This window comes from Phalangium opilio, unplaced genomic scaffold (assembly GCF_054372755.1).
Source record: "Phalangium opilio isolate 3A_F unplaced genomic scaffold, DU_Popi_V2 ptg000390l_1, whole genome shotgun sequence".
Taxonomy (NCBI): domain Eukaryota; kingdom Metazoa; phylum Arthropoda; class Arachnida; order Opiliones; family Phalangiidae; genus Phalangium; species Phalangium opilio.
Window position 1 is genome coordinate 2,917,479 of NW_028324234.1, and position 68,001 is coordinate 2,985,479.

The window sequence follows — 68,001 nt, forward strand, 5'->3', positions numbered from 1 at the left end:
TACCTTCCTTTATAACTTTCAAAGCGTCCGTCTCGAAATGAGTTATATTAATTCGGCGAAAATGCAGAATAGTACGAAAACTATTGTTTAGAAGCCAGTATGTACAGACTGGTGTTCATGTGGGATGGACAAAATGCCAGATGATGGTGTTGTTTAGAAGCCAGTATGTACAGACTGGTGTTCATGTGGGATGGAAAAGGGCCAGATGATGATGGTTGTGTTGTTTAACAGCCAGTATGTACAGACTGGTGTTCATGTGGATGGACAAAAGACCAGAGGATGGTGGTGTTTAGAAGCCAGTGCGTACAGACTGGTGTTCATGTGGGATGGACAAAATGCCAGATGATGGTGGTGTTTAGAAGCCAGTATGTACAGACTGGTGTTCATGTGGGATGGACCAAATTCCAGATGATGGTGTTGTTTAGAAGTCAGTATGTACCAACTGGTGTTCATGTGGGATGGACAAAAGGCCAGATGATGATGGTGTTGTTGTTTAAAAGCCAGTATGTACCAACTTGTGTTCTTGTGGGATGGACAAAAGGCCAGATGATGACGGTGGTTTTGTTTAAAAGCCAGTATGTACAGACTGGTGTTCATGTGGGATCCACAAGGGCCAGATGATGATGGTGGTGTTGTTTAAAAACCAGTATGTACAGACTGGTGTTCATGTGGGATGGACAAAAGACCAGAAGATGGTGGTGTTTAGAAGCCAGTGCGTACAGACTAGTGTAAATGTGGGATGGACAAAATATCAGGTGATGGTGTTGTTTAGAAGCCAATATGTACAGACTAGTTTTAATGTGGGATGGACAAAATGCCAGATGATGGTGTTGTTTAGAAGCCAGTATTATAACCATCTTAACTCGAAAATCAAATTAAATTTCCGATTAAATCTTAAAATTAACAACGAAATACCTTTAATTAACACAATAAAGATAATACTAGCCCTTTAAACTTAAACCTATCCCTTTAAAACAAACTGAAAAGAGATTCACGGTTTCCAAAAATAACTACAATGAAAGAGGAAATAGCCCATCAAATTTGGCAGCGAACTTTTAGAACGATCCTATACCACAGTATCCATAGTGAAAAATGAAATACCTAGCAACGAAAACTTTTTCCAAGAAACCAGAGTAATACTACGCTTATTTAGACCACCAAGCAACAAGACCTTGAGTCACTATCCTGGTACCTGGCCCGAGAAACTTCTAAAACATTTTTCTTTAACCCATAAACTGACCAATCCGTATTTGGTCCCAAAACAAAAAGTTTTGCCTATTCGTTGATAACATGAATCCGCCCGGCTACGTCATAAATATGGTCCACTATTCGCCAAACCGAAGTCAATCAACAAACGTCATTGTCCCAGAGATCCTCGCAAAACCTAGAAGTTATAAATACGAAGTCCCTCCTGTCCCACCCTCAGTCAATACCTGAACTGTCTAAACGAGACCCTGTCGGCTCACCTTAAAGAAATCCTAAGACATGCGGAGATTTTATTTTAAATCGAAACCTTTATTTTTTTCGATACTTTCATTTTTATTCATTTGATACCTTTATTTTTCATAAAGTTGAATATTTTCGGAGAATTTATTTTTAACCCCTAGAAGAAGAGAGTGCGCGAATTATTATTAAATCGAGAAAGAAAAGAAAAGAACATAATTAACCCTTAAATCGCGAAAGAAAAAACAAGTTGGAAAAACCAAAATATTACCTATCCGAGTCAAGAAGAGGACTACTACTACAAACTTATTAACCTAGATATAGGCCTAGAATTATTTCTCTTTTCTGAAGTAAAAATTTACGAATTATTAAAGCAGTACTCCAAGCATAGCGAATATACAGTAAAGCAGACGACATTTACATCCAATAAAGATATGTCTTGGACACATTTAAATCAGTAAATGGGGAAAAAACAGGAAATGAAGGGTATAAATTTTGGAGGGATATAATCTTTATGTGTTTGAAAAGGCTCAATTGTCTACGCCTCAATTGTTAACCCTATATTCTTACAGCTACATACACAACTGGTTAGCAGTAAAAACACTATTGTCTCGTTTCACCTCAACGATATTCTTAGTTTGCCAACATGAGTGTTAACGTTACATATCAGCAAAGCTGACTTGTGGTTAGACGCACTGAAAGTCAATGCGCACCATAATAAGAATGAAAACTTCTAAGCTATACCCGATAACGATTACCCCTTTCACTGATCTAATTCCTACCATGATGCTTTCTTCTCTTATAAAACATAAACCTGATTATTTAAACGTGTAATTAACTTTCGGCTCACTCTGAACCGTTAATGTCCCTTTATTACAGACACGAAAATTAAAACCCAAAGTTTACTTCACCTCAGGTCTCTATTATTTACTTTATGATTCACTAAGCCTATTGTGGAAAATAATTGATTTACCCGCCAGAGCCCAGGCCTTAGCTTTCTTCACGAAATGATTAAAGCAAGGATTATTCTATATACAGATGTAGTATAGATTAAGCAATATATAAACAGCCATTTCAAATAACAATATTAAAAAATGTCCTTGGAATATCAAAATGAAACAGAGCTTTCAAGCTGCAAAAGTACTAAATGCATCGTAATTACGAAAAATATTTTAACATATTCACTTTATTTTATGGAAAAAGAGAATATTAAGGTTCTGTAGGATTACTTTACACATCAAACCAAAGCGAACTGCTAACGCAGCCCACTAGAGTAACAACGGACGGACACACACAGACAAAAAAATAGACTGCTTTTTAACTCTTTCCGTATTAACTTTGAATTAAGAAACAACATTATCTTAAATATTAAAATAAATATAATTAATATTAAATATTTTCTTCGTTAGTTGTTCGCCTAATTGAGCTTTACATCGTTTTGATAAAGAACAATTAAACATTCTTGAGAGACTAGACTAATATTGGCGTTTGAAATGAAGCATACGCCGGTTGCTTCGGCTTACTCAAATAGGTAGTATATAAAGGTGACGAACTACAGTTAATAGCAAGAACAACCGCAATTGCGAAAACCTTTGGTGGACAACCTACCCTAGGGAGGCTAGACGTTTCTCGTAACCCTAGCTGATCGCCGCGAATGTCTTAAACCAAACGATGACGATGGAGTTAGAAGCCAATGAGACAGATTGGTGTCTGTGTGCAATAGACGGAAGACCAGTAGATGGTGGTGTTTAGAAGCCAGTATGTACAGACTGATGTCCAAGTGTGATGGACAAAGACCAGAAGATGGTGGTGTTTAGAAGCCAGTATGTACAGACTGGCGTCCAAGTGGGATGGACATAGACCAGAAGATGGTGGTGATTAGAAGCCACTATGTACAGACTGGTGTCCAAGTGGAATGGACGAAGACCAGAAGATGGTGGTGATTAGAAGCCACTATGTACAGACTGGTGTCCATGTGGGATGGACGAAGACCAAATGATGGTGGTGATTAGAAGCCAGTAAGTACAGACTGGTGTTCGTGTGGGATGGACAAAGACCAGAAGATAGTGGTGTGAGAACTCAAGTAGAGGAGTCATATCCGTGACTGTGAATGCAGTTCGGAAATGGCGAACACGTTTGCTCCGATTTGGAAACTGCGAACGCGGTCACGTGGGTGTAACAACAGACACACAAACACACAGACACACACGATCGTTACAGAACCTCTCCGTGACATACGTCACTCGGAGAGGTAAAAAGATCCTGAATTACAACCCTTAAATCGTGATAGAAGAAAAAAAAAAAGATCCTGAACCCCTAAGAAGAATATGGAAGAGGAGGTACTTGGCGTAAGAAATTAAAAAACTTGAAACTATTGATTAACTGGCTTGAAACTATGGTTAAAGAACTTGGATTATGGTTGACGGATTGATTCATTTAAAAAAAATCTTCACTTTCTATTTTGAACATTATTCTTTTAGTGCATAATTGCACGCTTTTAACCTAACAAACCCCTAAATTTAATTTTTAAAATCTTAAAGCCTGTAGGAGGTAATCCTATTAAGGAGCCATTTCAAAGAGGTTATAAATTGCAAACCTCCCTTAGATGTAAGTTTAATTGTCTTGTTCAATTTCTTAATTTTTACCCCTATAAAAGTTTGTGAAAATTTATGAATAAGATTGATTATTATGTTGATTATTAAAATTTGGATTAGAATCTATTTTGACTCTCACTTGACACATACCATCGAACACGGTCACTTTTGATTCAGAAATTTTATAAGCCCCTCATTTCCGCTAAAAAGGCTCCCCACAACTGACTGCATTCTAACATATAGTCTAGCGTTTACGAGGATGAATCATTAGTGTAAAAAAGAGGTAGGTGTTTGTCTTATACTTTAACCCCTCTAATAAGAATGAAACACCCCACCTTACCCCCATGAAATCTTAAAGAGCATAAAGAAAAGACTCATAACACACACAGACTGACACGTCGAAATTAGAACCTCTCCTTGACATACGTCACTCGGAGAGGTAAAAATTAGGGGTGTGCGAATACCACTTTTTGGGTATCGAAATAGTTACGGAATACCAAAAAAAAATTCCTTATCAAATACAGAATCGATTCCAAATTGAATACCGAAAAGTTAGGCCTTGCCTTTTCCTGCTTCTAAAATTACATCTATCCCTGATCACACCAACATTGAGAGAATAATAAAAAAGGGGGAAGTTATTCAAATCCCACAAACAACTGACGCCAGTACACCGCGTCTATACTCTCTAGTTAAAGAGTTTTATGGAAATTTAACATCTGCCATAAAGTAAAGGTATTGGCGGAAAAATCGAGGTGGTAGATTTAATCATTGAAATCCTAGCTCACAAACAACACTGAGTTCAAAAGAACACTAAACTTCATTGCTATGTAAGTTTTTAAATTTTTATATGAACCTTTTAGCACATTTCAGTCCCTACCTGTAATACTTCTTAGTCATGTAATTTATTGATGTTTAGCGCCTTTCCAACAAAATATCCAAGGCAGGACGTTTAGATTTTTGCAAATCGCAATTAACTTTCCATAAACATGACTTTTTACAGTTATACAAAGATGTCATTCCTTCAGACTCTCGTTCGCTCATCTTTGATTCTTTTTATCCTGATGTTATCCATTTTTAGTCTGGTGGAGAATATCGAATTTCAAGGTAATTACTATCTCGCTTATTAGGAGAAATTACGAGACTTGTCTCCGACCAAGGTTACCACCCTGTATAGAAATAAAATATGCTTTAAGATACATGTTTTAATCTGAGATTGGCTACCATAGACTTTTGTGTTCTACAACTTCTACAGCCTCATTCTGAGTGTTATAATTAAGCTTCAGGGGGTTGTTGTAGCGTGAATAGATAGAAGCAGATCGATTTCTAAGAAATAATTCATCAGAACATGATATATTTTTATTTCTCTAAATAGAATCACGACATGAAAAAGCCAGTAAGTTTGTCTCCGATTATTTTCGATTATTTGTTAGTTTAACTTATATACACGTTTTTCTCTTTATTTTCTAATAAAACATTTCGTTTGTAACAGAGGGTAAGCTTGCTATTTTCATTGCGAGTGAATTCAGATAATACAATATGTTTGGTGCTTTTTCGACTTAAATCCTTCCGCTATGGTTAGATGTTAGATTATTCGTCTTAATCCAAATATTCCTTCGTAGAAAACCGCTTAGATTTAATCATAATAAATTTTATTTATTTTATCAAAAACATTGCGCCATGAATAGAAGCCAAGTTCCGCTTTTTATTCGAGTTACTGAGCTTTAATAACACGCATTTCGTTTATTTCTTTTAAACACCGTATTAAAGGCCGTGTCTCTCCTTATTGCAATAAATTTACAATATAAGGTTTAAGAACGATTAAATCGTTTCACTTACTTGCGTTGTGAATAGTTTTTATTTTAATAATTCATGCTTGAAAATAAGTTCTATGGTTTATATGACATAAATGTTATAATTCCATAAAACAATTTCTGTTTTTTAAAAAGGTCAAACATAACTATTATTATACACGGGTGTGAAGTAATTTAGAAAATTAAAGAAATTTACGGAGATAAACCACGTGTAATTAGAGTTAAATAATAATTTATTTAAAACATCCAAATTAAAAATGAGACGTTTCGAGCCGCGGCTCGTCGTTCAGTCTGGTGAACCATAGTGAGTTTCACATTAATAAGCTATACACTAAAAAACTAAAAAACAATATATCTAAAAAAGGGGGGGGAGTATAACATTTTATCCCTAGGAGATTATTTACATCTAGAGGGTGCCAGGTTGGCGCGGGAATTTATTTATTTTTATTTTTATATTTTAATAGGTTATTAATGTTCCAATTATTTTTTAAGGAGATTCCGGCTTCTAAATTAAAATTGTTATGTTTAAATTTTTTTATAAATATGCTTTCAGTAATTTTACGTTTAAAATAATCCTTTTCTTTAGCCAAAATAGAGATATTATCCCAATTAATCTGGTGTGAAGTATTAAATTTTAGATGAACAAATATGGCATTTGTTTCTTTTTTGTTTTTGACATCTCTTTTATGTTCCTTGACTCTATCAAGTAGTTTTCTTTCTGTCTCCCCGATGTAAACCTTATTACAGGTTTTACATTCAATTTTATAAATTATGCCCGAAGTATTTAAAATATCAACTTTATCTCTATCAGATTCCGATTCCCATTTAACTAAGGCACTCCTTAAATCCTTAGCTTTTTTGTTAATAATTTTAATATTAAAAGGTCTTAACTTCCTCTGAAGGGTTTCATTAAATCCCTTGTAATAAGGTAAGAAAAGCCATTTTTCAGATTCCTTATTTTTTTTGGCTGTTGTAGTAATATTGGTAATAGAATTGTTTTGTTTAAGGAATTTATTTAAAATAGGTTTAGGGTATTGGCTATTTAACAATTGGTTCCGAATTTTAACAAGGTCTTTGGATGGCTGATTAGAGATTTTATTGATTCTTTAACTAAGGCCTTAGTTCCCCAACATGTTTATCTCATCGAACACTGTTAAAAAATGCTGTCCCAATTTGGAAGTAAAAGTTTCCAAACGGCTGACTCTGAGACAGCTCAGTTTTTCGTCTATTTTTGGATAACGTAAATTGTGTCCAAAAAGGGACGATCAAATGATAAGCCTGATTTGGAGTCTCATCCAAAATTGGATCCAGCATCATTAGGGATCAATTATGACGCAGAAATGGTCAGCATATTATCCATATTTTACGCAAGTTGGGGAAATGTACTCGTAAAATTCCAATATCAAGCGCATATTTGACTAATGTCTAAGAGATTTTGAACTGCAATGATAACCACATTGAATAAATTTCTAATCGATATTGGACTAATATCGAGCCCATATTGATGTAATATTTAACCGATCTCTGCCTAATATCTAAGCGACATTGGATAATTGTCGAACAATATTGGACTCATGTGAAGCCTATATACAGGCTTGATTATTTACTTCACCGAGTGCCAGTGCTATGGAGAGGTCCAGTTCTTGACGTCTTCATCTGTCAGTGTGTATGTCTGTCTGTCTATCTGTTGGTCTGTTGTTACTCCCAAGGGACCACATTCGCAGTTTCCTAATCTGAACGTAAGTGTTCTCCATTTCCGGACAATATTCACAGTTTACGGAAATCTTGAAAACCGTAATGACCCAAGTAAACGCTGACCACTAGTATAATATCTGTCGTCACCAATCTGTCTAACTACACCATCTTAAGGTCTTTCAGTCACTCGCGAAAGAGACATACTCTAGGCGTCAAACGTCAATAATAGCAGAAGTAATATAAGAAACCTCCCTACGGGAGGGAAGTATACAAGACGCCATAGGTATAACCAGGAGCAGATGACAAAGGAGTCTCGGACGCTAGCTTCCACAATATAGAGGGCAATGGCACCCGCGTACGTCACAGCTGTAGCGGTATCGTTTGCCATAGAGGCGCTATCAGACATTATAGCAGACGATGCTTTTGGTGGATTATATCTGGCACCAAAGTCTGCTGGGAATGTTTTTGTAATAACGGACTAACGGTGGCTACTCAGGTTCGTCTTATCGGATCGCGACATAAATATACACTTTATTCAAACAGCTGTAACCGTTGGTATTAAGATAAAAGATAAGACTACATTTTGTGACTTTAAACCTACTAAATAGTCAAATTAAGTCCAAACTAGCAGAGAAACCCAGGTAAGGCTTAATTAACAATTTGTGCCCACTGGAATGATTGGGGTTGGGTTTTCAAAAGATAAAAGCAAGGTTTTAAAAGATGCCGAAACACAATGTTATATATGTGTTTTAGGGCCAAAATATTCCGTATTTCTTTTGAATTAATTGACTGCTACAAGAGGTTGGAAACGAAATCACTGTCTCTTACTTTTTGGGCTTTAAAAGATCGTGAATGATTACTTTTCCCAACCTCTTGTAGCTATCATTTAATTCAAGAAGAAATTTAGAAAAAAAATAACTGAAACACATTTTAGGTTTTTAATAATGTACATACGTTACTCGCTGGGCTTTTCATTATCAATTTTAGTCTAAAAAAAAGATTAAAAAGCTGTTGAAATCCATTTTTTAACTCTAATACCCGTTAAGCCTAGGCTAATTATAAGCAGACGATACGTAATTTTAAAGAGAGGCTCCAGACGCGATTTCCCAGATCTCCTTTCGAGACTTTGCAGCCACGCTATTGGTTGGAAAATAAAGCTCAAATTTCCTACGAGAGGTGGCACTGGCGTAATGATTTTGGTTAATAACCGTGACGTTCGCGGATCCCATTGCCCTCTACATTATGGAAGCTAGCGTCCGAGACTCCTTTGTCATCTGCTCCTGGTATAACCAGAAGTAAATAGGGGAAGTACGTATTCTTAGCTATTTCGCGAGACGTCACTTTATCGGTTTTTTCGCGCCACTGACTATCCGCTTTTTTTGGCGGGAAACCGCGGATGAATACAAGAAACTATTTTCTTCGAAGGTTCGTCTGCTATCCAGCTGAATGCTGATTTTGTTATGGTACCTGACTGACCTGTGAGTATTAGCGTGCATTACAAGTTTATATATGAAAAAATCGTTATTAACTCCGATTATATTAATAAAACGATATATTTTTTACATTTAGGTATAAAAATGAACATAAGCAACATTACTACTAATGTAAGGGAAGAATTTAAAGCCATTTCCCTGTTTGAAAAAAGGTATAAGATCTTTGACAGGCTTAAAGAAAGTGGTGATTTTGAAGAGCTATTTAACATTATGGTTAGCAAATTTGAGTACCTTAAAGATGTTGCTAAACCTACTAAAACAAATGAAAAAGCTGGGGGCTATGGATTTTTTTTAAATTCATGGCAAAATTGGAGAACATCTGTGATTTCACTGGCGCTTGGAATTGAAACCGAAGAAAGAGCGAGTGAAAGTGATAAGAAAATGATAGATATAATTGTCAAATATTTGAAATCAAAGTCTGATGGGATGGTTGAGGATATAGTTGTAATTTTGAATTGGATAGCTCATGCTTGTTGTGATTAATAAGGTAACACTTTATAAAGTCTAATTTAGTTTATTGTTAACAGGTCAGTAGCACATTGTATAATGATCATTCTAGCTCTTTCCGACTCGGGCTCACTCGCCCGTACCACGTGATCATCCGCCAGCGCCATCTATTAAACTTTACGATAGGCTATTACATAACATCTTTCTCTTCCAATATTTTACAAATACATTTTAAAATCTTTTACTGAATCTTTAAAATTAAAGCCATTGTGTAACATCTTTCTCTGTCAATATTTTACAAATACATTTTAAAGTCTCTAACTTATTTCATCATTAATATTTTGACAATATACCATACACTAGTCTATTTTACAATTAATATTTCGCTTTTACAATTTCTTCTATATTATTTAAAACGTAGCGGCGGCTGAGTTATCCGTCCGCTTCTTGTCCTTATAATGGTGTCGCCTGCGTTATTTAATGATAAATGTGGTGTGAACGCGGGTTGTTTAGGAGGTCCTTTGCATGCCATTGGGGACATCAAATTGGCTGTCGATGGTGGTGCGAGTCGTGGTGAGTTTCCTGGCACTGTTGGATAGGTCTTCCTTAGGTTTGGTTCGTGTGATGGTGGTAATGATATTTGTTGTGGACTTTGTGGTTTGTCCTGTGTCTGTAATCTGTTTGTTGGCTGAACTTCTTCATTTGTCTGCGATATCTGTCCTGTTTCCCAGCCATTAGGATTTTCTATTTGGAGAGTGGTCCGCTGCAATCGTTTCGATGGCACTATTGTCTGTGCCATACTTATATTGCTTGTTTGTTCAGTATGTATTGGTTGTCTCGTTTTACTGATAGGCCGGTCAATTGTCGGGGCTATGGTTGGTCTCAGATGTATCCGATTTCGGCGCAGCTGTTTACCATCGTTTTTTAGGATTATGTAAGATTGAGGTTCGGGCCCTTTTTCGATAATCCTAGCTGGGAGCCAGTTTCTATGGTTAGCGTGATAGTGTATAAGTTGTCCTTGATGTAACGGTGGTAGATTTTTTGTTACTTTTGCGTTATACTGGGATATCATATCGTCTTGTTGCTTTCGAAGTTGGTGCCGTGTGTCTCGGAGCGTATAGTGCGGCTCCAGGGCATAGTTTGTTGTTGTCATTGGAGTTCTTAGACGGCGTCCCATACTAAGTTCGGCTGGGGAAGTTAGGTTGGTTTTTGGCGTTGTACGATATTCGAGAAGAACCTGCTGTAGGCCTTTGCCTTCCTGTTGAGCCTTAATAAGGGAGTTTTTTATTGTCTGAATGGCCCGTTCAGCCATACCATTGGATCGAGGGTAATGTGGCGAAGATGTCACATGGTCCACTCCCCATTGTAGCATAAACTGTTTTAATATGGCAGAATTAAAAGGAGGACCATTGTCCGAAATAATGCGTTGAGGGGGGCCGTAACGAGCGAATTGAGCGTCCAGAAAGACCATGATCGCTTGTGTAGTTGTCAGAGACATTTCTTGTACTTCTATGTATTTAGAAAAGTAGTCCACCAGTAATATGTACTTCTGAGAGTTCACTTGAAACAAATCCATGCCGGCAAGTTCCCATGGTAGGGTCGGTATCGGATGAGGTGTTAACGGAAGTTTTTGGTTTGCGCTCGCTCTGTTGTTGCATATATCACATGCTTGTATGAACTCTGTTAAATCCCGAGTAAGAGATGGCCAGAAAACATTGATCTTTGCTTTTGCGATACAGGAGTTGATACCTTGGTGTGTATTATGTATTTTCTTCATGATTTGCGTCCGCATAGCTTTAGGGATTACCAAGGTAGCTCCTCGAAACAGCAGGTCGTCCTGCGTGTAAAGTTCTTCTTGGTGTGGCCAGTAAGGCCGCATTTCAGGGGCGAGCATTTTCACAGTGCGGGGCCAGCCTTTCTGTGATAATTCTATTACCTTTACTAAGGTCTCATCTTGATTTGTGGCCATTTTGTATTGCGCTAGTTCGTCTGTTGGTATGGCAGTGATGACATGAACTGCTGTGTGTGGTCCTTCTAAATTAGTCGTATCAATGAGTTGATGTTGTTGCGGGGCTCTTGATAGCATGTCCGCTATATGCAATTGTGGTCCAGGGACATATACTAGTTTAATTTGATAACGAAAAAGTCTCATTAGCAACCTTTGTAAGCGTGGAGATATTAAATGGAGCGGTTTTTTCGAAAGTCCAATAAGGGGATTATGATCTGTATGGACGGTGATAGGAGTGCCGGCCACATAGTAGTGAAAATGTTCACATGCGAATACGATGGCCAAGAGTTCCTTTTCGATTTGGGCATATCTTGATTGGGTGAGATTGAAAGAAGTCGACGCGTATTCGACAGGGTGCGCGTCTTGCATTAAGACAGCTCCTGCGCCTATCTGGCTCGCGTCAACGGAGAGAATAATTGGAGCTTGAGGATTAAAAAATGCTAGGACCGGTGTTGTAGAGGCGAATTTTTTAAGTTGGTCATAATGTTGTTGGTGGTCTGGCTCCCACGTGAAAACCGCTTCCTTCTTCAATAGTGTTCTCAAGGGTGCCGTGTGCTGATTGGCTTCAGGGATGAATTTAGCAATGTAATTTATCATCCCTAGAAAACTCTGTAAGGCAGCTTTGTCACGTGGAGGTGGAAGGGAGCAAATGGCGGTGGTTTTCTTAGGATCAGCCTCAATGCCCACGGCACTTATGATATGACCCAGATAGTTTATTTTAGGAACGGCCAATTGCATTTTTGTGGAATTAAACTTCAATCCCGTCGTAATAGCGCGATCAAATACTTTTATGAGAGTATCTGTATGGCGTGTGATGTCAGCATCGGCAATTAGGAAGTCGTCTGTAGAAATGTAGACGTTAGGGAAGTCTCTCGTAGGATAGAGTGAGCGCATTGCATGTTGACAAATTTCAGTGCCTGTGACGATACCATAAGGCAAACGGGTAAACCGCAAACGTCCATAAGGTGTGGCAAATGTGCAGAGTTTGGAACTTTCTTCAGTGAGTTTAATTTGCCAAAAGGCACTCTGAGCGTCCAATACGGTGAAGATATTAGCTCCCCGCAGTTGTGAAAATATCTCCTGTGTGGTCGGAAGAGGATATGGTTGTCGTTTTATGGAAGTGTTAAGTTTCCTGGGGTCCAGGCATATACGGACTTTGATTTGGTTTGAATCTGGACTTGGTTTAGGTACTACCACCATTGGGTGGACCCAGTCTGTCGGTTCCGTAACGGGGATAATTATACCTTCCTGTTGCATACGTTGAAGTTCAGTATGTACTGCGTTCCGATATGCAAAAGGTATTTGATGGGCCGCTGAAATGGATGGTATCGCATTAGGTTTGAGTTCTATGGAATATTCACCTGGGAGTTGTCCTATGGCGTCAAAACATTCGTGATATTGCTGTATGACGGCTTGAGGTTGAATCAGAAGTGAGTCAACGTTGGCGGTAATCATATCCTTGTGGGGCAATGGGAGTATTTGTCCATTTGGCGGCTTTCTGAAAATCAGCCCTAATCCCATTGAAGCCTTGGCGCCAAGGATGGGGGTGCGGGATTCTCTTGAAATATAGAACGGAAATGTAGCCTTGGCGTTAAGTGTAGAACAGGGTATCATGGTGACTCCTATCATTGGGACCATATGACCCGAGTAGGCTGTGATTGTATGCAAGGGAGGCGAGATTGGTGGTCGTTCCGGAAGGGAGTTGTACATCTGTTCCGTTATGATATTTACTTGCGATCCCGTATCCACTTTGAAAGTGGTAGGGGAGTCATACAGATAGACCTGATCATATATCTCATCTTTATCCTGAGCCAATGTATGTAGAGTGAGGCAGGACGGAATAGGAAGATTCCCTGCCGAAAGCGGCTGTAATGTGAGGCTGTATGTGACGTAATCATCAGTGTATTCCTGGTTCTGTCCCCAAAAGGGCTCCATGGGCACGTTGGGATCGTAGTGTTCTTCGGTGTCATTGGAATCTTCTGTATCATAATCTGTATAGTACATATCAGGCGGTTGATGTCGTTGATAATCTTCATTCACTGGTAAAGGATGTGTACTATGTATAGCGTGAGTAACCCGGCAGCGGCTAGCCCAATGGCCGCGAATACCGCAACGTACACAGGAAGTAGTCTGGGCAGGGCAGGGACGATTGTCATGAGAGGTGCCACATCGAGAACAGCGTGGTGATGTGTTGTACGGGTGCAAATGGTGGGGCGGCCCGGGGCGAAATTGAGTCGAATGGTTGTGATGGCGTCCCGAGAAACGAGTATGTCCATAACGTGGTTGTGACGTGAGTGGCCTCAGAGTGCGGGTGCGACCTGAAGGGCGGTAGGCGTTCATCTTGTTTTGTCGGTGAATGACATCAATGTTGCTTATAGGCTGTGTATGAGAGTCTCGATTTGGATGGCTGGACATTGCCCCGGCATAAACGGTGGAACTTTCATCAGCCTGACATATCTGCATAGCTTCACGTAATGTCAAACGCGGTATTGTAAGAAGCTTTTTGCGTATTATTTCGGATCTAACACCCTTAACAATCATTAAAGTGATGATGTCATCATGTAGAGTACCTAATTCACAGTTTTGGGCCTTGGTCCGCACGTCAATAAGGAATTCATCAAATGTCTGTGCTTGAGTTTGTGTTGTCGATAACAGCATGTATCGCAAGTAGGTTACATTCTTATAGGGTGCGTAATAAGCGTCGAGTGCGGCAAAAATCACAGGTAGGGTTAGTGCATCTCCAGTTTCAGGTATCGTTAACGTGTTATATATGCGTCGGCCAGCCGGGCCTAATATATGCAGAAACGTGGCTCTTTGTCGAGATACAGTCTCTATGCCTAAATTCGCAGCAGTCGCATAGATTTCAAAACTTTCTTTATACTCACGCCAGGCCGAGGCTGGATCCGCGCCTGGCACTAAGTGCGTTGGGCCTTTGAAACTTGTCATTATTATTAGTCCAGGGATCGTTGTTCGTCGCTAATCTATTGAGCGGAGTGATACAGTACGTTTGTCACTTCTATCCCACCTCTATCACCATGTTGTGATTAATAAGGTAACACTTTATAAAGTCTAATTTAGTTTATTGTTAACAGGTCAGTAGCACATTGTATAATGATCATTCTAGCTCTTTCCGACTCGGGCTCACTCGCCCGTACCACGTGATCATCCGCCAGCGCCATCTATTAAACTTTACGATAGGCTATTACATAACAATGCTATTCTAGATTGCAACAATGAAGAAGAAATGAATAATTTAAAGTCAAATCTCTGGGAAGCCAACGTGGATAAAGTTCAAATTAATGATGAACCTAAAATATCTTTAAGGCATAAACCAACGGATATAATATACGCAGCATACAGATTAGGAGGAGGAGCCCTTGGGGAAATGATTAATGTTAATAAGAGACGATTGGACAATAAAAATCTTTCTAACTCTCAGGTTAGCAAAGCTTCACAGTTTTTGGAAATTGCCCTCTTGCTCCGTGATCCTGTTAAAAGTGCCAAAATGATACCAAAAGCTATGCATAACCGAGACAAAGGTGGAATGCATTTCTTACACGAATTACTTGTGCAATATACAGACGAAGTTGGGCGGGTCGTTGCTACCCAATATAAAGAAATTTGCACTATCGGGGAACGCAATGTGATAAGTAAATTTTTTGGTCAACATCTGACAACCAAATTTCTAATTTAACTGAAATAATGGAGTTATATCGTATTGGTTTATTTTAGAGAAAACTATGCAAATACTTCTTTTGGATAAAAATTTGGAAAAAATGTTCTACTCGGCTGTATCTTCTATCGATGGCATTCTAAAACGTGGCTTTTCAAGAGAAATTTTGGAAGAATTCCGAAAGGTCCACCTGAGAAAGATGGGCCACGCTATTCTAAATGACTTTATTTCCGCTAAAACTGAGCAAATCAATAGGAAAAAGAAGAACCGTGGTCAAGGGGGGCAGTTATTAAGGGATCAGCTATATCAACTATCATCTGGGTCCAAAAAAAGTAAGGCGAATATCCAACCAAAGAAAAAGATAAAACAACGAAGTTCTAGTCAACAAACACCAAGAAAAAACATGCGCAAGACAACTTCACTTGAATATTCTGCCAAGAATACCTCACCAATTCTAAGCAAAACAAAACCTGCCAAATTTACCGAAAAAAACTCAAGACCGGTTTCACCAATCTCAAGCAAAACAAACCCCACTAAACGAGGCAAAATAAATGAATCTACCTTGAGTAAAATTAATTCTGTCCAAGTGATCTCAAAGAAAATTAATTCTGCCCAAACAATCTCAAAGAATATTAATTCTACCCAAGCGATCTCAAAGAAAATTAATTCTGCCCAAGCGATCTCAAAGAAAATTAATTCTGCCCAAACAATCTCAAAGAATATTAATTCTACCCAAGCGATCTCAAAGAAAATTAATTCTGCCCAAGCGATCTCAAAGAAAATCAACTCATCTAGAAGTGAAAACTACGAATTAACTTCAAGCCAAAGAAATTCCACGCAATCTGGTTTAGTAGAACAAACCAACGCCAAAAGTGCCTCAATTAGAGGAAGAATTCGAAAACCTAATTTTAAAATGGATTTTATTTATTAGTAGATGTAGTTTTTAATGTTCCTAGCTTATAAGCCAAATATTAAGAATTTTAGAAAACAAAATGGTTGAATGTTTTTAGTCTACTTGTGATAGCTGAAGTGTGATACAATATAATTTCTATCCTGTGTTATGAGTTTGTGATAGCTGAAGTGTGATACAAGATAATTTCTATCGTGTGTTAACTTATGAGTTTCACAATAAAGACATTACCACAAATTATCTGTCTTTTCACTGTTCAAATTAAAAAAATTTCTTTATTCATAGTTCATTTGTCTATATTTGGCAAATCTAATATAGATGAAACATTTAACTCCACGTTTCTGTAAGCATTCTCGCCAGTTTGAACTTCATTTTTCTTGGGGCTTTTCATGTCAGCACTGATAAGGATGGATCTACGAGCAGTTTTGTAATTTGTGCTAGTTAGTTTGCCAGCTGTTACGAAACGTAACTGGCTGAAAAAGGATTCTACAACGCTGCCATTTACTTTGACAGGATAGACATAAAAACTAGGATTTCTTTGGTGAAAGTCTTTAACAAACCCAAGAAATCCAAATACCATCACACGCAACAGATCCCATGTTTGCCAAGCTAAGAAGGTCTTTCCATCTTTTCCTGACAAATCTTTATTACTTTTAAGGGTTTCTGTAGCCCAGCTTTCGAAGTATTTGAAACCTTTTAAAATGTTTTGGGCTGGTTCGCTTTCGACAGAGTGTACCTTTTTGTGAGAAAGAAAGCCAACTTCAAATAAGTTATGGCATGCTGTTAAGAAGTCATAGCACGCCATAACTTCCTTTTCATCATGGGGTGCTTGTATTTCTTCACAAATAGCATTATTTTTGTCACCCACAGCATGCAGTGGCAGAAAAGTTGTGTTTGGGTTGGCATAATTGTAAAGTTCACTCAAAAATGGCAGCTGTTGAAGTATCTTTGCGGGCGTAACATTTAACTTCGTCCATGCGTCCCGCTCAATATATGCGTGACGTAAACCTTTCACTTGAGAAAGCTCAAGGTTTTTCTTTCTTTCATCTTCTCTTGCTTCAACGTCTTCTATTTGTTTCCAACCGAAGCCAATGTTGCCCTTTTCAAATGATCTTGTGCCACCTTCTTTTGAATGACTCAGCCCATTTATGAGATTTTTTAATTGGTGGCTGGGACAGATGATCCAATAGATCCATCGGTCCGGCAATAATGGGTTTCGAAATCTTGGTTCAACATCAAAGTTTAAAGTTCCATCTTCTCTAGATGTGTAAGAGTACTGACCAGTTACACCATGGCTGGATTTGATCATGGTCAAGTTAGAGCTAGCGCCATCGCAAATAATTGCTGATATAAAAAATCCAACAGATTGGAAAGCAAATATGCTTTTCTGTGTCTGAACTGTTAATTCCTCGTGAGTGAAGGGTACGTGGCTTGGAAAATAAGGACCAATTACGTCAAATTTTTGTCCAGCGCATCTCCAAATGAATTGAAGAACGTACTGGGCAGCTAAGCACTCATTTACAGACGTATTTTTATAAAAGTTATGTAGCGACGGTATCTCCTCCTTATCCATAGCTAATCCAATAAATTCGTTGGTATTTGCATTCCACACCATTTTACCGATTACCTTGACCTCGTCTAATACTAGGAAACCTTCTTGAGGCGGTCTTTCGTTTTCTATATTAGTATCGAACTTAGTCTTAAACTTTTCGCTCTCTCTTAACAGATATTCAATATCTATACCCGCGTCACATTTCATCTTCTGAACTTTCTTTTGAATAGTGTGTATACTTGGCAAATTAAAAATCTGCAGAGATTTCAGTGCTCTGTATGATGCGGGTGATCTTGAGTACAAGGTGAGGGCCAGACGATAAGTTAGAGGGCTCCAAGTATTCCCCTTCCTAGTTTCTGAATGTTTCTCTTGGTCTTTTAAAAATGTGGATAACTTGTTGTTTTCACTATCGGTCTTCCAAGACATCTTGAACGCTTTTGATAGAAGAGGGTTCCGTTTCTTGACTTCGGAAATGGCTTTCATAAAATCATCTTTGTGATTCAAATTAATTTCATTAAGCATTTGAGCTAATTCATAACTTTGTTCAGTATTAAGAGTTATGGCGTTTTCCTTGACTTCTTTTTCCATTTGTAGAATTCTTTTACTTAGCCGATATCTTTGATTGCGTAAATTCTTAAATCGTATGTTTCTACTTTTTGGTGTTAAATCTTGGATAGGGAATTTGGAACTGATGTGTCTTCTTTTTAGTTTAGTTCTTGGTGTTACATCCACAGCTTTCTTTCTATGTCTAAGGTACCTGAAATAAGTTTCATTAAAAATATGTCTAGTAATTGTAGTTTAGAATGAGTGTAAGTACTTACTTATCTAACGAGGAGCATTTTGGGCACATAAATCCATTCTCACTACCTGATGCAGAAACAGAAGATTTTATTTTAGGTATTCTGAACAAAATTGGACAGAGTTTAGATTGCTGCCTTTCGCAAGGATGGTGTAAAATTTCTAAACTCTTTGGTTTTCCGAAATGAAAGGCCTGCAAAAGTAGTAACCAATTGTAAACATTAGTTGTCTTTTCTAGAAATGTACAAGCCAGGTAATAATACAGGGTTCGCACAAAATCTTTGGATTGAAATTCCTAGACTCTTAAAGATTTGTCCCGTCCATTTTAGGCCTATTATCAATTTCCCTGACACTTCCCGCCTGTTTTCAAATTCCCAGACATTTACAGATTTGCCCCATTCATTTTAGGCCTATTAACAATTTCCCTGACATTTCCCGCCTGTTTTGAAATTCCCAGACATTTCGAGGTGTTCATGGTCGTGTAAGAACCCTGTAATATGGATATTCTCGATTTACTGACATTTTTAATGCCTGAACAAAAGGTGTTTGTTTCAGAAAGATAATTTGGCGCTCTAAACACAGGCGCTGGATCGATGGCCAAGTTTTCAGAATCCCAATAAGTTTCTTGAATAACTGGCTTAAAAACTAAAACCACAGAAACAATGCCATCTGAGGTAAATTTGATTTTCACTGGAACTTCATGCAAACCCCCAATATCTTGAAGAGAGTCTTTACGCCAAATTTCCAAACACGAAACTGAGCTGTGTTTGTTATGTTGCAAAATATAGTCAATATCTGGTGAAATAATTATAAGACTTGTTAGATAAGCGAAATATTTTTGATTAGAAAAAATTAACCCACCTGTTCTATCTTTAATGACATTTAAAACTCCCTGAAGACGCTCATTAGTTATTTGAAGATTATCTGAACAGGGAATCTTAGCTGCTGCTCGAGTATTCAGCTTCTCTACGGAATCTGAAGCTTTTCGTTTATTTTGATTTCTTAAAGCAGTCTCACTAATGTCTGTAAATTCACTTATAGTTTTACCGGAGGCTGGACTTAATATTTCAGTTTCAGATAAATTTGATACACCATAAGAATCCGCGAATATTTTACAGTTCAGATTTGGTTGTTGCAAAGCCCCAACAACTCCTATTGTCACTAAAGTTTGAGATTCAGAGGCATTTTTAGCTAGCTCATTTGTTTCACCATTAAGCTCTTGGGTTTGTTCTTTCAGAGAGGTTGTTGATCCTTCTGGTAGTGTCTTTACATTAGACTTCTTGAGTTTACTATGGCCGAGGCTTAACAAGTCACTCGAATTTGGCGAAAAATCTACTTGAATACCTTTAGTTTTGCCTTTAAAACTTGTCTGGCTTTTCTTGTCACTAGTTTCACGGTATACTAAATTACACTGGACAGAACTATCCATTTTTAACTCTTAATTTAACGATAACTTTCAATGTCAATCTACCCGGGCGAAAGAAGGACGGAAATCGTCGTCTACGCGTCTATACTCTGTAGTTCGGTTTCTCACGGTATGGTGGCGCACCTTCAAAAATTTCTATCGGTTCTCTGCCTATCTCTGATTGGCCAATTTAAAGCGATAGCTTGTTTCTGGGAGAGAAGGACGACTTGCACTAGCTAAAGGTACGAATACGTACTTCCCCTATTTACTTCTGGTATAACGTTAAAACACGCGAGACATCCTCGAACCGCCAAATACCATATTCAGACACAGATGATTCCTGATATTACTAATAAATATTCACATACGGTTATTTCGAAACAAAAATCTAGTTTGAAGATGATGAACATTATGAATACAAGAATAAAATTTCGAGATAGATAATAACACCATTTTAAAATCTTTCTATGTATAGTGTTAGTCATATACCTTGGCTAGGTAAGGATTTAATTAAAATTTTATGCAAAGACCTATGAAAATCCTATAATCTAGTCACTGCCTGTCTATTAATGATTGATTATCATCAAAATCTAAAAATACTGCATGAATTATTTCATTGGAAAAGTTTAAAATTACAATGAGTTTGTGAAATTGACAAACTTAAGCAGCCGACGCAATCACTTAAGCAGCCGACGCAATCGCTTAAGCAGCCGAAGCAATCGCGAGATCAGAGAATGTATTCCTACGCTCTACGCGGCCCAGCCCTATTTTTTAAACTTTGTTTACGGCCGTATAAGTGCGCGGGGACATTCGCGGTACGAGGATGTATCGGGAATAATTCGCCTTTGTACACTTTCCTCCCGAAGGGAGGTTTCTTATATTACTTTTGATAATAGCTAGGTTCAAATTATAATAAGAAAAAGTCTCTTTAAACGATTCAACAAGAAGTGTGAAAAGTAACTCCCGATTAACATAATTATTTATTCAAATTTTGGAGAAAAACCTCTCTCTAGTCAAAGTTTATATAGGACGAGTAACGAAGATTGCATATGAAGTCGGTAGACCGGATACATTTTATAGTTTATGCAAAAAGCGAGTAATTAAGACTTTACTCCACTGTATCATGAAACTCAATCCAAACTTAATATAGGACGAGTATTGATATCGTTAGTTAATAAAAACGGGATAGAGAAGTCGTTTTGAGGTAAATAATCGAAAGATATTTCAATTGTGACTCTCTTAAATATAGTAGGGGTTGGGAACGAGTGGATTTTTTCTTCTCCGAGTGACCTAACGTGTCTGTCTGTATTTTGTTCTAACTTCTGCAATTGCTTATCAATAAAGGGAAATTACTGCATGTCTAGGTAAATAGGTGTGAAGGTAATCCAGAAATACTATTGCACTCCGCCCTTTTTACCTTTACCCTTTTATATTATACTAACCTATCTTTGTTCGGGTCTAGCCTATAGGGCGTTTATGTTGAGTTAGTAAGGTTGGGTTTAGCAACAAGAATCGACGGCATCCATTTTCGGATTAAAGCTTGGACCCTTATATCGCTTGCCACCCAAATTGGGATTATTTTGTGTAAATTTGGACAGTGATTGGACTCATTTTTTGAACAGTGAATCCTCACACTTGTTGTCAAAAATAACAGGGTGGACCCAGCCATATTTTTTTCTTCTTTCTTTTTTCCAAGCTTATTTTATTTATTCGGCCAAGTCTGAGCATAAACTTAAATTAATATTTCTTTTGAACATTCTGTTACGCATAGGAGGTAGGAATTCTGTTGAATTCGATTATTCATTTATTAATTCTTTGCCCAGTTTGATAGCATTTATCGTTTTTATTTTTTAACATTGTGTTATGCATAGGCGGTAAGATGTCTCTGTTATATTTCAAACATATATTTTTAATTATGTGAGAAGACTAGTTTAAATAAAATTCATTTTATTTTACTCTTAAATATTGCGTTTCACATAGGATGTAAGATTTTTTCTTAATTTAGAATTTTTAATAACAAGAACAAATTCAGGATACCATAAGAACGTGAAATGGTAACATTGTTCTCTGGTACCGCGGAGTCTTACTTCTTTCGAAAACTGTTACCGCCTTCGGTCTAGGTAACGCCTTAAAACCCGTTTTTAGCTCCATCGATGGGTTATAAATCACATTCAGCTTGTCTAGCCTTAAGCCCTGGCGTTGTACGCCAAGGCTTGAGAAATCCGTTGTAATGATTTTGCTCCAGATAAATCTGGCTCTCTAATAGAAAAATCTAGATTCTTTACAACTTCATTATGGTCCACTCTTTTTAAATATATCAGTTCATCATTAACGATTAAAACAGTTTTATTCATGAAACAGATCCCAACACTCCTACTCCTAGACCTGGCCCCTGTCAGACTCCATTTTCGGTCACTGTCGGAACAGCTAGGAACGTGAAATAAATGACTCTAGAGGGCGCTAGAATATTCCCAAAAAATATAAGCCCCTCCCTCTTATTATGAAAAGTATGACTTCAAGGCGCAAGCATTGTCTTGTTTCAACGTTCTCGAGGTATCCTTAGTTCGTTCTTGTTAATAACTATATGCCTATATATATCTCATATCTTAAATTTAATAAACATTTTACCCATTTTGACAATATATATATTCACTTCTTGACATTGCGTAATACAAGTTGGTAAGATTTCTGAGCTTTTCAATTATTTATTTATAAATTATATTCATTATTTGAAAACCATTTTTTTTAATTTTAAACACTGGTTTTGTTTGTATAGGCGGTAAGATTTCTCAGTTTACCGCAAATATTTACTTCTTATTTGTGTGCCTAGTTTGATAACATTTATCTTTTTTATTTTTAAACATTGTGTTTTGCTTAGGATGTGAGATTTTATTTTTTTTGGATTATTTCGATTATTTAAAAACTACATGCCTATTTTGACCATATATATGTTTTTATATTTTTGTGCATTGTGTTATGCTAAGTTGGTAAGATTTCTGCGCTTGTCAATTATTAATTTATTAGATCTATTAAAATTTTTGAAACAGTAATATTTTTTATCTTAAACTTTGTATTATGTCCCTATAGGTGGTAATATATCTTTGTTAATAGCAAATATATATTTTTTAATTATGTGTTAAGCCTAGTTTGAAAAGATTTTCGTTTTATTTTATTTTTAAACATTTGGTTTTGTTCAGGAAGTAAGATTTTTCTGATCATTTCGATAATTTAATATTTCGATGCCCATTTTAACAATATCAGAAACCGGTTTATGTACTAAGAACGTCGGATCATAGCTGTAGTCTCTTGTACTACCCTCGCGGTATACGGACTAAATACCCCCAAGACAAAAGACCCCCGGTCATAATCCCCCCATTTTTAAAAAACGTACAAAATCCCCCCTCTCTCAAGACAAAATCCCCCGGTCATTTTCCCCCCATCGTAGTTAAGAGTACAAAATCCCCCCACCCTCTAGACAAAATCCCCCCACCCTCTAGACAAAATCCCCCCACCCTCTAGACAAAATCCCCCACCCTCTAGACAAAATCTACCCACCCTCTAGACAAAATCCCCCACGCTCTAGACAAATTCCCCGGTCATAATCCCCCGACAATAAAAAATACAATATCAATATTATCTAAAACACTGGAAGCCTCAGCGATCTGGTGGCGTAGTTAATTAATTAGCTGGCACCTTTTCCAAAATATTTTCCTATTAATTAGCTGGCACCTTTTCCAAAATACTCTCCTATTAATTAGCTGGCACCTTTTCCAAAATATTCTCCTATTAATTAGCTGGCACCTTTTCCAAAATATTCTCCTATTAATTAGCTGGCACCTTTCCAAAATATTCTCCTATTAATTAGCTGGCACCTTTTCCAAAATATTCTCCTATTAATTAGCTGGCACTTTTTCCAAAATATTCTCCTATTAATTAGCTGGCACCTTTTCCAAAATATTCTCCTATTAATTAGCTGGCACCTTTTCCAAAATATTCTCCTATTAATTAGCTGGCACCTTTTCCAAAATATTCTCCTATTAAGTAGCTGGCACCTTTTCCAAAATATTCTCCTATTAATTAGCTGGCACCTTTTCCAAAATATTCTCCTATTAATTAGCTGGCACCTTTTCCAAAATATTCTTCTATTAATTAGCTGGCACCTTTTCCAAAATATTCTCCTATAAATTAGCTGGCACCTTTTCCAAAATATTCTCCTATTAATTAGCTGGCACCTTTTCCAAAATATTCTCCTATTAATTAGCTGGCATCTTTTCCAAAATATTCTCCTATTAATTAGCTGGCACCTTTTCCAAAATATTCTCCTATTAATTAGCAGGCACCTTTTCTAAAATATTCTCCTATTAATTAGCTGCCACCTTTTCCAAAATATATTAGCGACCAACAAAGGTATGCCTTTTCCAAAATGTTATTTTTTACATTTATTGGGGGGAATGTGTCCTGGGGCTGGGGGGAATTTGTCCTAGGGCTGGGGGGAGTTTGTCCTAGGGCTGGGGGTATTTTGTCTTCATCATCCATTCGGGGGAAATTGTCCGGGGGATTTTGTCTCCTACCTGAGGGGTTATGTCTTTTTCTTCTCTAATGGGGGGATTATGTCCAGGGGGGATTATGTCCTACATTCTACCCTCGCATACTTTATTGGGAAACTTTGTCTGCTTATATTTTGACTCCACCCACAAATTTTGTTTCTAGAGGTCAAAAATGTCATTGTTATCTCTATTTTCGTGGTTAAATATTTTTTTTTCGAAATTGCTCCAGTGGTAAAAAAGCAAAACGGACAACAATGCCATATAACTGCCGATTTAGTAGAATTAAGTTTTTAAGTTACGAATATATTTAATTGATGCTTCCTCAAATATTTTCTTCAAGTATCTGGTTTTTCTTTATTTTGTACTATAATTGCTATTGTAGTACATTTATAAGTTATCATTTTTATTTACTTGCCTTATGCAGTATCTATATTTAAAGCCCAATATATGAGAGAATAAGGCGGATAGATGGCCAGCGCGAGTTTTGAAATAATAAACCACTCCCATCAAAACATAAAAAGTAGTCGAGGATGGGTAGGAAATTTACTAGGTTCAACCTTCTTCTTACGTAAATCCGTTTTTGACAACGTATATATAAATATATATACATTTTAATTTTTGCACATTGCGTTATGCAAAGTTGGTAAGATTTCTGAGCTTGTCAATAATCTAGTTATTAGTTCCTTTCCTCATAATTTGATTACAATTGTTCTTTTTATTTATTGCGTTTTGTCTGTATAGGCGGTAAGATTTCTCTTTTTATTGCAACAATATATTTTTTAATTATGCGAAAAGAGTAGTTTAATAATATTTCTGATTTATTTTTGCTATGAAACATTGTGTTTAGCATAGCGTGCAAGATATTTCTGATTTTTTCAATTAAATAATAATAATAATATGCGTATCTTTTTTTTTAATTTTTGGCATTGTGTTTTGCAAAGTTGGTAAGATTTCTGAGCTTTTCAAATATTTACTTATAAATTCTATTCATTATTGGATAACAATTATTTTTTTATTTTAAACATTATGGTTTTGTCTGTATAGGCGGTAAGATTGCTCAGTTTACCGCAAATATTTACTTTTTATTTGTGTGCCTAGTTTGATAACATTTATCTTTTTTATTTTTAAACATTGTGTTTTGCACAGGATGTGAGCTTCTATTTTTTGGATTATTTCGATTATATATAAATATATGCCTATTTTAACCATATATCTATATATATATATAAATATATATATATATATATATATTTTAATTTTGCACATCGCGCTATGCAAAGTTGGTAAGATTTCTGAGCTTATCAATAATTTATTTATTAATTCAGGGATAGATTTAATTTTAGAAGTAGGAATAGAGAAGGGTTAGTATTTGCTTCAGTCCGACTCATAGCCCAGTAAAGAGCCTCTCCCAACAACACGTAACGAAAAGTTTAAAATATCTTATTGGCTCACTTAAACTACGTTTTGATGACGTTGCTGTCAGGGACGGCGAAAAATTCGTAATTCGTCTTTACCTCTGTCGCTATGTCCCGCCTCTTCTTTGATACCCCTCCTCCGTCTCGTGGAAGGGGGTCCAGGACTTTGACGCGCGCCCACATTACTCTGTTCTCCATTCCCACTTCTATAATTAAATCTATTCCTGATTAAATCTTTTCCTAATTTTATTACGACTATTCATATTTATTTTATTGCGTTTTGTCTATATAGGCGGTAAGATTTCTCTGTATATTGCTAAAATTCATTTTTTAATTATGTCTAGAGTTTGATGTATATTTTTTAAGTATGTAAAAAGACTAGTATAATAATATTTCCGATTTATTTTATTATTAAACATTGTGTTTTGCATAGCATGTAAGATATCTCTAATTTCTTCGTTTAAATAATAATAATATGCCTATTTTGCAAATATTTTTTTCAATTTTTGGACATTGTGTTATGCAAAGTTGGTAAGATTTCTGAGCTTGTCGATTATTATTTTATAAGTTCTATTACTAATTCAATTACAATTATCCTTTTTTATTTTAATTATTGTGTTTTGTTTGTATAGGCAGTAATTTTGTTTTTTTGCTAAATTTTACTGTTCATTTTGTCCAGAGATAAAACTTTTCGTTTTATTTTACTTTTTTAAACATTGTGTTTTGTCTGTATAGATGGTACAATTTCGCTGTTTATTGAAAATATTTATTTTTAATTATAAACCTAGTTAGTGAAAATTTTCGCTTATTTGCAATGCTTAGCCCGTAAGATTTTTCTGTTTACTTCATATTGTTTTTAATAATTATTTTCCTTGTTTGAAGACAGTCTTTTTTGTTTTATTTTGAACATTGTTTTTTGTGTAGTCAGTAAGATTGCATATCTGAATGATATATATTTTTGTTCAATGTTTACTAGGTCCAATTCTTATTAATTTTTATTTGCTTTTTAAAAATTGTGTTTTGCATAGACAGTAAGATTTTTCTTTTTATTTCGGTTAATTCAGTGAATAGGTTGACAACAATATTCGTTATTTTTGTCTTTATTTACTTTGTCTTTGAAAAGGAGGTGAGATTTTTCTTTTTATTTCGACAATTTTTATTATTATAGATTTATTAGTTTTATACCTTGTTTGATAACTATTTCTGTTTGCTTTTGTCTCTGAATATTTTGTTTTGCATAGCCAGTAGGATTTTTCTGTTTATTTCGAGTTTTTATTTATTAGTTTTATACCTTGTTTGATAAATATTTCCGCTTTATTTTGTATTTCAATGCTTTATTAATTTGAAAACTATTTCCGTTTTGTTTTTCTTAATTATTATTAATTTTTTTTGATAGAAGGTGAGATTTTTTCTGTTTATTTCGAGTTTTACTATATTAATTAATTGCATAGTTTGATAACTATTTCCGTTCTTTTTTCTTAACATTTTTTTTCGATAGAAGGTGAGATTTTTCTGTTTATTTCGAGTTTTACTATATTAATTAATTGCATAGTTTGATAACTATTTCCGTTCTTTTTTCTTAACATTTTTTTTTTCGATAGAAGGTGAGATTTTTCTGTTTATTTCGAGTATTTTCATTAGTTATTTACCTAGTTTGATAACATATTCCATATTATTTTGTTTTTATACATTTTGTTTTCCATAGTCGGTATGATATTTCTGCTTAGTTCGAGTTTTATTTATTTACTCTAAGCGTAGTTTGATAAACATTTGGATATTTTTTCATCATTATTTTTTGTAAAGGCAGTAAGATTTCTTTGTTTGTTTCGATTAATTTACTGGATAGTTTGATAACAATTTCCGTTAATTTTATTTTTACTTACCATTTGCATAGGAGGTAAGTTTTTTCTGATTCTTTCGATTATATTCCTTATTAATATGCCTAGTTTGAGAGCATAATTTTTTTCTTCAATAGAATGTAGGACATATTCCCCTTACATATGGGAAAGATTCCCCGGACAATACCCCCCCCCCCAAATGCATGTTGATGACAAGATACAGGCCACAGGATAAATTTCCCCAAAATGTGTTTACGATAAAATACCCAAAAGCACGGTTTATACATTACACCACCAGAACCAGTTCACACGAAAGCCTGCAGTATTTTACGACCTTACTATTCACTATGACGGGGTATTATGACCGGAAGGTTTAGTCTAGAGAGTGTTGAAATATGAGTTAAGAAATGATGTATTATAGTTTCCAATCCAGTATTACTACTCCTAGTACTTTAGGCTAGTTAAATATCCACTCCAGTATTAAGTACTCCTTGTACCCCTTATTTAGAAAATTGCCAACGTGCTAGCCAGCACTCCTCATGATGTAGTCTAAGAGATTAGACGTCCGTAACTTCTTATTTGTACCTCTCTTAATTAATAATAAACAACTGTTATCTTTAAGTGTAGTTATTACGTGAATTGAATAGAACCCTACGAGCAGATTATACAAGAGCTACGATAAACGTAACAGAGAGTACTTTGTCTAGGGAGTGGGGCTATTTTGCATTCTTTCCGAGGATGTAAGGAAAATGTCCCGGGGGATTTTGCCAAGAGAGCCTTTCAGACTTGAAAATTCCGTACCGCATAAGATAAGCGATTAGAAGCCACAAGTATACAAAAGAGTCATTTCAAATAAGGTCTTAGTTTCTTAAAAATACAATTTCACGAACTTTAGTCTTGCATGCCTTTTTTGAAAATACTCTATGGATTTAAGAATTTATATTTAGGATTTACTTCAAATTGGTGCTCCATATCACTATAGAATAGCTGTTCTGGTACAACTTTGATTTTTACTTTTGCGCTCTTTAGAGCAGCGAAAGTATTGTTCCGACCTCTGTTGGCTGGACGGCTGGCTGGATTTGGTGTAACCGCATAATAAGTTTCGTCATAAATAAACTTTTTGAATTTCAAATTTCCCGCGAATTTTTTACTCGAAATTCATCCGTAGTACACCTCACACCTCATAGGTGGCGTAACGTATTTAATTTCAATTGAAATTATTTTTCTGTCGGCGCCGGGCCTCGAACCCGCAATGTCCCAATCCATACGAGACGTCAGTGAAGAACGCCCGAGCGCGCGCCTTACCACGAAGCCACGCTTGCTTGTAATATAGAGTCAGATAATTTATAGTGAAGAGAAGAGAGAGGTACAACGATACGGACCCCCCCCACCTCCCCGACGCCCGCCACGAGACGAGAGAGAGAGGACCCCCCCCCCACCTCCCCGACGCCCGCCACTGGATGCTGTCGAATATATATTGTATCGCGCTAGAGGAGGAGAGATCCAAGAGACAGACAGACTTCGCACGCGCGCCAGACTGCCTTTAGCGCTGTGTTCCTTGCAATTTTTTTTGCTATTTAATAATTATTATATATCTTTTTAATCCTAGGCAAGATTAGATTTCTACTTGGGAACATAAACATTACAATTAATACTATCATATTAATCAAAAAAGAAATTAAAGTTCTCCCCGACTGAAGGCGCGATAAGCAGAGAGAGTTTTCTAATTTCACCAATGATATCGTTTTTGAAGAATCGTCTGCTTAAAAGTTAGGGAGGTTGATTTACTAAGATGATTGATGATTAGATAGTTTAATCAGGTGTTTAAATGTAACTTAATTCCGGCGATACCATTAATGACAAACGCAGTCAACATACTCATGGTTTAATTAAAGTTAATTAAATTGAATTGCTCAAAGATAATTATAAAATTAAATCAACAACTCAACTATCGGCTCAACGATAATTTGGCTAGTTTTTGTCAGTTTTGCTGTTTATTTTAACGTAATTAAACAATGGTTAAGTACTGCAGCGTGTATGGGTGTAGAAATAATGCCACAATGAGTGGTGTCCGCTTTCACCAATTTCCACGCGACGTTAAATTGTCGAAACAATGGGATATAGCTTTAAAAATGGGTAAACCACACACCAAGTCCATGGTTGTCTGCTCCCTTCATTTTAAAGAAGATTATTACCGACCTCAACCGAAATATGAACATTCAGGTATGTTTTAAGCGTATAATATTAATTTAAAACCAATTATAATTAGAGTTATTATTGTAGATAAGTTAAGTTACCCTCCCAGACCCTTGGCTGTTCCTTCCAAAAAACTGCCGTTAAGGAAACATGATCAACAAATATTGAATGCCACCTCCATAATTTCATTAACAGGATTACAAAGTAAGGGTCTATTTGATGCGATCATTAAAAATATTAACAGTAAATTCATACCCCTTTTTCATGGACAAATAAGGTAGAGAGGGCCAAGAATGGGGGAAACTACGAGTCTCGAGATAGGGTATTTTTGACACTCATGAAACTAAAACTTGGCATTTGATTTCATTCACCGCTCTATCAGCTTTGTTTGGAATAAGTAAAGTTCAGACCTCAAATCATTTTAAATTAACTCTTACGCAGTTCCCAAGCTTGTTAAAACCCGTGAAAAAAAATGCAAATAAATAATGCATTAAAAATAAATAAATTTATTTATTATTTATTAAATAATAAATTTTGAAAAACAATTTTATTTAATAAATTTGTAAGGTTCTATCACATTTTAATGAACTTAAAAATATCACTTCAGCCTTATTTGCGCCATTACATTCCGTCCTTTTTATTCCATTTCAAATAATTTGGAATGTAGTAATTAAAATAAGCAAAAAACCTTTTGAAAAAAGTAATTTGTAATCTTGGTAAAAGATTGTTAATAAATTTTTGGTCTTTTGGCACATCAATAACAAAACAGTCATCTTCCAGTTTAGAATAAATTCCAAAATGACAACTTTGAAGTCCTAAAAGTGCCAAACTAAGTTGCACTTGCCCATAATACATTTGTTTGGGTTTCAAAGAAAATGTTCCGTCCTTCTTGATTACGTAAGGAGTTTTCTTGAGGACTTTTCTAAGTTTCCTTTTTCACCAATGACTGGACACTTCATTTCGACCAAATTATCGTTGACTAGACCGTCAGGGGAACACCCCAAGAATGGATAAGAAGGGCTGACTTCGAAACCAATCCTCGTTACTTTTAAATTAGACTTTTTTTTCAAGCAACAAGAGTTTTTTTTTTGTTTATAATTCCATACTGTGTGAATTCATTTCCCTTAAAGTTTGACTGAAGAGCTTTTCGAATTTTTTCAGTAGTATCTTTTAGAAAATATGTGTAATACTTGTAGCAATTTTGACAAGAGAGAGAGAGCAACAGGTACTAAACAAAATGAAAACAGTATTACCAATTTTTATACTAATGTTATGACCAAGGCTTAAGAGTTTACATAACTAACTTGGTTAATATTAGGGTGATTAGGTTTTCAACACTTACCATTTTTGAAAATATTCTCTTCTGAAAATTGTGGTTCATTCATTGCAAGAAATTTCGAGAACTAATTTTCATTTGGCACTGAAATATCAGTTTAAACATCACATACACATTGCCGCTGATGCTGCTACAGGTGACAGGTCTCAGGCCTGCCATTATGGTTTCCCCTAGATCAAGCTTCGTGTTTTCTCCGCACGGTGGCACTAGTGAAACTTTTCGTTCTAGGCGCGGAATCTGGCAGCCCTGAACTAGGGAAATTTTGGTCCAAAAAGGGAAATTTTAAGGGTTAGAAAGGGAAATTTCATTTGTCCCACCTGGCATCACTGCTTTGAATTTCCTTTACTCTGGTTCTCTTGCGAACTCTGTGTTTAACGGCTGTGGAAGATTTCTTCTGCTTTTTGTGAATGCTAATTGAAAACTTATTGTTCGAAATAAGTATTTGTTTTGAATTTTGTTACCATAGTTCTCATTTTTTTTTATTAGGCCTATTAATTTACCACTAATTATAGTTTATTTTCAGAATTAATTTCAAGTAAGTATTTATTTCAACGGGTAGTTTTGTTTTCTATCATTGTCATATTTTATTATTTGTTAGGCCTATTTACGCGTAAACCAAGATTGTTTTCAGGATATCGAACAAGTTATGAACTAAGTTAGGACATTTTCAACGGTGTGAAATCAAAATTGACCTTGTGCCGTTTTACTCGGCTGTTATACAAATACGAGAGAGTTCAGAAATGGCATCTAATGTGAAAGAAACAGCAGCGGAAAAGATGAGAAGGCTACGTTTGAATCCAGAATTCAGAGAAAGAGAAAAAAATCAAAGACGAGAGAGATATGCGGCAAAAAAGAAGCTAGAGAGGCAGTTGGTGTTAGAATCTCCTGCTAGTCAGGGCCCTTCTACCAGTGAAAGCTCTTTAACTCTGCAGAACCCATCAACTAGTCAAAGTTCTTCAACTCTGCAGAACCCATCAACTAGTCAAAGTTCTTCAACTCTGCCGGACCCATCGACTAGTCAGAGTTCTTCAACTCTGCCGGACCCATCAACTAGTCAGAGTTCTTCAACTCTGCCGGACCCATCGACTAGTCAGAGTTCTTCAACTCTGCCGGACCCATCGACTAGTCAGAGTTCTTCAACTCTGCCGGACCCATCGACTAGTCAGAGTTCTTTAACTCAGCAGGACCCATCAACTAGTGTGGGCTTTACTTGTCAGGACCCATCAGCTGGTCAGCATCCTTTAGCTTCAGTTGTGGATCAGAAAACTAATAACATGCAAAATTATCTTTTGAAACGGAGACAAAAGCGAGCAGATTCTAATTATGCTCAATCTGAGTTAGAAACGGATAATCTTTCTAGGAAGAAAAGAAGAGGAAATATGGATTATGCTAAGGCGGAAATCCAGAGAGATAATTCTACAAGGCAAATTAGGCGTGAAAATTCTGTGTACCGTGAAGCCGAAAACCAGAGAGATATTTTGTCAAGAATTGATCGGCGTCAAGATCCCAACTATAGAGAAGCTGAAATGCAGAGGGACAACGCTACAAGGCAGATTAGAAGACTTGATGAAAATTATGCTGAATTCGAGCTTATGACAGAGTATGCTAGGAGAACCGTTAGGAGACAACACTCACAATATTTCGAAAACGCCTATCTGCAAAATATATCATATGGTCCAGATTATAAATGCGAATGCTGTTCTGGACTATTTTTCCGTACTTCTGTTAAAAAAACAGAGTCGGTGAAATACTTGTCAGTTGAAGGAGTACATGAGAGAGTGCTTCCGTCACATATTTTGTTGTGTGGTTCTTGCCACAGCTACGTTTCTAGAAGGAAAGTACCACCACTCTCCAGAGAAAACGGCTATTTTTTTCCTGATTTGCCCATGGAGTTGAAAGATCTTACAGAACTTGAATGTAGAATGATTTCTCCGCGATTACCGTTTATGCAAATAAGAAAACTAGGAGTTGATCAGCAAAGAGGCATTCGCGGTAATGTCGTAAATGTACCAGTTTCAATCGACTCTTCTGTTTCAATTCTGCCCAGAGGCCCCACTGACACTCAAGTTATTCAAATTAAACTCATGAGGAAGAAGGAATATCAACACCACTATATGTTTGAAACAGTTCGTCCCAGAAAAATACTGGATGCTTTAAAGATTCTAATAACAACTCCTTTGTATTTGAAACATGAAGTTACAGTTCCAGATGAAGTGGCTTTGGAGTTCAGCGAATCTAATAGTGTAAATTTCGTATCGAATGAGGAAGATATGCCAACTGAAGTAGAGCACACGCCCCCTGTTGGTACAGATCAACTAAATAATTTCGTATCGAATGAGGAAGATATGCCAACTGAAGTGGAGCACACGCCCCCTGTTGGTACAGATCAACCAAGTAATTTTGCTGTAGAACCTCAACAAGCACCTGACAGCGACCAGGAATGGGACGAAATTGATGAAGAAACAGCATTGAACAATGGCAACAGTGATACCCTTTTGCTTTCATCTGAAGATCTAATTACGCCCCAGATTGAGAGTATTGCTTATGCTCCTGGAGAAGGGCAGACACCACAATCAATTCTTTATGATGAGGACTCCGAATACCTTTCTTTCCCGAGTATTTACGCTGGCCAAGCTTTGAAGCTACCACCTAAGGCAACGTACACACAGCAAATAAAATGGGAGTTCAGATGCAGCGATAGGCGTTGTGCCTCTAGTATTCCAAAAATATTTTATTCCTATGTTAAATTAGTATCGTCAAAACTACGGAGCGCTACTAATATTTGCATGAGAAAAACCAAGTCCAAGGCTGGCCAAGCATACACAGCGGGAGCATTAACAGCGCCTGGAAGTTTGGATTCTTTGGTGAAACACGATGATGGTTACAAAGTTTTGGAAAGCGTCAGATCTTCCCCTGGCTATTTACAACAGCGTGAGAAAGATCTTCTGGCTATGGTTCGCCAACTTGGTAATCCTACGTGGTTCCTCACGCTGAGTGCCGCTGAGACGAAATGGGAAGAGCTTTTGGGGTCCTTGTGCGTCATTGCCGGGCACCCTCGAGAAACTGCGAAAGAATATGTAAAAACCTTGGGATTTATGGAGAGAGCTAAGCTTATCAACGAGGACCCTGTCACCTGCAGCCGATATTTTGATTATCGTTTGAGAGAATTTTTCAAGTTTCTGCGAAGCAAGGAGTCACCGATTGGAATCATTGATGATTACTACATTAGAATAGAGTTCCAAATGAGGGGATCACCACACGCCCATATTCTACTATGGAATAAAAACGCCCCACAATTGAGAACCGATAACTCCAATCTAGAAGAGGTTATCATATTCATTGATTCCAACATTACCTGCTCGAAAGGGGATGGAAGTGAAAAATGGAACAACTTGGTCCAGCTGCAAACTCACAAGCATTCCAAAACCTGTCGTAAGAAGAACGATAGTGGACAGTCATCGTGTCGTTTTGGCATACCTTTTCCGCCAATGGGAAGAACCCTTATTTACGACCCTTCTAAGCGTGATGAAAACGAAAACGTTGAAGAGGTTGAAGCCTTAAGCAAATTGGTGCGAAATGCTATCGAGAATTTGAAAGTCGAAACTGCACCGGAAACATTTGAAGAATTTTTGGAAACGCTGAACATAACGGAAGAGCAATATATTGCAGCTATAACTTATCCAATTAGAAGGCTCACTGTCCTTCTGAAAAGGTCGCCGCAGGAAATAAGAATTAATCCATACAACAAGAAGATTTTGGAGTTATGGAACGCTAATATGGATCTTCAATACGTCCTAGACCCGTACGCCTGCCTCATGTATATAGTTTCCTACATCGGCAAAGCCCAAAAGGGGATGTCACAGCTCTTGAGGGAGGCAATCAAGGAAGCGAAAAATAAAGGCAGTGGTATAAAAGAGAGATTAAAAGTTATTGCTAATAAGTTTATTCATTGTGAAGAAATTAGCGCCCAAGAATGCTGTTACATACTACTTTCCATTCCAATTTGCCGGAGCAGTCGTGCTCATATTTTCATAAACACTTCACCCCCTGAAGAAAGGGTACACATTTTGAAAAGACCATCTGAATTGGAATTATTGCCTGATGATAGTACTAACGTTTTTTCTGATGGAATCATCGAGCACTACATTGTGAGGCCCGATGAACTGGAAAATCTCAGTCTAGCCGCTTTCGCCTCATGGTATGAGTTTTCCCGAACCAAACGCAATAGGAGAACCCAAAATTTGAACGAAGATGAAGACCAAGAAATTGAAACGACTAATGTGGAAACGTCTCTTGAGCTGAAAGATTCTTCAGGATACGTCAGGAAAAGGATGCAGGCTAAAGTAATCAGATTCAAAAAGTACAGTATGGTGAAAGATCTCAAAAACTACTGTCGAGTGGAAATTATGTTATTTTTACCTTGGCGTTGTGAGGAAACCGAATTGCTAGAAGCTAACGTAGAAGAAATTTATGAAGCCCATAAGCAGGAAATATCTGAAGCTAGAAGGGAATTTATAAGTGAAGTTGATGACTTGGATCTGGACCAAATGATTCAAGAAGTAAGAGAAAACCAACACTCAAATGACGTTCAAAATATTCAACCTATGATTGAACATCAAAACGAGCGTGATAGAAGTTTCACATTGGATGACCCGGAATTTTTTGTCAACTCTCTTCAAGAAGCCGTTTGTGACGTAACTTCTGATATTCAACAGTCTAGCGCTGCCGACTTCACTCCAACAATTACTCTTGTCAACAATGAAGAATATTACAGCATGCTTCGAAAACTAAATTTAAAGCAGCGAGAAATTTTCTGCTACGTACTAAATCATTTCAAAACATCTCAAGAAGAACCTCTGAGGATTCTGATAACAGGCGGTGCTGGTGTTGGGAAAAGTCTCTTGATTCAAGCCATTTTTGAAGCCGTATCCAGGCATGAAAAGAATAAACCCGGTGCCGATCCATCACGATTATCTGTTCTAAGAACGGCATTCACCGGGAAAGCGGCTTTTAATATTGATGGTGTCACTCTTCACTCTGCCTTTAACTTGCCAACAAATCAATTTTCTGGCAAGATGAATCCTTTGGACAACGACACTTTGAACAGAAAAAGATGTTCACTTTTAGGCCTGAAACTTCTGATAATAGATGAAATATCTATGTGTGGAGCCAAAATCTTCAATTATATTAATGTAAGAGCCCAACAAATCTTCGGATCTCCAAAGCATTTTGGTGGTATTTCAGTTGTTCTCGTGGGAGACTTCAACCAGTTACCCCCTGTTGGGGATAATTACACATTTATGCCCTTAAAAGAAAAGAACAACCCCTATGCGGCCCTAATTGGAAGTCCACTGTGGGAGGAATTTAAGTTGTATGAGCTTGATGAAATTATGAGACAGAAAGATGACAAAATATTCGCTATGGCTTTAAATCGAATGTCCATGGGAGAGATGACACCCGCCGACGTTGACTTGTTTAGAAGCCTGGAAACATCTATTTCAAGGCCCCTACCTATGGAAGCCCTTCATTTGTTTGCAACAAATGATGAAGTAAATGCGTTCAATGAATCAAAGTTATGTTCACGGAATGCTGAAAAGATATGCTCTGTCGCATTTGACTCGGCTACGGGTGACGCTAGCAATGAAATCAAAACAAGAATTCTTGAAGCCGTAAAAACCTTGAAACCCCAAGAAACCAGCGGTTTACCAAGAGAATTAACCCTAATGGTTGGTATCAGGTACATGATCACCAATAATTTGAACACCGCCGATGGTCTAGTAAATGGTGCAACTGGAAGGTTAAGAAAAATACAGTATGGTCAAAATCAAAAAGGTGAACAAGTCCCCGTTCGAGTTTGGATTGAATTTAACGATAACAAGACTGGAAAAGAGACTAGAGCCCAGTCTCAAGGATTAATGATAGCCAATAATATTAATGAATTATGGACGCCTGTTGAGAAGGTTGTCAGAAGTTTCACTAGACGTTCAGGACAAAAAAACATCTACGTTTCAAGAAAGCAGTATCCTCTAGTAATTGCCGAAGCTATTACTGTACACAAGAGCCAAGGAGACACCTATTCCGAAGTAGTTGTTCATCTTAATCAAAAGCGAAAGATGAAAAGGCCTCAGTTATACGTCGCTTGTAGTAGAGCCAAAACTTCAAACGGTTTGTTCATCGTGGGAAAGTTCACGGCGCCTAACCCAGTGGTTAAAAGTAAAGACTCTGTTGCCTTAGAGATGGAGCGACTTCGAAAAGATTGCCCGTTGATGCTACCTATTTTGGATCAAAAAACGTCTATTTATGTGCATAACGTACAGTCTTTAAACTGTCATTTACAAGATGTAACCTCGGATCTCAAGATAATGGAATCGGATATGATATTTCTTGTGGAAACCTGGGCCAAAGAAACTGACAATTTTAAAATTCCTGGATTTTCGGAGCTAAATGGTATATGCCTTCCTCGTCAGTCTCGACGAAAACCATATGGAGTATCAGCTTATATCAAAGAAACTGTAACTCACACCAGAATTCGTATGTACACTTCCGAACCAACAACAACCTCTCATATTGAATGCTTGTGGCTGGATGGATCGTTAAATGATTTACGCCTTTCTGTACTAGCAGTTTACTCTTCCCCAGCTTGCAACATTCGCGACATAATATATGGTATTGGGAAATGCGTGGCGGAATATTATGATGAAGATATTCCCAGCGTCATTGTTGGTGACTTCAACATTAACCTTCTTGAGACATCATCTCTTGAAACCAAGAAGCTAATCGATTTCTTCTCTGATAATGGGTTTCAACTTTTACAAGGTCTTAACTTGAAGCAATCAACTGATGGTGGTACTCAACTGGATTTAGCATTTGGCGATGAGAAATTTTCCACCATTTTCAGCGCTAGTTATCGAGAATGTTACTATTCTTATCATAAAGGAATATGTTTACAGTTTAAATAACCTAGAATCTAAGACATCATCTGACTTCTCAAACCAATTTTTCAAATTTTCAATGATGAGCATTGTTCCGGATGAAACTAGAAGATCAACATTGATCTCGATGAAGCTACAAGATCAACAGTTGTCTGGATAAAACTACAGGTCAACAGTTGTCTGGATGAAACTACAGGTCAATGGTAGGCTTGGGAACCTAGTTAAAGAAAACCATATTAGGCTTGGAATCCTAGTTAAAGAAACCCATATTAGGCTTGGGATCCTAGTTAAAGAAACCCAAATTAGGCTTGTCGCCCTAGAGAAAGATGCTCTCACTCGCAATAAAACATGATCTAATGTTATAATCATATTTTTTTAAGTAATTAACAGAATTCCAGATGAATCTACAAGTGCTACTTGAAACTTCAAGATCTGCAGTAACAAGATGAAACTTCAAGATCTACATTAACAAGATGAAACTTCAACTACAAGGTCAATGGTGGGCTTGGGAACCTAGAGTAAGAAACCCAAATAAGGCTTGGGATCCTCGAGAAAGACACCCATATTAGGTTTAGGATCCTAAAAAATTAAGCCCACATATATGCTACAAGATGAAAGGTAGCCCAAATCGAAGTACATGATCTACAATGTCCAGATTGAGCTACCTACAACTGTCAAGATCAACAGTGGGCTTGGGATCCCAGAAAAAGATACCCCTATTAGGCTTGGGAACCTAGAGTAAGAGACCCATATAAGGCTTGGGATCCTTGAGAAAGACACCCATATTAGGTTTAGGATCCTACAAAATGAAGTCCACATATATGCTACAAGTTGAACGGTACTATGGTAGCCCAAATAGAACTACTTGATCTACAATGTCCAGATTGAGCTACCTACAACTGTCAAGATCAACAGTGGGCTTGAGAACCCAGAAAAAGATACCCCTATTAGGCTTGGGATCCTTGAGGGAGACACCCATATAAGGCTTGGGATCCTTGACAAAGACACCCATATAAGGCTTGGGACCCTTGGCAAAGACACCCATATAAGGCTTGGGATCCTTGAGAAAGACACCCATTTACGTTTCAGATAATAGGATAAAAGAGGCCCTCCATATAAGCTGCAACAACAACATTAATCCAGATAAAACTAAGAAATCAGCACTGTTTCGAGATTGAAGTAAGTAAAACTACGAGGTCAAAAATACATTATACTTGTAATAGAGCCAACACTGCAAATTAATCTTTTTGTAAATAAGGGAATCAAGGCCCCCCAACGAGGGAAGCATTTCCAAACTGTACAACTACTAATTTTTCAATTTAATTTCAATTAGTAAGAAAGTAATCTAACAATTTTGATAAAGAAAGAAACCTACTAATGTATGATTCTTACTCATTAGACAGGCTATTTGTTTTCTCTGGTATCAAATTTCAGACAACATGACTGGGGGCTAATTCTAGGCAATGGTTGTATATTGGTATAATAGTACAAACATTGAATAATTTTAGCCATCAGTCATATATTATGCTACAAATGCTACTTTTGCATTAAGAAAAAGTCAAGAATTTGTTCATTGGACAGAAATTTGTTACTAATTTCATTAAACTGTAAACCAAAATCATACTAGATTGATTTTCTCATAATCGGAGTATTATTTTATATTTAAATTAACAAAACCAGGTTCCAGTTCACTCACAGAACAGATTTTGTTAATTACTTATTTAATTAAACTGTAAACCAAATTCTTACTAGATTGGTTTTATTCATAATCGGAATGCTATTTTATAAACGATGGGAAAAAAACCGGAAAATTTTAAATTTGCCGGGGTCATAATTCTACTCACTAGAGGGCGCGCAAAAGTGTAATCTGGCCGGGGCCATCTTGTTTTCTAAGTTTCCTTACATGACAAGTGCTAACACGTGGGGTGGCGTAGCGGTTAGCACTTTCGCCTCGCAGCAAGAGGATCCCAGGTTCGATCCCGGACTGTGGCACCGGGTGAAAATCTGGGAACAAATCCTTCTGCGTAGAGTTTGCAAGTTCTCTCCCCGCTTGGTAAAAGGAGTTTTCCTCCGCGGTCTAACCCGGTTTCTCCTTTCTATCAAAACTTGCAGAGGTTAACGGTAATGGGTGTGACCCAAAATCCCCCCAGCCAAAATCCCCCCGGACAAAATCCCCCCAAATCATAAGTAACGGACAAAATCCCCCCAATGTAGGACAAAATCCCCCCAAATCATTATAACAAGACAAAATCCCCCCAAATCATTATAACAAGACAAAATCCCCCCAAATCATTATAACAAGACAAAATCCCCCCAAATCATTATAACAAGACAAAATCCCCCCAAATCATTATAACAAGACAAAATCCCCCCAAATAATTAAAACAAGACAAAATCCCTCCAAATGATATTTAACGGTTAGGTTTGGTTAGGATAGGTTAGGTTTGGTTAGGATAGGTTAGGTTTGGTTAGGATAGGTTAGGTTTGGTTAGGATAGGTTAGGTTAGGTTAGTAATATTTTATAAATCATTTAACAATGTTACGCCTTTTCCAAAATTTTGATGTTTAGCTTCATTGACTTCTCAAATAATATGCCTTTTCCAAATCATTACTGTTATGTTAGGTTAGGTTTGGTTAAGTTAGGTTAGTAATATTTTAAAAATCATTTAACAATGTTACGCCTTTTCCAAAACGTTACTGTTATGTTAGGTTAGGTTTGGTGAGGCTAGTAATATTTTATAAATCATTTAACAATGTTACGCCTTTTCTAAAATATTGATGTTTAGCTTCATTGACTTCCCCAATAATATGCCTTTTCCAAAACATTACTGTTATGTTAGGTTAGGTTAGGTTTGGTTAAGTTAGGTTAGTAATATTTTATAAATCATTTAACAACGTTACGCCTTTTCCAAAATATTGATGTTATGCTTCATTGGGTTCTCGGTACAATTTCGGTATGAGTGAATAAGGTCAAAAATCATTTTAGAGCAAAATCAAGCGCACCATTCGATAGAGCGTAAAATTTAGATCTAAAATGGCCGCCGCTTTTTTCAAATTTCCAAAAATAAAAAAGTCTTATCCCCCATAAGAATTGCCACCTTTTCCAAAATATTGATGTTTAACGTTAGGGTTCATTTTCACTTAAGAGGCCAAATAGGTTAGGTTAGGTTAGGTTAGGTTTAGTTAGGTTTGGTTAGGTCAGGTTAGGTTAGGTTAGGTTAGGTTGGAAAAGGTGCCAAATTATTGGCCCTCTGATGTTTTCCACACTGTTTTTGACCTTGTTCACCTATACTGCAAAAAATGTTTTTGGTTTTTTTTTTTGGAAATTTGAAAAAAGCGGGGAATATTTTAGATCTAAATTTTACGCTCTATCGAATGGTGTGCTTGATTTTGCTCTAAAATGATTTTTGACCTCATAACGAAATCCTACCGACTTCTCAAATAATATTTTATAAATCATTTAACAATGTTAGGCCTTTTCCAAAATATAAATGTTTAGCATCATTGACTTATCAAATAATATGCCTTTTCCAAAACATTACTGTTATGTTAGGTTAGTAGTATTTTACAAATCATTTAACAATGTTACGCCTTTTCCAAAACGTTACTGTTATGTTAGGTTAGGTTTGGTTAGGCTAGTAATATTTTATAAATCATTTAACAATGTTACGTCTTGTTATAATTATTAGGGGGGATTTTGTCTTGTTATAATGATTTGGGGGGATTTTGTCCTGTTATAATGATTTGGGGGGATTTTGTCTTGTTATATTGATTTGGGGGGATTTTGTCTTGTTATAATGATTTGGGGGGATTTTGTCCTACATTGGGGGGATTTTGTCCGTTACTTATGATTTGGGGGGATTTTGGCCGGGGGGATTTTGGCTGGGGGGATTTTGGTATACAATCAACGGTAATAGTTAGTATAGGGCGCTGTAGGTTAGCTGTGGCATAGGGGCTAGCCACCACCCCCCTATGCATTGTAAAGGGACCCACCTGTAAACCAGCCACAGGCTTAGTGTGGATATCCCTTCATAGACAAAAGCTTATATTATTATTATTATTATTATTATTATTATTATTATTTCCGAAAGCGTATTTGTCGAAATTCAACTAGCTTCCCGTCGTTCGTTAATTCTTGGTACTACATATTTTCCCCCCAGCCTATCCGACCTAGAGTATAAACAGTACACTAACCAATTATTAACAGACATTGACCCTTCCGAGACCAATGTTATCTTACTTGGCGATTTTAATTTATCGGGCGTCGATTGCACGCTTTGTAGCAGTCAGGGCTGCTCTTCCCTCATTAGATCTAAAGCTGCACCCATTTTTGATTTATGCTTTACTCTTAATTTGACCCAAGTTAACATTCCTTCTAGCACAGTTAATCTCTTAGATTTGTGCATAACTAATATTAATGGTTTATTAGTTGAACCCCTCGATGACCCATTTGTTGATATTGATAAGTTTCACCCGCCTTTCTCTGTTACACTTACCGTTGACCTTGGCCCTGAGTCTCCACCTCGGGGTTCTGCCTTTGCTTACGCTAAAGGGGACTACCATCTCCTTTATACTACCCTTCGCGATTATGATTGGACAGACGTTCTTACTTCCACAAATGTTGATTACTGTGTCGATATTATTACCAATCGTCTCGTTGACACCATGAATCTGGCAATCCCTAAAAAACCTAAGCACGGCAAATCGCAATATCCCCATTGGTACTCTTCTGATCTTAGACTGACTCTCAGAAGAAAGCGGTACTTCTTTAGGAAAATGAAGCGTACTGGTGCGATCGCTGATGGTATTGAATTTCGTAGACTTCGTGCTACTGCTCGACGACTTCTCGCTCGTGGTCGTGCCGTTATGCTCAAGTCGACGTGCCAAGATGCTCTTTCGCATCCAAAGAAATTTTGGAAATTTTTCAAGGGCAACCTTCGGGATAGGACCCATTCCCTTGCTTTAAAACGGGGCAAGGAATTGGTCTCTGATCCTCACACGCTTGCGGAACTTTTCAGGACCCATTTTTCAGCTATTGCTGTCGATAATACGAACCCTGCCGACACTTACACATTTGATGCCTCTCACTTAGTTACGCACCCTTACTCTAATCAGACCATATCACTCGCTGACATACACCAGGTAATCATTAAACTTCCGGCTAAGTTCTCAACAGGGGTCGATGGTGTTCCCCCTTTTGTCATCAAGGGTTGCGGGGATATCCTCCTACCTCTGTTGGAACATATTTTTAATTTATCACTTTCAATTGGCATTTTCCCTTCCCTTTGGAAGCAGGCTGTTGTGGTACCCGTATTTAAATCTGGTGCCGCTTGTGACTCTAAGAATTACCGCCCGATCTCATTATTGTGTGCCCTAGCTAAGGTTTTTGATAAGGTGATGTATACCCACGTCCAGCGTTGGTTTACCATGTTCCCTAATGACTGCCAGCGTGGTTTTGTCCCTAGCAAATGCGTGGACACAAATCACGCTGCTTTCATGAACCTCGTCGCCCCTGTCGTTGAGACTCGCGGTCAAGTCGACGTGATTTACTTGGACCTTGCTAAAGCGTTTGACAGAGTTCCTCATAGATTTTTACGGGATAAATTATTTACTTATGGCATGAGCGGAGTACTTTTGGATTGGATCTGTAATTATTTACACAGTCGTACAAATGTTATCAAGTGCAATGGTTCTATGACTTCGGTATCATATCCCGTCAATTGTGGAGTCCCACAGGGTTCGTCCCTCGGGCCTCTACTTTTTAACATATATTTGTATGATCTTCAGTTCAAAGTTATCCACTCCAACCTGCTTCAATTTGCCGATGATAACAAAATTTTTAAAATAGTCGATTCAGACCATGATAGATTGCTTTTGCAAAGGGATATCGACGCTGTGACACAGTGGTGTGTTCATAATAATATACCGATCAATCCATTAAAATCAGTTCATGTTACCTACACTCGACGCATAAGTAGAGCAATACCCACTCATTATGTTATTGATAATTCTGTCATACCTATCAAAGATAAGACCAAAGATCTCTTGGTGTTATCTTTGATTCTAATCTTCTTTTTACTGACCATTTCCATGGAGTTGTAAATAGATGTAGGCGCACCCTCGGTGTAGCCCTAAAAATTACCCGTAAACTTGGCTCTCTTGTACATTTCCGACTTTTATACAAGCCTTGTACGTTCACGTGCCGTATATGGATGGGTTGCTTGGACTTCAAGGTCAAAGTTCTTCTAATAATTAATAAAAATGTCTTCGTGGACAAAGACTAGAAAAAGTGAATGATAAGAGAACAAAGTGGAATGACCGAAGTGACAGATATTAAACTTTTTCAGTTTAAAGACATGATTATAAAACATCAATTAAAAAGAAATACTTATCTTCGTTTTTTTCACCAAAATTACATTTGCATTGTTTTCGAAAGACCGATTATTCATTCTATATATCCTTTTGGTATTAACAGTTTTCGAATGAAAAGGATTAGAATAAATATCCGAGTATGGATATGGTATTTTTAAAGGTTCCTCTTTTCGAACTTAAGAGAAAACGTTGTTTAAAACGACTAAATGCAACCGAAGTTAGAAATTTTATCTTTCATCATGATTTACATTTTAAACGTCGCTTTACCCTTACAAAAATCTTCTTAAGAGTTCTTAAGGAATTTCTTTGGAACCCTACGGAGCCCTTGGGATCATTTTCTAAAGAAACTATTTCCAAAGACTTCCTTGGAATTTCCTAAAGAATTCTTGAGATAAATTTCCAAAGAATGTCTTGGGATTATTTTCCAAAGAAATTTTTTAAGAATTCTAAAGTTAAATTTCCAAAGAATGTCTTGGGATTATTTTCCAAAGACATTCTTTAGGAATTCTAAAGATAAATTTCCAAAGAATGTCTTGGGTTTATTTTCCAAAGAAATTCTTTAGGAATTCTAAAGATAAATTTCCAAAGAATGTATAAGGTTTATTTTCTAAAGAAATTCTTTAGGAATTCTAGAGATAAATTTCCAAAGAATGTCTTGGGATTATTTTCTAAAGAAATCTTTAGGAATTCTAGAGATATATTTCTTAAGAATGTCTTGGGATTATTTTCTAAAGAAATTCTTTAGAAATTCTAAAGATAAATCTCCAAAGAATGTATAAGGTTTATTTTCTAAAGAAATTCCTAAGTAATTCTAGAGATAAATTTCCTAAGAATGTCTTGGGATTATTTTTCCAAAGAAATTCTTAAGGAATTTTAGAGATAAATTTCCTAAGAATGTCTAGGGATTATTTTCTAAAGGAATTCTTTAGGAACTCTAGAGCTAAATTTCCAAAGAAGATCTAGGGTTTATTTTCCAAAGAAATTCGTTTGGAATTCAAGAGATATATTTCCAAAGAAGGTCTAGGGTTTATTTTCCAACGAAATTAGTTAAGAATTTTAGAGATGAATTTCAAAGGGCCAGATATATTGCAATTATGCTTTACGTATAATTATCTCAAAATATTTTTACCCAAATTGTTTAGCTAAAGTTTTCCTTAACTTAATGGTTAAAAAATTTAAAAACTAGAGGTGTGCGGTTAACCGTTTCAATTGAATAATTCGATCGAATACCGAACCGAATAATTCGATTCGGTATTCGATAAGCCCATTTTCACTATTCGATTCGAATATCGAATACCGAACTGACTATTCGGTTAAAGTTCGACTACCATAAATTTAGGTCCTTGGCTCTAGAGAGACCCACCTTATTTAAAAAAATTTCATCCAATTTTATTTGTCTCCCATCAAAAACTACCAGCAAGTGCATAGGAAAATTTTAAGAAATACTTGACCACCAATGAGGAGGGGTATTTTGAAATTTAGGAGCTTCTAATGTTCTTCTCCTTACTTTGTATTGACTATTGGCGAATATTAGGGTTACTACCCGATTAACCGCGAATAGTTGGCCTAGTATTCGCGAATATTAGGGTTAAATATTCGCGGTTACTAGGCTTAACTATTCGCGATTAATCGGGAAGGAAAAAAATTACCAAGGCCCAACTATTCGGTATTCGATTTGGAATAAACTATTCGATTCGGTATTTGATAAGGAAAATTTTTTGGTATTCGATAACCGGTTCGATACCCAAAAAGTGGTATTCGCACACCCCTATTAAAAACGTTGACGAAGACTTGTTCCGTAGCTAAGGCTCAGCATGTGCTGAAATGAAATGTTATATTTACATATTTTTTCTTTTTTTTGCCTTTAATAATCCGTGAGGTGTTTATTTAAAGGATAAAATAGATTAAAAGTAAAGTAAGAGTAATTAAAATCGTTGTTTAGATTTACATGGAATCTAAGCTGGCAGTCGGAATTGTTGCTTAATTCTCTTATGGCATGTTTCATCTTTATTTCGAGCGTAATTAGAGTCCAAAATAAATATTTTTTTAGAAATATTGTAGAGATAATTAGGTTAAACGCGTTTCTGGTACTCAAAAAAACTCTCAATGAATATACATCATTAAATTTAACAACAACGTATGGATCTACTGCTTGGCCATTAAAGCCTCCAAAACCCACTTAGTACCCTATACAATTGCACAAGGTTTAAACTTTCCGCCGTTTACGGATGTTTAAAAGTCTGACTTTATAAGCAATTTCACACTGCATGCGAGAATTTCCCTCGCTGTAAGGGGTGTAATTCACCATATAAGAACTGTACTCCCAGTATTGGGATATGGTTCTGCATGTGAGAGCTATCCTCGTTTCTAGGGACTAAATTAATTTACCCCATAACCTTCTCTATATGTTCCCCAAGAAAATAACATAGATATTTCCAAAGACATTTCCAAGTAAATTCCCAACACATTTCCCAAGTAAATTCCGAAGATATTTCTCAAGAAAATTCCAAAGATATTTCCCAAGGAAATTCCAAAGATATTTCCCAAGGAAATTCCAAAGATATTTCCCAAGGAAATTCCTAAGACATTTTCCAAAGAAATTCCAAAGACATTTCCCAAGGAAATTACGAGGAGCTGTTCAACAGTGTCTTTAAGGGTCAGAGTTACTGGACTAATTTTAACACTATTAAAGGGGCTTTTCACTCTCGGAATTCTTTGTTCCATCATCCATGTCGCTGTACTACAATTATAACAGAAGTGAATATTTTGAAGGAAGGATATTTTTTCCTGAGATATAAATAGGTTGCATTACGGTTTGTTTTCGATAGAATAGAATGCCTAATAAGAAGTGGAGTATGGCTTTAATATCGACCATCTTGTTATATATAGAAGCATAAGTTCATATGAGTTTCATACGTTTGCCAATGGTTACTGAGAGCTTGTCATGAAGTGAAACGTCATAGATTCTCGTAAAGCGACGCCTCGTGAGGCGCTGTGAAAGGCTTAGTATAGACTTTATAGAAAGATGGACGGCAAAACCGATTGTTGTCAATTCTCGTGTCGTTTTCGAACTACCTCTCAGTAAGTCTCTAGCATCACGTGTTAGGTCATACTTATGGAACATATCTCATAAACTTATGATAGAAGCCATTGTTTGATCCATACATTTTGTGAAAAATGAGGTCACTGGCAAGTTATGCGCGGTAACGCGAGAAGATGTTTCTTATTGGATATTGGCTTGTCTTAGATATACAACAAATGGTAAAATTCCATTTCGAAGAAATTCGAAACCTTTTAAAACTATATTGAAATATTTGGAAAACTCCACAAAGAGTTTTCAGAAAAGAGGTTTTTGTGTCTTATTGAGCTTTCACGTGAAATATTTGTGATTTAAAAATTATTGTATTTACTGAAAATATAACATAAACGGAAAATAGATACATTGCAAAGGTTTGTGTATCATTTCAAAGACTTTGTGTAATTGTATCACCATTGTTTGGCTCTCGAAGTTGAAGACGCAAGCTGGATGGCGCGCTTAATTCCCCCCCTTGCTTTGCTACTCAGCCTTTCTTTTCGCTTGCGCGACCACCAGCTTGGGTCCTCAACAGTGCGTTGTATCACACCTCCTCGGTGGTGAGAGCTGGTCAACCACTGCGTTTTGTGGGCTGAGTTGATACGCGCCCTTCCCAAGTCAAGGTGTGCTGGTACCGTGCTGAGGGCTGTGTGGTACCGGGGAAGTTAATCTACGGTATCTCGAACGGTCCCCTCGGGGCACCAGGCGAAACCTCGTTGTAATTAGCCTTCCACCCGGGTTGAGGACTACCGGGTGGTGACCTTTTACTTCCCTCATTACTCGTGGGATCTCTATGGATTCTCTAAAAACTAAAACTAAAAACAAACCTGGGCATGGAGCCGGTTCTACCGGTACCCAGCCTTCTCTCAGGGAAGGAGGCAACTCCCAACCTGCTTCTGGGCGTGATGCTGCCTCTGGCAGCAACCACCCGCAATCGGCGGAAGGCCAAAAGTCACCTCCTGCTCCTCAATCGGGTTCTACCAGGTTGAGTGAGGCTAATAGGAGGCGCAAGGCCAACCGCCGAAGAAAACAATCCCAAAAAGATGGCCAGAACTCTGCACTGGGTGCAGGAGATACGGGCCGAGATGGGACTCCTGTACCTTCGGGTGCTGGGAGTAACGTCTTAGGTACGGACTCTACGCCTGGTGCAAGAGAAGCTACCATCCTTTCTGGAAAGAGAGCTAGGGCTGAGGACCCTGATCCCTCGCCTAGCTTACAAGCTGCGGCGTCAAAGAAGACCAAGTCTTACTGCGACGTCGCTAGTATTGTCAAGATGGCCATTGTTAAAGATGGCTATCCGACCAATGCAGTCACGGAGGAGGACGTTGTTCCCATCCAGGCCGCTATACTTGACGCACTGGACGCTGAGCTTTCTTCGGGAAGCTCGCTGCCGCGTCCTCTCAATTTCCACATCATGGCTGGGGCCATGATCTATTCTTGTGGGGATTCTGCGACCGGCGATTGGCTCGTGAAGGTGCTACACCATAATGAGCGTGCCATAGGGGGAACACGGCTTTCAGTCATGAAGGCCAGTGAACTCCCGAAGCCGTTCAAGGTGTCCTTCCGGACCAAGGACCGTCGCACCACTGATCCGGCGGCTCTTCTCCGGCGATTGAAGGCCTACAACGGTAGGTTTCTGACCGACTGTTGGCGGTGCCTGAAGTCGTTAGATTAGAAGAGCACCAGACGCTGGATCTTCTTAATTGATGGCTCCTCCATGGAGGCCATCAAGGAGGCCGGCTTTGAGGGTCTTACTGGCGTGGATGTCGGGACTTTTAAAGTCCTGAATGCGCCTAAGGACCCTCTCCAGAATGCCCTTGAGGCTTCGGAAGAAGAAGGCAACACTGCAGCCAGCGTGAGTGGGGAGCTGGCAGCAAATATTGCTGGCATTAATTTAGAGCCATCCCTTCCAGATAGCTCAGACATAGACCTCGGGACAGAGTCCGACTTTTTGAAGGACTCTGATACCGAGGGGACCCACGCTCCAGTCACTAGGATGGAGTTAGGGGCCGAGGGTGCTGCTGGTGGAGGCGTGGGAGATACCGGTCTTGGATCGGGACTCCGCGCTACCGCCAAGCAGTAGCCGGGGCCGCCTCTCTTCCTGCGATATGAGCATCAAGGTGATCCAGATCAACCTGCATCACTGCAAAGCAGCCTCGGCAGTTTTATGCCGGAGGTTTGCCTTAGAGGGCCTGGATGTGGCCCTCATTCAGGAACCTTGGATTCATAATGGTAAAATCCTTGGTTTAAAGAACGCAGGTAATATCTCTTATGACTTTACCTCACCCAACCCCAGGGCGTGTGTTCTGACCAGGAAGGGTCTTGATATCCTTCCGCTTCCGAACTACCTCACTAGGGATACTGCTGTGATTAAGGTAATGCCCTCCTCTTTTGGAGAGGCAACTGGCCTTACCATGGCGTCCGCTTACTTTCCCCATGATGCAACGGGTTCCCCTCCACCACAGGAGGTTGTCGCTCTTGTCGACCGCTGTGAGAGGCAGGGGGACAGGCTCATTTTGGGCTGTGATGCCAATGCCCACCATGTCACGTGGGGCAGCAGTGACTGCAACAGACGTGGTGATGAACTGCTTGAATATCTGGTCGGTACGAACCTGCATATTCTCAACAGGCACAATGAGCCAACCTTCGTTACTTCTAACAGATAGGAGGTCATTGATGTCACCCTGGCCACAGACAATATCAGTCTGTCGGTTTCCAACTGGCATGTGTCTAATGAACCGTCTCTTTCGGACCATAGGCACATCTGCTTCTCGGTTGCGGTCAAGTCAACTTCGGTTAAGACGGAACTGCGTAACCCCCGTCGGACCGACTGGTCCGGCTACAGGGAGGAACTTCGCCTCCTTCTCAGAGGTAATGCTCCAAAGCTTTCCTCGGTGCTGGAATTTGATTCGGCAGTTGATCTCATGCAACAAGCCATTATCGATTCCTACCACCACAACTGTCCAGCGAAGCTTGCCAGCCGGCCAAGGCTCGTTCCTTGGTGGAATACGGAACTTGGCAAGCTTCGCAAGCTCACTCGGAAACTCTTTAATAGGGCTAAGAGGACTGGGGACTGGACTATTTATAGACAGACCCTCAATAAGTATAATAAAGCCATCCGGGAGGCCAAGAGGAACTCCTGGAGGGACTTTTGCGGTAGCATCTCTGATGCCCCCGCTACTGCCAAAATCATGAAGATCCTGGCTCATGATAATACTCACCAGCTCAGCACCATCAAGGTGGCAGATGGTGAGTTTAACAAGTCAGGGACTGATACCCTTAAGCATATGCTTAAGGTACACTTCCCGGACTCCAAGGCCTTTGACCTCACAGGCACCGGCGCTCCCCCCGTGCACTTTCGGAGAGCGCACAGGGCGGACTGGGGCATCGCCAATAAGGTAGTTACATACTCTAGACTTCAGTGGGCTGTAAACTCGTTTCAGCCCTACAAGTCCCCTGGCCCAGATGGCGTCTTTCCCGCCCTCCTCCAGGAAGGCATAGACGCCATTGGCCCTTATCTGTGCAGGATATTTAGAGCCTGCATTGCTCTGGCGCATATTCCAGATGTCTGGAAGCGCTCGAAGGTTATCTTTATTCCCAAACCTGGGAAGACGAGCTATCTTGAGGCTAAGGCATTCAGACCTATCTGTCTTACCTCTTTCTTCCTAAAGACTTTAGAGAAATTGGTGGACAGGTATCTGCGGGATGGTGTTCTTTCCCACACACCCCTGTCCACTTTTCAGTTTGCCTATCAGAAAGGCAAGTCCACAGAGACGGCGCTTCATGGCATTTTGAACTGCCTTGACAAGGCCATCGAGTTCAAGGAGATGTCTTTGGCCATTTTCCTTGATATTGAGGGTGCCTTTGATAGGGTCTCTAGTGAATTCATCCTTCGCGCTGCGGAGCGGTTTGGTATTGACGACACTTTGTGTCGTTGGATAAAATCCATGCTCATGTATCGCAGGGTGACGGCGTCTCTTCTCGGGGAAACCTTGGAGATCTCCACCGACCGTGGCTGTCCTCAGGGAGGGGTTCTTTCCCCTCTTCTTTGGTGCCTGGTGGTGGATGAGCTGCTGGATCGACTCGGGGAGAGGGGATGTCACTGTTTTGGCTATGCGGATGACATCGCAGTAATTGTTACAGGGAGGTTCCCTACAACTATCGCTGCACTGATGAAATCTGTCTTGCATGATGTTGAGGATTGGTGTAGGGGTGTTAACCTAACCGTCAATCCCAACAAGACTGTCCTTATACCGTTTACTCGGAAAAGGACTAATGACCTTCTTTGGACAGGTTTTAAAGAAGTCCTCCGAGGTCAAATACCTTGGCGTGACTTTCGATGCCAAGCTTACTTGGAAGTCCCACCTTGATCTGAGTATCAAGAAGGCCAAAATTTTATTTTGGCGTTTAAGAAGTTCAGTCAGCAAGTCCTGGGGCTAAAGCCCTAGCGCTGTAAACTGGATTTATACCAGGATCATCAGGCCAGTGGTCTCCTATGGAGCTCTTGTCTGGTGGCCCAGGGTTCGCCTTAAAACAGCCCAAGATGAACTACGCAAGCTTCAAAGGCTGGCGTGCATCGGTATCACGGGGTCCATGAGAACAGCCCCCACAGCTTCTCTGGAAATCCTTCTCAATATGCTTCCTCTTCACCTTTTTATTGAGGAGGAAGCTATTATGGGAGCCTGTAGGTTCAACAACCTCGGCTGGTGGAAGCCCAAGCATTGGGACTTCAGTCACACCAAGCTTTTCATTGAGTACAGCAGTACTGAGCCATCACTCGTGATGGTCTCAGATAAGTCTGTTATATCATACCACTTCGACAAGCCCTTCAGCGTGCACTTTCCCAGTCGCGCTGATTGGGAGACAACCCCAGTCCTCGGGACTGGGGGGAGTCCGTCTGGTTCACGGACTCTGGAGTTGGTGCCGGGGTCTACTGCTTGACCAAGAAGTTTGGTTTTTACGAGAGCCTTGGCAACTATGCCAGCGTTTTCCAGGCGGAAATCATGACCATTTGTTTATGCGCGGATTTCTGCAACAAGAAAAACTATCGCGGACGGACGATTCAGATCTATTCGGATAGTCAGGCCGCCCTCAAGGCGCTGAATCAGTGCCTTGTCGATTCCAGACTGGTGCTCAGCTGTCTGGATCTGCTGGGTTCTTTGGCTGCCCGCAACAAGGTTCAATTGCTGTGGGTGCCAGGGCACTGCGGATACCTGGGCAATGAGAGGGCTGATATGTATGCCAAAAGGGGGGCTGAGGCGAAGTTCTTCGGACCAGAGCCTGCGGTTCCCATCCCCCATGGCATCATTCGCCATAGGATTCACTGCCGGATGTCTGCACTTCAACTGCAGCTCTGGCTTGAAATGGATGGATAGAGACAGGCCAAGGAGTTTGTCCCGGGTCCTTCTATCACTAGGGCTAAGGAACTGCTTGCCCTCACCAAAAACAAAATTAGGCTGGTCACCAGTCTCCTCACTGGACACTGCCGGCTGAATAGACACCTGCACTTATTGGGCATCGTTGATGACCCACTCTGTAGGTTCTGCCGGGAGGTAGAGGAAACCTCCTCCCATATCCTCTGTAGCTGCGACTACCTCGCGGCCATGAGGTTCGAGCATTTCGACATGCATACTATGGAACCTCACCAGTTCTCTACTGTCTCGGCCAATCGGATTCTCCGATTCATCGAGGCGACAGGACTCTTCGTAGTCTGACAAGCTCGGGGCGCACAATATACCCTTGGTATCGGTGCTCGGCGCGGCGACGCGCCACCCCCTTCAACAATAGCAATAGCATCACCATTGTTTGTCATATTAATTTTAAAGCGCAGTTACAATTCAATGGAAACTATTAAAGTTTAATCCAATTATATTAGCCGATCAACAATTGTAAATATTCACAAGACCATCGATACTTTAATCATAAACATATTATTAAAATTAATTGAACTTTTTAACTTAATGTTTTCGATTCGTATTTTAGAATTGTAGTTTAAAATTAAATAAATGTTGAAATAGATATATTGGATGGTGTTAACCTTAATCGAAATATTAACGAGGATAGATAATTGTTTTAAGCATTTTATACGAATTAAGATCTAAAACTAACTATAAATATCAAGGAACAAGAAAAGCACTTTTGAGTGATAATTCATTATTTTAAGCACTTTACATTTTTCAATACGATTAACTGGATTTTGATACTAGCCGATCATTAGTTGCAAATATTAACACGTACATCACAATTGTAAACTAAACATTTTATTAAAATTAATTTAACCTGCGATAGCCCGTACAAACATTTATGGCTGCATTTCGACTTAAAAGTAGATTATTCAGAATCTGCAAAATATTGCAAATATACTGGAATATTCTGGAATAAACATGAAAAAGCGTCAACGTTAGACAAAATTTAGATGCATTCCAGAGAGCACTGGAGAGCATTTTAGAAGTTTTGCAGGAAAAAATACCTGCTGCTGGCAAACTCAGTACAGCAAATATAAATACAAAATACAGCTACTCTAGAGTCATGAAATAGCTACATTACAGCTGGAAAGCAGAGATGAGACAGAAATTCCCGTAACAAATCAGGTTGCTTGTATAGCTCACTAAAGGTACCTTTCAGATATTTTGTATGCATGTTACAGTCAGAAAAGATAAATCTTCCGAATTGGGGAATAAAATGGGCTCCGGAGCGAATTTATAGTTTACTTAAACAAGAAAACAAAACAACCTAATTTTGGTTTTCTCCCTTTCAATTAAAAGTTTAATATTCTTCAAAAAAAATCTTTTGGTTTTCTCCGTTTCAATTTAGAATTTTATAGTCTTCTATGCTTTAATTAGTGTTTTTTTTGTTTTTAGCCATATCGTAGTATACGATAGGCTCTTAGTTTGACCCGAGTCGTCGTCGTAGTAGTAGTAGTAGTAGTGGCCGGGGTTGTCGCTTCGTTATCGTCAGATTTTAGCTTAAAAGGAACTTTATATTACCACAACCCACCCATAGGGTTTACTGGGCTCGGTTAGAGATTTAATTTTAATTAAAATTTTTTCAGGTCAGACCCGGGAATCGAACCCGGGTCGCTGACGCAATAGGCAGACATTCTACCAACTGAACCATAGAGACTTGAGAGAAACTGCGAGTTTTTTATTATTGATTCTTATCTCTAAAATGTCGGGGTGATGTGGGGTGGGGTACCTCTTAATCTGTGGGGTCGGAAACTTTTGAATTTTTATCTGTGGGGTCGGATACTTATGAATTTGTATGTTTGGGGTTTTTATATTTATTTTCTTTTTATGTATGTACATTCTACCAACTGAACCAAGATACTTGATAGAAACTCCGAGTTTTTTATTATTTATTCTTATCTCTAAAATGTCGGGGTGATGTGGGGTGGGTACCTCTTAATCTGTGGGGTCGGAAACTTTTGAATTTTTATCTGTGGGGTCGGATACTTATGAATTTGTATGTTTGGGGTTTTTATATTTATTTTCTTTTTATGTATGTGCTAATTAAATAGATAACAATTTTCCCCGTTTCCTACCGCGCTCCTCATGTGTTTCGTTCTCATTCGGTAGCTATCGTCATCTATGTTATGTTTGACTGGAACGTTTTGGCGGTTAATTCAAATGTGGGTTTAGATAGAGCTAAAATAGTGTTAAATGAGGGTTATGCGTTTGATCATTTTAGCATTGCTAAAGGTAATTCGAGGGGATAATCACTAAAATGCGTAATCACTATAACTAAACTTTCTCTTTAAAAAGTTTCTGGGCATAAGTCCTTGTTAGAAATTTATAAGATGCGATAAGTGTGCATCGGCATAAGTCTATGTTGTAAACTCATCGAGGGGATTATCACTAAAAACTATCTGTTCTTCGATTCGCCGGAATATTAGAATTACAGCATAAGTAAATTTAAACGGTTATAATTTAATCACTGTTTAGAGTAGGGAAAAAGATAGCGCTATTCACTCATTAGGGTAAGGTATAGAGGGGCCATTCACTCGTACGATATGGCTACTATTACGAGCCCTTTGGCCGTCTTGTTTGGTCTATTCTCCATCAAGACATGGAACGTCTCCCCAATTCCTTTCCATATTAAACAACATATTTTATTCACTCATTTTCTGTGGTTTTACGTGTCTTTCTCTTGGAATCCGTGGACCGGGTTTTGTTTTCCTGTTTTTATATCTTAGAGATAATAGCAGCGGCGTTATTTTAAGGTTCCCCTTTCACCCGGGGCCTCTGCTTGTTCGTCACAGAGAGGGAGGATGTAACGGGGAGCCCGTTACAAGAAATCACCATTAGACTGTGCTCCAGTATCGAGCGGCAGAACCTAAACAAGTCGTCTGCTCGAGAGCGGGGATTGGCTAAACCCCGGAGACCAGAGAGGATAGATCTAACCCAGGAATCAGGGCAGTTGAGCAGGAGCTGCCGTAGCAGTTACAGGAAGACCGGATTCAGAATTAAGAAGTTTATAAAGATTTAACCGGATTTACGTTTCTGTATAACTATATTTATCGGAGCAATGTTATCAAGAAATAAATATGTTAATTTACATTACGTAATCGAGTGATTCCGGATTTAGGGAAAGAGTGGCGCTTACAACTACAGCACAGTAATTGTAATATTTTAAAAAGATAAATCTCTTCAAAATTTATACTCTTCATTTCCTGTTTTTTCCCCATTGGCTGTTGCCTTGGGTACAAGACATATCTTTATTGGATGAAATATGTCTGCTTTGCTGTGATTCTCTAGGCTTAAATAATTTTTTAATGCTCTAAATAATAATTTAATAATTGATTAGTTTTAACTTCTGCAATTTTATATCAACAAAGAGCTATAATTCCATATCTAGATAATAATTAATAAAAAATGTCTTCGTGGACAAAGACTAGAAAAAGTAAATGATAAGAGAACAAAATGGAATGACCGAAGTAACAGATATTAAATTTTTTCAGTTTAAAGACATGATTATAAAACATCAATTATTTAAAAAAAAATACTTATCTTCGTTTTTTTCACCAAAATTACATTTGCATTGTTTACGAAAGACAGGTTATTCATTCTATATATCATTTTTGGTATTAACAGTTTTCGAATGAAAAGGATTAGAATAAATATCCGAGTATGGATAAGGTTTATTTTTAAAGGTTCCTCTTTTCGAACTTAAGAGAAAACGTTGTTTAAAACGACTAAATGCTACCGAAGTTAGAAATTTTATCTTTCATCATGATTGACATTTTAAACGTCGCTTTAGCTTAGGGTTGGTTTTGCGCCTGCATTTATACGACCACGATTCGATTGGGTCCCATTTTTTGGGTCGACGATTTAAAATGTTTTATAAATCAATCATTAAAATTTGGATAAAAGATATTATTAACAAAAAAACCTTTGGTATATTATTGAGTGCGTTAGAACTGTTTTAAAAGTTGTGATTGAATTAGTTCGGTACGACTTCGACTTGCTATTTATGAGCAAACGTATAACACGAAACACGTAAATGGACACCGACAAATGGTGGGCTGTTTTCATTTCACTATTGGGCATAGTTTCCAGTATTAAAACGTATTGTAGTTCAAATTAAAAGCTGCAATCCATTTAAATATCACTAACGAGGAAATGTTTCTATCATGGCCTACACTGGAAATCTAGCTTTAAATATAAACGATGTCGCATGTTTCTGTTATATAGTAAAGATTTGACACGAACCATTTTTGAAAAGAATGGAAAATTCATGATTCAAAATTTTTGGGCAAATGTAATTTTGGTGAAAAAACGAAGATAAGTATTTTTTTTTAAATAATTGATGTTTTATAATCATGTCTTTAAACTGAAAAAATTTAATATCTGTTACTTCGGTCATTCCATTTTGTTCTCTTATCATTTACTTTTTCTAGTCTTTGTCCACGAAGACATTTTTTATTAATATCTGTTCCTTCAGTCTTCATTTTAATTAAGATTGTTAAAAAACTGTTGCATTTTTAAAATCTGCACTAAGCACAAACATAAATATAGGGGAGCTTAAGCATAAGGGACCTAATATTGCTAGTTAGTGACTAATGCTTTCAGGTACCAGTTAATCAGTTATCACCAATGAGATTAATTTATCACTGAAAACATCAAATTTTCATACTAAAATTATTTTGGCCTTTCTTTATCCCCTGGCTTTGAGTATTAAAATATTTAAAATAATTTGTAATTTCGCGCTTGGAACTTGGAAGAGGCTGAATTAAAAATATTGATTTGGTGACAGGGTTTAGTGATAGTGTGATTGAATCTATCATTTATTTTACCAGTAAAAAACGTATCTTCGTAGCGGTAACTGTTGGCTGGTGGCAACAGTCGAGAAATCAGGGAACGAACCCTACCCTTGTGAGTCTTTTGCATTAATCTACTTTAAACAACAAAAATTTATTTAATTTAAACAAATTACCTAATTAGCGGCTATCGTTGGCCGATGGCACCAGGTGAAACACCCTAAAACGTACGCTACACGGCCAATTGGTCTCTAGTCTCTACATACAATCAGCTGTATTTAAATTTTGACCGAGGCTTAGTGAAATCAGTCAATTTAAAAATTATCGGCTAAATCCTAAATTTAAATTCTTTTGTATTAAATTATAATAAGGTTTAACTTACGAAATTAAAATAAAATGAGGACGAATTAACCCCTTCTTTTATGTGAAAAGTTAAAAAATTCGCCTTAAGCTCGACATAGCCACACGCGTTGTCTAAACAAATCTTCGCTCAGTCGCTCTATTAGCGGTAAAACAGCGTAAGTCCAACAGTACGTTTCTCTATGATTTTAGCTAGGATTAAACCACGTAAGTCCAACAGAATAAAAGGTCGTAAGTTTAAGTATGTGCTTAAAAGTACAAAAAGTAATACTTAATATTAATTGTTTTCAATAAAACTTCGAAAGGCACCAGTTTAATGTTCAACCTTTCATTTAAAACCATTTTCAGACCTATCGAATAAATACTCTTCAAAAAATGGTCGAGACCATTTGGCTATCACAGCAAACATTTCCCATGTTATTCCTATGGGAAAATTTCCCTTTTTTTGCCAAAATGTCTTAATTTTTTTATGGAAATGAAAACCACCCTTAGCAACTTTATTTTCTATGAAAAAAACTAATGGAGGGATCTCTTTGAAATTTTAACCACATATTAAGGGTCCGAATTTTAGTTCAGTGGAATTTTTTCAAAACAATTAATACAATACAAAAAAAACTACATCCAAACAAAAAACCCTCCTTATACATTAAGAGCAGTATGAGGTCTTATCTAAGAGAGCGACCGCTCTCTCAGAATACAAAAAAGTTACGACCAATCAAAAAACCATCCTTCTACATTAGAGGCAGTATCAAATTTTATCTAAGAGAGCTTCCGCTCTCCTATAAGAAGATTTTAGGTAATCATCCTGACTCGGATAGGTATAATTTTGGTTTTCCCAACTTGTTCACTCTGGCCTGAACTCTACTGTGTACATTATATGAACACAACTTCCGTTGTTTGCCAGAGAAGTTTATACACAAAGAACGAAATAATGATGCTTTCGAACTATAAAGCACAGTGAGGTAGTGTGTTTGGGCAGTTTAAAATTTCAAAGTTACGAGTTGATAAAGAATGAGAAACTCAGTTTTTGGTTTGCAACTAAACATTGTATGCATTAGAAAAACCGAAAACGAGTCTAGTAACAATTTTGAACTACAGGAGTGACAGATGAAACCGTACACAAATGACACATACAGGAAATTTAAAAAGGAAAACCAAAAATGAAAGCATAGTAAGGTACACTTTACTGGTATAAGGATTTGATACAGAAAGTAATATTCACATCGATATTTCATGTGCACTTAAAATATCGTTGAAAATATAATTCTAATTTTGCTTCCTTATTTTTTTTAAAAACCATATAATGTCAAAAGTGAACCAATAATTTGCTAAAATGTAGTTTGTAATTCGAAATAATATGAAAGCGGATCATAAAGTGAACTTGTTATCGCTCGCAAGAGGGTCTTGGGTTCGATCCCGGACAGTGGCACCGGGTGAAAAACCTGGGTACAAACTACAAAGCCTTCTGCGTAGAGTTTGCAAGCTCTCTCCCCACTTGTTAAAGGAGTTTTCCTCCGCGGTGTTACCCGGTTTCTCCATTCCATCAAAACTTGCCGAGGCTAATGGTAATAGTATAGGGCGCTATCGGTTTGCAGGTGGAGTGGCGTAGCGGTTAGCGCTTTCGCCTCGCAGCAAGAGGATCCCAGGTTCGATCCCGGACTGTGGCACCGAGTGAAAACCTGGGAAAAAATCCTTCTGCGTCGAGTTTGCAAGTTCTCTCCCCTCTTGTTAAAAGGAGTTTTCCTCCGCGGGCTAACCCGGTTTCTCCTTTCCATCAAAACTTGCAGAGGTTAACAGTAATAGTTAGTATAGGACGATGTAGGTTAGCTCTGGCATAGGGGCTAGCCAGCACCCCTCTACGCATTGTAAAGGGACCCACCTGTAAACAAGTCACAGGCAGAGTGTGGATATCCCTTCAGAGACAAAGCATAAATTATTATAGGGGCTAGCCACCATCTCTATATGCATTGAAATCGTTACCCATTGAAATATAGGCCACTGCGTGTTATGGGCACGAAATAAAGATTGATTATTATTATAACACAGGCTCGCCGGATTATGATTTCGTGAAGTCAGTTTTCGTTTGCACCTGCTGGAAAAACACCGGTCGTTTGATTCATAGAGCTTGATGCGTGCGCTCCCGTAGTTGTAGGTAGCAAGTGACATCTGAAAAATGTGATATTCTTTAGGATGTTCTCAAAGAGTCAAACTTACCAAAAATATAATTTCAAAAAACAATGTTTCTAATCAAATATCAACAAAACTTGAAGTTAGAATTTATTCTACTTTTTTCTAAAGAATAAACAAATCTTCTCTTAAAGTGTGTATTAAAGCTTGATTCCAATTTGAAATGTTCATGGTTTTATATTTTCATTTGAAAATAGGACAAAATCGTATTCTGGAATTTTCCTTTAAACAAACTAGTGCATCATAACGCTCATTAAAATAGGATAAGCCTTCGTGAGGAACGAGTAGATCGTTAATTTTTAAACCGTAAGTTCCGATAGCAAACAGTTCACAATAACGGCTGAAAACTGAACGCAGCTTACCTTAGTGTACCTAATATTATCGGGAAAAAATTGAAGATAAACAGAAGAGTGAATTGTATTTTTGTTAGCTGAGAACGGTAATCAAACGCTAATCGTTATTTCAGCGGATAATGGTAGACATCATCGTGTGCATTCGGTAATTTTCTAATGTACGCTCCATTAACGACCAGAATCATTATCGTGGTTGTACATTTTATGGTTGTTGTTCATAGTAGTTTTGTTTTATAAAACACGACCGACTGTGTCAAATTTATAGCGCTGTCATATGTATAGTGTCATCTCGAGGAGAAAGTCGGTGAAATTCTTGTCTCTCTTTTTTAAAACTAAAATAATATGCATTGCAAGCAATAAACTGGAAAGTAGGTATTGTATTCCCACAAAGGTATGTCAGTAATGATTTCTATTGGCATTTAAACGGAGCAGCTTTATCAGACACAGGATTGAAGTTTCATTAATTGGTCTCCCTAAATACTAGTTCTGGGTGACAAATTACTAGCAGCCAGTGGGAAACAGATTTAACTCACCCCTGAAAAACGTTTATTAAAGTCAATGAACATTTTTCCTATGTACAGTCCCTGACAAAAGTTTCTGGACATTTTCATTTGGCTGCCAATTTGTTCCTATTTGAGCTAGAGTAACAAAATAGGACTTTCTAAATTGGTTTACTTCTCAAAATTATTTTAAAATTACAAATGACACTGTGGCGCTAATAGGGCGTTAGCCATAGCGGAAATAGTAAAGCCCCCCGATAATGACGTTACGAAATAATGCTTCAAATGGATCAACAATGCTATCGTGGCACGCGTCTTGTCACGTAGAAGCCGAAACTGTTTTCAAATTGTAAATCGGTTCCGAAAATCAAAAGTTATGACAAAAAACGTGACGTTCAAAACAATAGCAAATAAGCCTAACAATTATTAATTTTATCTATATCAACTTAGCTCCATGTTAAATATTACGATCAGAAAAACAAGGTGTTCCAACCCGAGAATTTTTAGTTCCACACTGACATATGAGAAATGAGAACTTATGAATTAGACTCAGTCTCAGAAATGGAGGGTTGTTGGTGGCGGTTTGAAAACGTCTAAATATTTAGAGATTTGGATATGTTTAATGATTTTTTTTTATAATTTCCTAGTTGCTAATACAGTGGGTGGATATTTGGGGATAATTCTTTTGACGGATATTTTACGGAAGACAGCGTTATCTGTTGAATCGCTATTAAAAGTTGGACGAGCCGCGGTATTGGATGATGGACAGTGTTTCAAGAATAAACTTTGAGAAAGTTTAAGGAGCAAAATAGGTGGCATGACTAGAATACAGGTGTAACAGAGATAGTTTATGGAGCAAAATAGGTGGCATGACTAAAATACAGGTGTAACAGAGATAGTTTGTGGAGCAAAATAGGTGGCATGACTAAAATACAGGTGTAACAGAGCTAGTTTATGGAGCAAAATAGGTGGCATGACTAAAATACAGGTGTAACAGAGATAGTTTATGGAGCAAAATAGGTGGCATGACTAAAATACAGGTGTAACAGAGATAGTTTATGGAGCAAAATAGGTGGCATGACTAAAATACAGGTGTAATAGAGATAGTTTATGGAGCAAAATAGGTGGCATGACTAAAATACAGGTGTAACAGAACTTATTTGACGTTCGGTAATTAATGTTTGGACGCTTGAGAATTGGATGTTGAGAAATGCTCTGAAAATAATATGGATGGAATAATATTTCGACGGCAAATTCATGAGGATGGTTGAGAAGACATTGTTCAATTCAAAGTGGATGAGAATGGTTTGAATTATAATAATATATATATATAGGTTAAATTATTCGCAAGTTCTTATGACATGAAAATATTTTACGACGTGGATAATTTTAACGTATTTCCCGCGTTTCTTATTCCCAGCACATTTTAAACGTGATAACTATCCTTTTAAACTTTACTTAAGAATTTGGTTTTTTGAAAATTATGGCTGTTTTTGGAACATAGAGCAAAAAGAGAGAGAGGCCCTACAAACGATAAAAAGCACAGCGTTTGCATTTGTGTCGTGTTTCAGCGTACGAAGGTTGCTCTATATATTTTTTAGCTTAGAGTAGAGCGGTTTCAATGATCATCGGAAAACAATCAGACTCAATAGCCCGTACTTTTCCTGCTATAATATAATCGGTAATCGCCTCGGTTTGTGACATTGAGAATTTAATATCTCAATTTTACTATCGTTAATTTGACAAAAAACTAAATTGAGTCTGCTTCCATTATTAACCTTGACAATTTGCCCTAAAATAATTTGATATTATTCTTTTGTAGTTTAAAGTTTACGTTTCATAATCTATATGGATAGAAGGACGCTTAGATTTACACAGTTATCTAAGACGCCTTGGATTTTTTACTTGAAATGAGAAATTTAACGGGCGCCCATGTATAGAGTTAAATACCATTTTCTTGCCCTGTCAAAGGTTGAAGCTTCTCCAAGGTTGTTCGGATAGAAATTTTATTTTATTTATGTATTTTTTCGCAGATGAAGTTTTACTGAAATTGTATCATGTTATTTAGAAAAGAATTCATCTTGAATATTTAGGAGATTTCCAACTTGAATATTTAGAATAAAAAATCCATCTTCAACCTTTAGTATTTACAGAGTGGCAAAAAAAAAACAACCGGCGTTGCCCATCGAGATATATTATTACATTTCAGGCCGCCATTTTTAACGAAGGTGGCAAATCGAGCTTCAAAAGATATGAAGTCAGTCTTACGGAAATTGGGAACCAGTGTTTTAAATGTTATAGATTCGGTTGAAACACGTAGACGCCGCCATTTTTCAAGATGAAGAGGAATTGAAAAAAATCTAAGAGCCCGCCTACTGCCTTTGAGTACCGTCCCTGCAAAATTTCATACCTCTAGGTAAAGCTGTTTGGAATCGGAGTAGATTATCAGTCAAATTGCAACTATAGATGTTAAGCATACAAGTTACTGAGGTTTAAATAGGCGTCCTTGTGATTTAAAGCAAAATTTCGAGTTTAAAATTAAACTTGTTGTCTTAGATTAGTAGTGTCTTTCAAGTTTGACTAATAAATGGTTTAGAGAACACTTTAGGACACGGGTTTGATTTGTTGGTTTTCGAGTATTGTTTCCGGTCGTAGTATACTTTTGACGGTTTATTTGCTTTTGCTAAAAACGCAATAGAGGTTTGCGTGCAGTTTAATGTCGCCATTTCGGTTATTGGAAGTAATTAGGTTTTAAATAAGATCACATGACAACTTGTGTAATGAATTTTAAAAGAACTATACGATCATATTTAATGCTTTTTTTATTAAAACTTGATCAATGAAAAAACAGTTGACATCGTCAGTTATTATTTCAGTATTTACATGTGTGGACACCTTTCCACTAAAACCAATAATTATCCGTTAGAAATTGTTCCTACGATACTTATAATACAAGATTTTAAGAAAATTTTAATCAAATCTAATATTAGATCTAAACATACTTTAAAAAATTACACAAAACCAGTTAAAGTTTTTACATGACGAAGTTAACGGTCTAATAATGTGACCAATATCCCTGGTTTTCGTAAACCTCCCGAACTCTACTAGGCATTGAATGATGATACGCCTAGAATAGTTCCACGTTCAACTTGAGATCGCGCCAAGCATTTTGTACCGCTTCCAACAACTCAGCAGCGTTCCTGACGTTGACATGGTCAACTTTCCGAACCATCTCTGCCCACAGGTTTTCGATTGGGTTCAAGTCACAGCCTTTTGAAGGCCAATTCATGAATTTTATGAGAAATTAACGGTTGCAACGTATAAAATAGAGATTAAATCAGTCTAATGAATTACATTATTAACTACAGTGACAAGATATTTACCGTAAAACCATGAATCGCACTAAGCCTTTCCAGAGCTTGAGTGGTCACTCTTGCCGTGTGGATCGGAGCACGGTCGTGCATAAAGATGAAGTTCCCGTCGGGGAACCTTTCCAATATGCTAGGGAAGCAATCGTTCTCCAGGAGTTGGACATATCGTTGGGCATTGTTCCGTCCTTTGATATGAACCAAATACCCGGAATTCGTAGCCGATAGCCAGCCCCAAACGTTGATTGAGAAACGGCCGCTGCGTTGGACCTCTTTTCTTGTTAAGTTTCTTCTCGAGTTTCTTAACCTACTTCTTGGAATCTTAGAAAACATTTTTTAAAAATAAAAATATATTCTTAATTTTAATCAAATGATTTTTTTAAAAAAAAATCGCTTGATTTAAATCAAACTGATTTAAATCAAACAATCCTGGAACAGAGCACACAAATTAGACACTCGAGCAGTTAAAATGTGTAGTCTTTACGAATGGCAGCCAAATTAAAATGTCCAGAAACTTTTTACCGAATACGAATAATACATTTCCGTGTTTAAATTAATTGTTCCGGGGTAAGGGCTTCTCAGTTGAGTAATTTCGGTGCTTTCTAACGTTTGGCTGCCACCGCTTTCAATGGCAAACGTAGAAAGACTAAAAATTTTACTCTTTTAGAAATATAAAATGACCAAATTCAGTGTTTCTCTGATCTCTATTTTGAGTTTGCACAATGACTTCAAACTACAAAAACCTCTAATTAATCGAAAACTAACCTAAACTGTGGAACGGAAATGAAACCTAAACTGACTGAAATTAACCGAACTCAACCCAATATTACCTGTTCTGTCTAGGTAGGGTCGGCTTAAGATTAAATATGCTCTACAATAAATGGTAGGATCGAGGCATGGAAAGAGTGTATGGTTCTCAATATGCCTTTTTTCAGCCCTTTTTAAAGTGAAAATAAAGACAACATTTAAAATTTTGTTAAAATGTTTCTGTTTAAATGTTTTATTTAGGTTGATTTAAATACCATTAAAGTTATAAATTCAAATTCCACAATAGTATAGTTTTTTTTATATCGAATTGAATGAAATTTTAGGTAGACGTGTGTTAGTAATGGGCTTGAGTTTCCTATCTATATATATTTCAAGTTAATTCGAAAATTCGCGTGCCCTCAAATCAATCGTCGGTTGAATAATCATATCGTTTATTGCAGTAAAAACATTGACAGCAATATAAAACTACCCATTGCTCAAAGAATCTAAAAACATGTTCTTAATCTTGAACCCCCTCCCTAAAAAAGTGACCACCTTTTTCCTGGTGGTTTCTCCTTCCATGCTTACCGGAAAGGCATCAAGTGCTATTTTTGTGTAATTACAAAAACTTAAGCTCCGTACAGACGAGCAAACGTTACATAATTTCTCCTTATATCATGCGAAATAGTCAGAATTTTACAAAATTAGATTTTTAACTAAATAAATTATTTTATTAAACCCGTTTGTGCAAAATTTGGTATCGATTACAGATATGGTTATAAAAGAAGTTTTAAATTGCCCCATATTGAAATCATACTTCCCCTTCCCAAGAAGAAATTAAATCGACTTAAAGGCTATACAGGGTGATGCAGAGATGTATGTGTTCCTTATAACAGTAGATTTTATGCAAAATTTGGAGTCAAAATATCCCAATTCCGTTTTGGTCTTAACCAAACTGTTTCAGAGTTACTAGATCTTAAACTCCGGGTCAATTTGAGCTCTAATACTCTCTTCAGACGAGGCGTAACATCTTGGTTTAATAAGACATATCTTGTTTAATACTGTTCTTACTTTTGAAAAGAAAACGGATTGCCAACCGATTTTAATTTAAGGGAACTCATATTTTCTGAAGAAAATCGCGATATTTGACTTCGCGTCTCTCTACATTTTTCAAACAAGCTTTGGTTTTAACGCGTCGTGCGTCGTATGAAGAGGCTTTTAAACTACATTTAAAAAAAAACGTTGTAAATGAGATATCATCGGTGATTGCCAAATTAAGAAGTTAAACCAAATTATCACTTTTGCAATCATCAGGCCACCTGGTGAAATAGAGTAGAACCACCGAGAAACGTTAGCACGGTCGTTTGACTTTGACTCGTCTCTCTTTTCCACAAAGTCATCCTTCCGTAGCGCTTTTCCTACTGTTGGGGGAATTCATTCTTTGAACACTATCGAGACAGTATTATTTCCAGTGACGGTGATTAGGCTTATATTTTTTTTTCTATTTGGCTTTAAATGCTGACTCTTAAATCTTTTTCGGTCATGATAAAGATAATTTGGGATTATACTAGCAGTAGGCAAGGTATATTTTGCTTCTTAGTCGGCTTTAGTCAAGGAGTCAAGCTATATAATTATGGATGCTAAGCCTGTGCCTTCGCGTACTGGTAGTCTGGTACTGCTAATATTAGCTCGGTCCCTTCCAGTTCCTACCATTTCTTACTAGGGACCGTCCATAAACTACGTCACACTCTTATAGGGGGGAAGGGGTTTGTAAGTTTGTGACGGTCCGTGACGAGGGGGGAGGGAGGGGTCCTTCGATGCGTGACGTCACATTTAAAATTAATTTTTTTACGAAGTCAGTAAGAGGTCGATTGACCCTTTTGTTATAAAAGAAAAAACACAACGTTTCAAAGTCCACCGTGAGATCGACCTCTACAATAATTTAACAAAATTTTTATTCCATCATCGCTTAAATAGTAGAAACTGTAAGCATTTCACATACTTACTCGTACGTGTAGCCAATTTAAAAAGCGCATTCAAAATAAAAAGACCTGTTCATAGCAGAACTAGCTACACGTACGCATAAGGACTGTTAAGTGTGCCCCTTTAACTAAGCTTTATGGAAATATTTTGGAAGGTTATAAAAAAACACATCCAAACAATAAAGTTCTGAAGCTCAATCAGAGGCAAACGATATTTGTAAAAGCTTAAAACGGAAATGAACTTTGACTTTCAAGTCGAGAAAAAAATTTCTGTGTGGAAAAGAAGAAAGAATCTCTTTTTAAATTTATCAAATTAAATTGGTAAATTAAGACAAATCATAGTCGGTTGGGGGGGGGGTTAAAGAAATGTGACGTGGTTTTCAGGGGAGGGGTCTTAGAAAACGTGACAAAGCGTGATCTGGGGGGACGGGGGCGTTAGAAAATGCCATTTTTTGCGTGACGTAGTTTATGGACGGTCCCCTACTAAAAATGCAGTTTTCATCCCAACTGCTAGCAGCCAATTATAGTCTGACTTTTACCTACGTAGGTAATGGGTAGAAAATGGTGGCCGATTTTGAAAGCGGTATTAGAAATTTGTATTTTTATTCACGTTTATCTTAATTCATAAATTTTTCTCCCGATTTTTACTGACTCCCATGTTTCAAAGGGTTCTTAATTTATGGAAAACTAATGTTAGTTTGCTCTTCTCAG

At 37.6% G+C, this 68,001-nt stretch overlaps 4 protein-coding genes and 2 long non-coding RNA genes across 9 annotated transcripts; 4 read left to right on the top strand and 2 right to left on the bottom strand.

Moving 5' to 3' along the window:
- Nucleotides 1-9,889: 9,889 nt before the first annotated feature.
- LOC149596202 (uncharacterized) lies at nt 9,890-14,437 on the bottom strand. The gene is made up of 3 exons (XM_089861309.1): nt 14,377-14,437; nt 12,647-14,328; nt 9,890-12,571 (listed from the first exon to the last, which is right to left on the bottom strand). Exons 1-3 carry the CDS (start codon nt 14,435-14,437, stop codon nt 9,890-9,892), a joined length of 4,425 nt encoding a protein of 1,474 aa, XP_089717435.1.
- A 1,923-nt stretch (nt 14,438-16,360) lies between these two features.
- On the bottom strand, nt 16,361-19,853 carry LOC149596203 (uncharacterized). Its single transcript, XM_089861310.1, has 4 exons — nt 19,286-19,853; nt 18,945-19,219; nt 18,448-18,617; nt 16,361-18,383 (listed from the first exon to the last, which is right to left on the bottom strand). The coding sequence occupies exons 1-4, from the start codon at nt 19,851-19,853 to the stop codon at nt 16,361-16,363; spliced, it is 3,036 nt and encodes a 1,011-aa protein (XP_089717436.1).
- A 9,247-nt stretch (nt 19,854-29,100) lies between these two features.
- Nucleotides 29,101-30,591, top strand: LOC149596204 (uncharacterized). Its single transcript, XM_089861268.1, has 3 exons — nt 29,101-29,852; nt 29,913-30,029; nt 30,103-30,591. Exons 1-3 carry the CDS (start codon nt 29,645-29,647, stop codon nt 30,144-30,146), a joined length of 369 nt encoding a protein of 122 aa, XP_089717394.1. The 5' UTR covers nt 29,101-29,644; the 3' UTR covers nt 30,147-30,591.
- An 823-nt stretch (nt 30,592-31,414) lies between these two features.
- Nucleotides 31,415-38,164, top strand: LOC149596205 (uncharacterized). Its single transcript, XM_089861311.1, has one exon. It carries the CDS (start codon nt 31,902-31,904, stop codon nt 38,118-38,120), a length of 6,219 nt encoding a protein of 2,072 aa, XP_089717437.1. The 5' UTR covers nt 31,415-31,901; the 3' UTR covers nt 38,121-38,164.
- Nucleotides 38,165-38,767: 603 nt separating this feature from the next.
- LOC149596206 (uncharacterized) lies at nt 38,768-39,839 on the top strand. The gene is made up of 3 exons (XR_016379335.1): nt 38,768-39,272; nt 39,352-39,425; nt 39,493-39,839. It is a non-coding gene; the product is annotated as an uncharacterized LOC149596206 (long non-coding RNA).
- A 9,692-nt stretch (nt 39,840-49,531) lies between these two features.
- LOC149596207 (uncharacterized) lies at nt 49,532-51,904 on the top strand. 4 transcript variants are annotated; one of them, XR_016379332.1, is made up of 4 exons: nt 49,532-49,770; nt 49,835-50,138; nt 50,297-50,409; nt 50,594-50,727. It is a non-coding gene; the product is annotated as an uncharacterized LOC149596207 (long non-coding RNA). The 4 variants fall into 4 exon arrangements; XR_016379333.1 differs by having other exon boundaries at nt 50,627-50,727; XR_016379334.1 differs by lacking the exon at nt 50,594-50,727 and adding an exon at nt 51,832-51,904 and having other exon boundaries at nt 49,835-50,409.
- The last annotated feature ends 16,097 nt before the right edge of the window (nt 51,905-68,001 follow it).

Excerpts from the sequence above, each read along its gene's own strand:
- LOC149596202 (XM_089861309.1), bottom strand. The coding sequence starts at position 14,437 with ATGACAAGTTTCAAAGGCCCAACGCACTTAGTGCCAGGCGCGGATCCA. Across the intron at positions 14,329-14,376 it reads GGATCCAGCCTCGGCCTGGC|GCATAGAGACTGTATCTCGA; the intron begins GTGAGTATAAAG and ends CTGCGAATTTAG. Across the intron at positions 12,572-12,646 it reads CAGATTCAAACCAAATCAAA|GAGATATTTTCACAACTGCG; the intron begins GTCCGTATATGC and ends CCGACCACACAG.
- LOC149596203 (XM_089861310.1), bottom strand. The coding sequence starts at position 19,853 with ATGGATAGTTCTGTCCAGTGTAATTTAGTATACCGTGAAACTAGTGAC. Across the intron at positions 19,220-19,285 it reads TGTCATTAAAGATAGAACAG|ATATTGACTATATTTTGCAA; the intron begins GTGGGTTAATTT and ends TTATTTCACCAG. Across the intron at positions 18,384-18,447 it reads AAATGCTCCTCGTTAGATAA|GTACCTTAGACATAGAAAGA; the intron begins GTAAGTACTTAC and ends AACTTATTTCAG.
- LOC149596204 (XM_089861268.1), top strand. The coding sequence starts at position 29,645 with ATGGTTAAGTACTGCAGCGTGTATGGGTGTAGAAATAATGCCACAATG. Across the intron at positions 29,853-29,912 it reads ACCGAAATATGAACATTCAG|ATAAGTTAAGTTACCCTCCC; the intron begins GTATGTTTTAAG and ends TTATTATTGTAG. Across the intron at positions 30,030-30,102 it reads TTCATTAACAGGATTACAAA|GTAGAGAGGGCCAAGAATGG; the intron begins GTAAGGGTCTAT and ends TGGACAAATAAG.
- LOC149596205 (XM_089861311.1), top strand. The coding sequence starts at position 31,902 with ATGGCATCTAATGTGAAAGAAACAGCAGCGGAAAAGATGAGAAGGCTA.